This window comes from Pinus tabuliformis, chromosome 8 (assembly GCF_031772625.1).
Source record: "Pinus tabuliformis cultivar Carrire ecotype Pingquan chromosome 8, CPIR1, whole genome shotgun sequence".
Lineage (NCBI taxonomy): Eukaryota > Viridiplantae > Streptophyta > Pinopsida > Pinales > Pinaceae > Pinus > Pinus tabuliformis.
In genome coordinates this window covers 734,997,422-735,069,510 of record NC_142294.1, presented here as the reverse complement: position 1 = coordinate 735,069,510, position 72,089 = coordinate 734,997,422, and the positions used below count along the sequence as shown (strand labels likewise).

General features: G+C 35.3%; 1 non-coding gene across 1 annotated transcript; it reads left to right on the top strand.

The window, feature by feature from the left end:
- Positions 1–23,847: 23,847 nt before the first annotated feature.
- Positions 23,848–23,920, top strand: TRNAR-UCU (transfer RNA arginine (anticodon UCU)). Its single transcript has one exon. It is a non-coding gene; the product is annotated as a tRNA-Arg (tRNA).
- Positions 23,921–72,089: the final 48,169 nt, after the last annotated feature.

The following is a 72,089-nucleotide window of genomic DNA, read 5'->3' as shown; positions in this document are numbered from 1 at the left end:
TTTGATGATTGCATCAAGTTTTTGTTCAAATGCTGAAGGCTCTTCTTTGAAGGTTGTTCTTCTTTCAGCTCTTGCCCGATTTCATTTAGCAATTAGGTTTGCCTCCACACTAACAGCTATATTCTGCATGTCTGCTAAGCTTGGAGGGGCTCTTTCCCTCAACTGATATGCCATATCAGGGTCAAATCCATCAGGAAATTTGATCAAAGCTAAATCAGGTGGAGGTCTAAGGTTTTGAGGAATGGTATTATAGACATTGTTGAACCTGGCACAATAGTCTTGGACGACTTCTTGTGGGCCTCTTTTCAAGTTGTCATATTCTGTTAAAATGTGCAAAGGGTCTTTCTTCTTTTCCCATCTGTTTAGAAAGGATTGGTAGAGGGCATCTGGATTAGCTATAGAATTTGGAGCAAGTGCTCTAAACCAAGTCCTTACATCACCAGTTAGACTTTGGACAAAAATTTTCATTCTCACATCATCATCATCAATTTCATAATTCTCAAAATAATCTTGCATTTTCTTCGCGTGTTGCTAGGCTGTATAGGAGCCAGTACCATCAAAATATGTGATTTTTCTTTGATAATCCTGAGGCATAGCCCTTGGATTTCCAGGCAACTATAAAGGAGCATAACGGTTTGCCATATTTAAAGGGATAAATGGGACAACAGGAAGAAATGGGATAGCTGGAACAACAGGGACAGTAGTGGAAATATGTGCAGTAGATGGAGGTGTGGAGAAGGTGCTTTGAGAGGTGGATGAAGAACTAGGAGAAGCTGCAGAAATGTGAGGACAGACTGATGCTTTAGCAGGAGTTGGAATATAGTTCTGTTGAACTGTTTCAAGGTTTGAATCAGCGGATTTTTCTTGTTGTTCTTGTTTCCTAAGGGTTTTAGAAATTAAATTGGGATTTTCAAAAACGGTCGGAGGATCTGGGTCAGGATTTGACCTAGTGTAACGAGTTTTCTTCTTTGGAGCCAGCTTCTAACTTTGTTTTTGGTATTTTCTGGGAATGTTTTAAGATCAGAGCTTTTTTTCACAATTTTTTACAAGGATTTCTTTGAAATATAGGAGGCTTTGGGCTTTCCTTTGAATATGTTGAAATATAGAAACTGATCAAATGTTTGGAACAGCTGTTTAAAGCCTAAAACTATACTGGAGATTAACTGAAGCAGCTTTTATTTACCCCTGTAAATGCAGAGCAAAGACGGTTTCAAAGGCTACCTGGCTGACCTCAGGCTCCATCTGTAGCTTTAGAAAATAGACAGCAGTTGCAAATAACCATTCAGAGGTTCCCCAGCGGAGTCGCCAATGATGTTAGCACTCAGGTTGTTCCCTGCATCCTGAAGGGAATACGGCCGAGGTAACCACTAACCAATCTTTTAGCTGCAGGTCCTAGCCTACCTGCAACCAGAGAGGGCTCTCTCTTTGTAATTTAGCTTTGTTTTGAAGTTTTTTAGGCTAGTTTGTTGGATGGTGATTCCAGGCAAAGCTGGGAAGCAAGTCCAAGACAGTATCTTCCATTGGGCTATGGAGTCGATGATGGTGTGCAGCTGAAAGTGTTTCTTGGGGAATGGTAATGCTACAGAGCAAGGTAGGAAGTTTTGGAACAATTTTCAAATCTGGAAATGATGGAATGAAGTCAGGGAATGAAAGGCAATCAAGAATCTTTCATTATGCTGGCAGAGGGAAAGTGTATGAGTATTTTCCAGGAGCAATTAAGAATTCCTAAACAGTATTCAAAATGAAGGAATTAGTGCAAACATGAGCAGTTAAGAATTCATATCTATGACCAATTCTGAGGAAAACACAAGTAATAACAGAAATTGAGCACAGGGTGTAATTAAACAAATCCTGGGCTATTCTTTCTTCTCTGTTACTAAGATTATGGAACCTATATGAAATTTGCAAACACAGAAAACATAAAACATAGTTTAGAGTAACTTATTGTTCCATTGAATGACACAGGAATTCTGTAGCAGGTCCCAGAACATCATTTGCACATTCAAATGGCGTAGAGACCATGAACTTCAACAGCCATTTGTATTATAAAGTATCAGAAATTATAGCGTAGCTTAGAGAGAAATCCACCAACCCACAAAACATATGAGTTCGGTCTATATATAAGAGAGTTTGTTACAAAAATATCCCGTAGGAAAATATCTAGTCATAAATTTATCCATCTACTTTGCTGAATAGCAATAACTGATGTGGAAGCCAGCGCAAGCCGAATGAGTAAATATGTTGTACTTGGCCGCCTTAGGTGTCTGGCTTTTGTTGACTTTCTGGCTTCCTCTCGGCTGGTGGTTGTAGCTTTGGTTTTCATTGCTGATATGTTGTCTCTTGCCACCTGTGACTGCTTTGCTTTGATGAGCTGCCAGCCTATTTGACTTTCTCCTTCCACCACCTTGACACTTTGGCAGGTGACCCGTATGTGTGGAGCTGCAGACCCATAGCTGACCAAAAGAAAAAACAGAGACAAAGTTACCTTGGCAGAATCTCTAACATTGATTGCCACCAATCTTCTGTAGGCAATTGATGCCTCTGTATCTTTATTAATGTCTCATCTGCTTCAGTATATCTGTAAAAATTTGGTGGAACCTCAAAAAGATGATTTATTTCATGTTCAATGTAAAACAGGTTTTCTAATTTGTCATACAAAGACTTTCTAGAGGGACGCCCTGTTTCCTCTGAGGTACTTGAGGATGCTGTAATTTGATTTGAAACATAGTTATTCATCCTGGTAGTATACTGCTCACGGGTCAGCAGTCTTCCAACGCTGGTTAATAGGTTGGGAAATCCTCTGCTCTACAATGCTGTAAGTTTTAGCTTGAAATCATCTACTTCTGCCTGCATTTCCTGACACTTTCTTTCTAGAGTTTGGACAAAACTTCTTAGGGTCAGCACCTTTTTTGCTATCAGAATAGTATTTGTCCTACTGCTGATGTCTAATGCTGCCAAATCCTCTTTGGTATGAGTGTTCAGGAAGTGAATCATTCTGTTTGCTTGCTCAGGCATGGTTCCTAATGCTGCCCTAGCCCTTTGAGTCTCAAATTGAGCTAAGCCTATCAATTCTATTTGTTCATGTATGGTCTGAATCGATTTCTATTGGTCAGTGATTGATTTGCCAATTTTGGCCCACAAAAATTTCTTGATTTCAGTCAGAGTTTTGTCCAAAGTCAGCTCCTTCTCTAAGGTCTTTATCTTGTTGTCCAAGGCTTTTATTTCTCTTTGTTTCTCATCCACTATCATCTTGGACTTATCATAGCTTGCCTCTAGCTTGGCCAGCTTTCTTTGGCCTCTTTCACCTCTATCACCTGACCTTCTAGCTCTTTGACGGCTTTCATCATTTCTTCCATGCTCATGCTAGATTCAGGTGTTGTTGTTGTTGCTGTTGTAGCATCTGTGGTTGTTGTAGTTGTTGTGGATGCTGGGATAATAGGAGGGATTGATGCTGCTTGTGTGGGAGGAACAGTGACCACAGTCGGAGCCGTTTGAGGTGGCTGGGAGGTTGACTCTCCCTGCTTGCCTTGTAGTGCTCTCTCCAACTCTTCTTCCATCTAAATTATTCTTTGGTTCATCCTCATTAGCAGATCCATGGTATCCTCTCCTTCCTTTTCTTGTACAAGCTCTGGGGTTTGAGGGTGCATTGTTGAAGGTAGCCTCAATTGTTTTTTGAGTGCAGCAATATCATCCTCTTTTTTCCTTATAAGGGCTTGGATGGCTTTGGCATCCTTCTTAGGATCATGCCCTAGATCCACAATAATTTCCTCCAATGTCTTTATTTTGTTATCTTTGGCCGAGGAGGACATTCTTTCCAAATCTAATTGAGTGTTTTTGTTTTTTAATGATTCCTTCAGTTGATGAGCCAGTGTGGCCTTGTCTGCTAGGGTGGCATAGACCATCTCACCCGTTTGCTTGTGCAGCTCTATTTGGTCCATCGGGTGTATGTCCTTGGAGAGGACCTCTAAGCTTGTCTTTATGTAATCTGCAGCTATCTGGGTTTGTGGTATCTTAGGCTTGAAATGACTCAGAATCATCTTTTCCTCCTTAAAGTCATAGGCTGCCATTAATCTTTGTTGTTTGGAGGGCGTTGCCTTGAGAAACTGATCATATAGTTGTACCCTTAACAGTTCATTTTGAGCTTTGATTTCCATGAAAGTTACTTTGATGCCAGGCGGTTGCTTGCTTTGCTGTCTTGAGGAAGACACCTCCATACCATGCTGCCTCTCTTGCTCTTGCTGGAATGAGCTAGTAGGTGTTTGCTGGCTTGTTTCCCTTTCTCTCCTCGGACTCTCTAGGACTTCTTCACTAATTTCCTTCTCAATTTGAGGATCAACTCTTTGTCTTTTGGATTTCGGTTGCTATGTTGACCCACTAGCTGGTGTAGTTTCTTCCCTATCTCGCTTCTTGCCTCTTTCTTCATTGGCAGGAGTTTGCAATGCTGGAATCTGTGAAGGTTCAGTCTGTTGTGGAGGGGCTTGCCCTTGATTCTGCTCCTTTGAGGTAGCAGGCTGTTCTGTCACTGTTTCTTGTTCTGCATCCATTGGCTCCTTGCCTTTAGCTGTACCTGTTGCTGGTGTAGACCTTTGTTGGGCAGCTTGGGAAGCTGCAGCAGTTGATGGGCCTTCTCCGACTTGTTGTGGCAGTTTGAATGTTACCTGCTCAAAAGAATCCAAGTCAAGAGTTTTTTCCAAATCCTTAACATTTTGCTCCATTATTTCTTCTTGAGTGAATTCCTCAACTAGTGTACCTTGCACCCACTCATCTTGGTTGGAAAATTGTTCAATCTGTGGGATTTTACAATGTTCATAGGCTGTCAGCCTATATTTTACTTTTCTGGCACTGATAAAGCCATCTGGGTCATAAGGAACCCACCAGAAACTCCTCTTTAACTTGAGTTTCTGCCCCAATACTTGATTAGCATCTTGCCAACCTTCTTTCTTGTTCATGACAAAGGGGCCTAGTTAGTCTCTGAATTTCAGGCGAGCCTTCTTCTTGGCACTATGAAAATGAGTTATGTCTGAATTGATGAGTTGCCTGTAATACTCCAAGGCAAAGAGTCTCATTGGCACATACCTTGGGAGGCTGTAGGGACAGAGCTCACAGCCATAGATCCTAATGACAGTGTGATTCTGGTAAAAGTACCAGTCACCTATTTGTAGTTCCTTGAGAGCTGCAATATTTTCTGCATGTCATAGGATAGTCTAGCAGGAGGAGTTATCTTTAGAAGGCAAGAGACTGGATAGACGAACAGGTCAATAAACTCACAGTAAGAGTAGGGGGAGTTCTAGACTTCATGAAAGACCGAGGTCCAGAAAATTACTGACCTCTTTTCCCCTTTAGAATCCAATCTTTTGATGGGGCACTGGAAGCAGTTTGGCTGATGATACATGAACAAATGATAAATGTATGATGAGTATTTGAAGACTCCCTCCCTATCCAATTTCAGTAGTTGGTCATGTATCTTGTTGGAGATAAATTTAGCATAGTTGTACTTGACAGCAGGAGGTTGTCCTGGACTACATGCAGACAATAGGACCAAAATGGTTTCATCAATGTGCTCACTTGTTTTGAAACCCAAAACATAGGATATCATGTCTACCAGTAGTTTCCCTACTTCATTGAAATTGACATAGAGAAAAGGAGGTGGCTCTGTAGGCTGGCGATCCGCTCTCATGAATATTTTGGCAACTCTGGCTATCTCTGAGGTGGAGAGTTTGGGACCTTCATCAAGCAGGTATTTCATTGAAAGAGGCATCAGAAGCTGAGCTTGTTTGAAGTTAAGCATTTGGTTGATTGAATCAAGAGTTATTTGGAAAAGAATGCTCCCAGATGGAGACTTAACTGCTCTTTTATTTGGCTCATAGTTTTCAGCACAGAGATGAATTATCTCAGGGAAAATATTGACAGAAGGGAGGAAGTAAATGGGAAAATTGTATTCCCATATCCCATACATATCACAATTGTTCAAAAAACTATTTCTCAGCTGACAGATGGTCTGCAAATGGTTTCTATCTCCAACCAAATCTTGAATAAGGTGGTCTCTATCAGCTAGGGGTAATGCTTCCAGTTCCTTGTGAAGTGCATTTAGAGGAACAATGTCCAATGTTGCTGGAGTGGCCATGTTGTATGCTCTGTGTCTGTAATTTGAAGTTTGGATTGGTGAAACAGCTGAACAGTGAGAATTGCCTCAGAAACTTTGTGAGGGAGCTGTAGAATAAGCTTAGATATAGAACTGGCCTTCACTGTGTGTAGTTTATGATAAAAAGGCAAATTTGCAGAATTTAGAGAGGCTTTTAAATGATTTCACTGGATTGATATACTCTGTGGGTAAAATGCAGAGGGAATGGGATTGATTTCTAGCCAAGGAGTGAGATTTTACAGAGGGTTTTGACAAAGGAATTAAATGCTTGGACAGTTTGTAGACATTGCCGGTGAAACGGCCTCAAAATGCGTTTTTATAGTGAATTTGCAGAGGAGGGAAAATTTTCCGGGTTGGTCTTGAACAGGGGGTCAACAAGTGAGTTAACAGGTGGAATTTCAGGTGCTCGGTTTGAATTTGCAGAAAATTTGCAGGCATTCAACCAACTTTAAAGGCGAAATCTCTAAAAAACAGGGTTCATAGGTCAGCTGCGGGTAAATACTTGTTTTTTATGGTGTCGAGGGCAATTAGCAGGTTCAATGGCGAGCTAAGGGGCCAAATTTGTAGGCGGAACTCGCTTGGCTGAGCAATCTGGAGTGGTGGTGGCAATGTCGTCGTAAAATTGCATGCACGTTGTCTGTGGGAGTAGTAATAAAAAACAAACAAAATGGTCGTTCTCACGACTTTTTAACGAATTTGGGACAATTTGGCGCTTTTGATGCTTTTCAAGGATGACGTTAGCATGACGTACTTTCGGCGCATAGTGGGTATGGAAGGTGATGCGGCAGTGACGCGCATGGTGATGTGGCGGATGACACGTTGTCAGGGTGGTGACGTGAGCAGGCGATGTGGCAATGGTACAGGGCAGCGACAGGCCGACGCAGACGTGACATCATTAGTGACGTGGGAGCTAACGTCAGGGGGCAGGTGGCGGGCGGTTTCCGGTTTTCCCCGCACCGCTCTTAGCTCCGGGCGGTATTAGAGAGGGGGCCTACGATCACACCGGGAGATTGACGCGTGGCGGGGGTACGGCAGCAATACTGCCCATCCCCTGGACGCTAATCTCCGGTAGATCGGGGCGCCTGATATTGCCGCCCACCGTTGGATTAAGAGCTGTGAATCGGACGGTGGTCGGGAGGTTGTAAGCTGCGAGCAACTTCAGGCGCAGGACCTTAATATGGCGGGGGGTAAAAACTTTGGTTATACGGGTTTATATGGTATATACAGTGTGGGCATGGTTATTGGTTCAACCATATATTAAACCAATCCCAAACAAAGATATGTGCGTGGGGTTATAGAATGGTTTAGGAGGGGGGGTAACATAGTTATTAACCTAACCGAGTGTTAGATTAATCCTAGGCAAATGGACGCGAAGGGGTTAATACAAGCCCCAAATGAACTTAGCATTTCCCCAAAATTAAGGTTATATGGCTATAGTGCCAAGGGGTGGGGATATTTACACTTTTTTGGGGTTTTTAATATAGTCTTTTGTACTATAGGGATAGGGAAATGATTATGGGAGCTATATAATAGAATTAGAGGTTAATATGACCTTATGAACTGAAATTATATGGGTAAATGTTGAGTAGGTGGAGTGAAAATTTAGACATAGGAAGATGAAAGGAGTTTGGAATGATTTTTACACAAGAAATGTGGCTTCTCTCCACTAAATGGAGTCAAGATTCAACTCAGCATTTATCATGAAATGAAGTAAAACATGACCCTTGGGTAGATCCCAAGCTCCTTGAGGGGATGTTAGTAAAATATTTATGAGGAATGAAGGGGAATTAGTCATGCTTCCATTGTTATGCCATCAAACAACTGCCTTGATATTTCTGTCATTGATGAGATGAGTCCTTCTTGATAAGAAAAAGTGATCACAACCTTGCTTCTGCAACCTCAAACTACCTGCCCAGCCTAATACACCTAGCATTTTTTCTTCCTTTTGATTGGGTGCACTTAGACTAGCAAACCCTGATTGTCCTCTTTTCTTTTGACTGCCCTCCTATCTAAGTCTACCCTTATCTCTTCCAAGGGCCCAGATTAAGCAGTTGGGCTCCTTAATTTCTCTGCCTATCTACTCATCTGCCAGGCTTGAACTGTTTGGACAGATGTTCATTCTCTATTCTACAACAACAAATTTAAATATGGAGTGTTCCAGATTGAACTGTTGGGCCATCCATCAAATGTGATCAGCAACGGTATTTACACATTGTGAGCTTGCAAATAAGATAGCGGTGGCATTTTGACTGGCCACTTTCCTGGTCTTTCTTTGGGGTTCATTTCTATTCTTTTTCTGACCAATTTACTCTTTTTTCCCTTTGATTTTTCTTTTAGGGCATACCCTCTTTTCATTTTTTAATTTTCTTTGTCTGTATAGAAAATATGGAACCTTTGCAGCATAAAAAGATGAACATATTTGGCACTTCCATAGTCAATCATGAAATATGAAACATATTGGTATAGGAACCTAACAGGGGCAAGATTTTATGAAGGGCAACAAGGCTATTGTTGTCCCCTTTTGCAATGAGATCATGTTGATTGGAGGCTCAAGAAATTGGACTTGGCCGACTCATAAGAAAAGAAAGGAAGAGATGGTGCAGCATGTTTATGCACTAAGTATGAGTAGGGTGATGTGGGATTCAGATGTGGAGACACATGTGATGGTCATCAAGGAAGTTGAAAGCAATGATGGAGTGGGGACGCCTGTTCCAGCTGAGATTTCCAATTTATTGGACAAATATGTAGATTTTATGCTCGATGAATTGTCGAAATCACTTCCGCCAAGAAGTGCAGTGGACCATAGCATTAAGCTAGAGTCAAGGAAGCAACCTCCGGTAAAATCTCCTTATCATTTGCCACAGTCGGAATTTGAGGAATTAAAACGACAGTTGAAGGATTTGGATAATGAGGGTTTCATATGATCTTCAAGGTCCCCATATGGTGCTATGGTATTGTTCCAGAGGAAGAAATATATGAATGAGTTGCGAATGTGCTATGATTATCATGCTCTTAACAAGTATATGATAAAGCACATGTATCCTTTACCACTTGCTATAGATTGCTTCAATAATTTTGCGAAAGCTTGAGTGTTTTCCAAGCTAGACTTGAGGCATAGGTATTATTAGGTGCGGATAGCAAAAGGAGATTAGAAGAAGACCGTGATTGCAAGAATATATGGGATTTTTGAGTTCCTTGTCATGCCTTTCGGGTTGTGCAACACTCCTACGTTTTGCAATTTGGTGAATGAATTTTTTAGTCCATATATGGATTCATTCGTAGTAGTATACTTGGATGACATCGTGATATTTAGTGATAACACAGAGGATCATAAGAAGCACTTGGATTGGGAATTTGAGACACTGAATAAGAACCAGTTGTACTTGAATAATTCGAAGTGTATGTCTTCCCAGACCGAGATTCTATTTCTTGGACACATTGTGGTCCGAGGATACATACGGATGGAGTCGAATAGGGTGAAGGCGATTGAGGATTGAGCTGAACCAAAGAATTTCCATGATATGAGAGTGTTCTTGGGGATGACCAACTACCAGTGGAAGTTTGTAGAGGGGTACTCCAAGGTGACATCACCACTAACAGACCTTTTGAAGAAGGATAAGCGATGGAATTGGACAGAGAAGTGTCCAGCAAAATTTGAAGATTTGAATAAGAGGATGGTTACAACACTGATATTGAAGTTGTCTGACTTCGAGAGACCGCTTGAGGTACACACAGATGCTTTATATTTTGTGATAGGATGGGTTCTTATGCAGGATGGGCATCTAGTGCCATATGAGTGTCGGATGTTGCAGGATAGAGAACGATGGTATCTAGTTCATGAGAAAGAGATTATTGCCATCATCCATTGTTTGCAGGTATGGAGGAATTACTTGATTGGGAAGCCTTTTGTTGTCAAGACTGACAACGTTGCAGTGAGTTATTTTTCATCCCAACCGAAGTTGTCAACGAAGCAGGCTGATTGGCAAGACTTCTTAGTAGAATTCGACATCACTATGGAGTATAGAATGGTGAGATTCAATGCAGTTGTAGATGCCCTGAGTAGGAGGGGACAATTATCCTCACTTGAGGAGGGAGAAGATCGGGTAGATCGCAGTAGGATTTGAGTACAGATGGCCGATGAGATGCAGAATAGACTTCGAGCTAGTGTGGAGATAGGTACTCAGGAAAAGAGAATTATGAAGCAGGTGAAGGAGGGGAAGACACATACGTTTTTCCTACGAGATGGAATCTTTTTCTATGGAAACTGAATTTACATTCCAAAGTCATCAGGGCTTAAGAGGCACCTCTTGAAGGAGTGTCATGATTCTCCATGGGCTAGTCAACCAGGGTAGTTTCATTCTTTGGCATCGTTTGAGAGAGAATACTTTGGGAGAAGATGCGAGAGGATGTAAAGGAGTATGTGAATGCTTTCATTATTTTTTGGCAGGACAAATTGGATACCCAGAGATAGGGAGGATTTTTGTAGTCTTTATCGAGCAGAGAGACCATAGATGACTGTTTCGATGGAATTCATCACTCAGTTACTGCAGGTGGAGGGGTATAATGGAGTTATGGTCATGGTTGATAATTTCTCTAAGTATGTCATCTTCATTCTCATGAAGATACCATATGGAGCTAAGAAGAATATTGATCTATTCTTCAAACATGTTCTGAAGTATTGGGGTATGCCATTGAGTATTGTATCTAGCCAAGATCCATGATTTACAAGCAGATTTTGGACCACTTTGTTCAAGTTAGTTGGGACAGAGTTGCCGAAAATTTTGAGTTACCATCTGCAAACAAATGGACATACCAAATGGATTAATTCCCTGTTGGAGGACTAATTGAGACATTACGTGACATCTCATCAGAAAAATTGGCCTGAACTCTTGGATGTGGCTAAGTTTAGCTTCAATATGCATAATATTTTCGCATCCGGGTATAGTCCATTTGAGTTGGTGAATGGATAGGTGCCAGTTGTTCCACACACCATGCTACTGAGAGGATTTATGAGGGGTTCACATGCGAAGAGATTCTTAACAGCATGGGAGGATACCTTGGAGTTGGCATGGGTGCACATGCACGATGTTGCAAGGAGGATGAAGAAATGGGCACATAAGGATAGACGGGACGCACACATCGATGATGGAGATATGATTTTTCTGAGGACAACCAGGGATCAATTTTAGCCACTGAAAGGGACTGCAAGATCTTTGACGAGGAAGTATGAAGGACCATTCCAAGTGAAGAAGCGAGTTGGGGAGGTTGCCTATGAGTTGGGGAAGTACATATATTGCCGTGTTTTTAATTCTTTTTATGTTTTAATATATATTTTTATTTACTTATTATTATTATTTTTAAATTTTTGTTTTTTTTTTTTTGCTTTTTTAGTTTTTTTTTTTCTCAATGTTTTAATGTTTTTAATTTTTTTGTGTGGGAATTAGCTAGCTTGAAAAATGATTAAATAATCAACATTTAAAAAAAATGTGCATACTTAGGACATAAGAAAATTTAAAGTTTCAAAAATATGCCTTAAAAAAAAAGTTGACGCTTTTCAAAATCCATATGAAAATTACCAAAAAAAAATAAATTAAAAAAATAAAAAATAAAAAGTATCTGCACTTAATACATTAGAAAAAATAAAGAGTCAAAAGTAAACCCTTTAAAAAAAGGAGTTGATTCCTCATCAACACTTTTCAAAATCAGCATGAAAATCATTAACATTTTAAAAAAAATGTTCATACTTGATACATAAGAAAATTTAAAGTCTCAAAAATATGCTCCAAAAAAAAGGTGTATTATGAATCATCACTTTTCAAAATCCGATGATTTTTTTCTCTCTCAAAAAAAGGGTATTGTTACAGTTCTCATTTGATAGTTTACATTGTTAAAACAACAAATTAACAATAGGGAGAACATCCTCACAGTATTCACTCCTAAATGAATAATGAGTTCATTATTAATCCTTCACAACTAGCATGATAAAAAGAAGTCTTTAAAAAAACATTAACAATTGGTGAGCATAATATAACCAACCAAAATAGATCAAAACCTCACTTCTTCATTTGACTTAAAGAATTTGATATAAAATGGAGCTCCACATCAATCATCTCCAAGCTCTAAAATTTGCAAACACTTCTCAAATTCTCCAAATCCATAATCACCAATTAGAAATTAAAATGTAGAAAAAGATGTTTTGTAGATAGAGAGTCTAAATATACAATATTTGTCAACTAACTCCATGAAAAGTCAAAGAGATAATAAAATAATGAAGTAATTACACTTATCCCCATCATGGTTGACCATGTTAAGTAGATCATGTGGCCTCTATCCCCTCCATTAAGGGAGCTCATCCCACCTAAAAATATGAAGAAATATGTAATGCATCTCCAAGAGAGAGGATGCATCACTAAAAATAGGTCCTCTTACGAAGTTAAAAGGATAAAATTTATGTATCAACTTCATCCCCCATGATGAATGCATACAAAATGTAATAAAATATTCCTTATCATAGGAGAATGTACTCAAGGTTCACCTAGAAAATCTCTCCAAGTATGCCCTACTAGATGCACGCATAAACAACACACTCTTACGAAGTTAAAAGGATAAAATGTCCATATCAACTGCATCCCCCATGATGAATGCATACAAAATGTAATAAAATATTCCTTATCATAGGAGAATGTACTCAAGGTTCACCTAGAAAATCTCTCCAAGTATGCCCTACTAGATGCACGCATAAACAACACACTCTTACGAAGTTAAAAGGATAAAATGTCCATATCAATTGCATCCCCCATGATGAATGCATACAAAATGTAATAAAATATTCCTTATCATAGGAGAATGTACTCAAGATTCACCTAGAAAATCTCTCCAAGTACGGCCTACTAGACACATGCATAAACAACACAATAAAGTACTTCCTTTAGGAGAGAAGTGCTCAACCACCTCAAAATAAAAAGCATCCAAGGGACATCAATAATATAAAATCACAATGCAACATCACTATGATGCACCAAGAAAAATATGACACATAAAGTGGCAAGCATATATATATCAAGAAAGTGATCCACCAGGAAAAGGCATGAAAATAGCACCAAACCACACAATAACTATCAATCATGACCATCCACCACGAAGATGTGAATCTCATCAACCAGGGGTATCCATCAAATAACCCAATGCCAAGAAAAGAAGAGGCTCCATGGAATTGTGTACCTTGAAATCCATCAAAATACCCTATGAGTACCAACTGCAAACTCTATCAATGTAATGAAATTCTCTATGTAAAACTTTATACAATATGATATGCAACACTACCCAATAAAATATAACATAGATTAAGGTGGATTTTGGGTTAAGAATATGTTTAATGAGCCTAAATATTAGTATTTCTTTTTGTTGGCTTGATCCATAGGGGATTTGAACCTTGAATTGTAGTTTTACATAAGACTTCATAGCACATAGATAACTAGTTGAACTACCCCTATGGGCTAAACTTAAATATTATTTTTAATCACATAAATTATTTTCATAAAAATTAGTTAATAATGAGAATAAAATATTGTAAACAATATATGAATTTCATTAATGATAAGAATAAAAATTAATAAGCTACCTATATTGATTTAAGAAGGTTTTGGTTTAATAATAAGGTTATAAAATTCTAAGATATTCATGAAGTTGTAAAAGTTTAACAAAGTTTTGGTTTAATAAAAGTTTATAATTATACATTAGGGTTTCAATTTTTTATATTGTATATTAACTTTATTGAAATAATATATCGGAATAAAAAGTATAAATTATGATTAAAATTTGAAATTTTGTATTTAGTTTGAATGGGTTCTATGGGTTCAATGGTTAAGAACATATGTTTTTTGATATAAAAAAATTAACTATAATTAGAATTTTAAAATTTTGTATTTCGTGTGGGTGGGATTGATGGTTTTTTTTCAACTAGAAAAAACCAACAGTATTATATTAATATAACAAATTGTTTACATCATCCATAATCATATAGCCACCATCACAAAGTATTGGAAATTACACGTCATACTCCACAAAACAAGCATATAATCCCGACAGAGTCCGAAGAGTACCTCAACATAGATTGGAGGTCTACAAAATGTAAAGAAGTGAAAAAAGATAGTCATATTAGACATATATATAACATGTGCCTTTAAGTAGACCAACAATCCATATGCACACAAGCAAAAGAAGAACCTAAAGAGCAGCATAGGCCCAGCCATTGTGCCACATTTATCACCAATCATGTAGTAGTGAAGATTTGATATCATGCCAGGAAGTAAAAAAGGAGTCTTCAGAGTGGAAACATCAGATGCCAATCACCAAATGAATCATATAATGGGGAAAATACCTTGCTAATGAATAATGTTGTCTGAAGTAAATGTGAAGTGTATCTCACCAAAAGGAAGCTCCAGCCCGTCCTTTGATAACTTGTCAAAAATCGAGTTTCATTCTCGGTGTGTATGAGAAAATGTCACCTTCGAGAATTGTGCAGTGAGCTTTCGAATCCTTTTCATCCAATTGATTAATAGAGGTGGACTGAAAGAAGTGTGATTTTGAGCCCAGGCCACCACTGATTAAGAGTCATCAAAAACCTCCAAGTGCTCTACTTCAAACCTATGTGCACAGAATAATAAACCCCAGAGAGAAAGAACCTCATCTTGTGTGGGTGTCCCCTTGTCGCTATTCCAAAATATATGATACATAGTGTTAAGAAAAAAATAAAATATATGCACTACAACTTCATATGCCCCCCTTGGAAGCCCCATCAAAAACCCCCCAGATGAAAAATATTGATGTCTTGAAATGGAGCAATACGTCTCACTAAAGAAATATCACCCTTACATTCTATATTGCTGAAAAAAGGCACAATTCTAATGCATCAACTTGTTATATTTTGATTAATGTCCTAAAAAATCAAGGAGTTGTGACTCCTCCAAAAAACCCACATGATATAAATAGGGAGAGAGCCATAATATTTATTGTCATTAATCCATTCCCAAAAGCATACTTTCACAGAGGAGCGATTCCAATCTACATGCAAATGTAATATATTAAAAACACCAGAGAAAATAGATTTTGCAAAGGAACACTGCAGAAATAGATGATTCTGATCCTCAGAATCCTTCATACATAATGGGCAGTAGCCAGGACCGAAAAAACCTCTTTGACACAGATTGTCCCATGTTAATATCCTTTGCTTCCAAACCAACCAGGAAAAAACCTTAAGCTTAGAGGGGATATGCAATTTCCAAATGTTCATAAACCATATGCAAGATTTAGATGTTGTAATAAAGGATAAATGTGCCAATGTGCCTCTTTAACTAAAAATTGACCTTATACCATGTTACTAGCCCACACAATTTTTTCCTCATCAACATTCAGAGAGATGCCCGCTAGTGCAAGATATTGAATGTATCTATTCCATATAACACTGAAAGCACCGAATAGAACAATGTCAGTAACTTGTAGCCACTTGGGGTTGGTGCAATCATTAGTTACTACAATTTGGTTAGTATAGAAAATGTTGAGATTGTGAATATTCTAAAGAAGAACCAATGGAAGAGTGTGATACCCTTTGAAGCTACAAATAGGGTATAGACCAATTTCAATGTTAGATCCATTTCTAATATGTCAATTAATATTTCTCAAGAGCTATGAATGAACTCTCATAAATCTCCTCCAAACATATGAGATGTCACGAGGAGTGTGTGTCCCAATCTTAATCCAATGTAGATATGACTGGTTTTGCAGATACTTTTCTTTGATGATATGTTGCCTAAGACCATCCCCATATAGAGCTTACCAAATACCTTTCATTAATAAGGCCCCACTCAATCTTTCAAGGTCTTTGATTCCCCATCCCCCCTCATCTCGCCATTGTGTCAATATAGCAACACTGACCAAATCGATTTTGTGGTGCTTGGAATTTCCATCCTAGATAAAACCACAAATAATAGAGTCAATTTAGTTGATGATATGCTTTGGGAGAGTGAATATATGGAGCCAACATACCGATATATTTTGTAGAACCGCTTGTACTAAGGTCATACAACCACCCATTGATAGCCATCTGTGCACACAAGATTTTAAATTATTTTGAAATTTCTCAATGAGCCAACTCCAATATTTAATATCATAACAATTTTGTTTGAGGATAAAACCAATGTATTTAAATCTTGCATCTAGGGAAGTGAAAGTGAGCCCAAATATGTGAGTGATCTACTTAACTAAATCATCTTCATGGGAAGAAGAGATCAAGTGGGATTTAGAGGAATTCATAAGGAGACCTAATACATCGCCAAAGTGACCAATGATATAATATAAATGCCCCCATTCCACAAAAAATATATTTCCAAATATTAAAACATCATTTGTTCTGGAGAAATTCCAACATACAAAGTAGATTTCAATCCATTAGCTATGGTTTTAGAAATCAACTTGTAAATGGCATTGCATTGCGAGATAGGCCTATAATCTGAAAATGTGGAGACATGGGAAACCTTAGAAATTATTGTAATGAAAGTGGAGTTAATGTCCCCATGAATACAACCATTGGAGTGTGATTCCTCGACAAGCACCAAGATATCAGGTGCAATAATATCCTGGAAGTGAATGAATAGTTCAATGGGCCAACCACCTGGACCCATAATCTTATCACGGGAAAATGATTTCATTGCAACCAAGAGTTCCTCCATAGTGATCACTCGATATAATGACTCATTTGAAGTAATATCGAATATAACAAGGTATAAATTAATGACAACCATTTAGTGCACAATATCCACATTCGCCTTAGCTTGTTATTGAGAATGGAAAAACATCAAAGCCCCAACCTGAATTTCCTGTTTTGATGTTAAACAATTACCATTTATATCCATGATTTCCTAGGTAGAGTTTTCCCACCACCATTTAGTGGTATAATTATGAAAAAATGTTGTGTTCTTGTCACCACTAGAAATCCAGATGACCTGACTCTTTAGCCACCATTCCTCCTCCTAAAAATTAAGAATTTCCCTATTGCGACTTTCTAGAGTTGTTGCATGTAATTGTTAATCAACTGAAAAGTAATCCATATACAATGGATCGACAAATATACCAAGTTTAATATTTGTCTCTTCAATTTCATTGATATGGTTCCTTTTTTGTAAACGCACCCAATTGTAGACAAAACGCTTTAGGGTCCGTAGCTTTGTCCTAATCAGTTCCAGAGGAGATGTGATCGATGGATCAACACCATGTGCCTAGAAGGTGAAAACTAGAGAATCAAAAGCAAGGATTTTTAACTAGTGATGATTAAATTTGAAGGGAAGACCAAGCCAATCACGGTCAACCTTTCAGAGTAGGTTGATAGGGTTACGGTCAGATAACCCAAGCATAATAACCTTTGATTGAACAATGCCTAAACTTTCAACCAGATTTTCATGAGTCATAAATCAGTCTAGACCCTTTGTGATGCCTTCAAACCTAGTTTGATCGTTTCCTGAAATCAGAATCAATGGAGTAGAAAAAATATCCACCAATTCATGCCAAAAATATCCCTAAAAATCCTAGCCAATGGATCCAATTTGCACTTATGCCCCCACATATCATTGGCATCCAATGTGAGATTCAGGTCACCTGCTAGAATCAAGGAGCCCATTTTTAGCAAGTCACATGATTCCAATCACTCATAGAAAGAGTGTCTAGATGAATAGAGCACATATGTGTGAAGAATGTGGAATCGGGCCTTTGAGCCTCTAATGCAACTTGAAAGAAGGATTCCAGCAAATATTTGATATGATTAAAAATTTACCACCCTAGGATTCCATAATGCATAAATATTTCTCGATAAACCTAATGCATCAGTAGCACATGCCCTCCAACTAGGACATATCTGTAGCAAGATAGGACACACTTTATCACTAGCCAACATTGTCTCTTGTATTAGAATGATAGAAGGGTGTATAATCCTAATCAAGCTTTTAAGAGTGAGGACCTTATGGGCCCTCCCCAGACCCCTGATGTTAAGAACAAAATATTCATGACAAAACTGAGTGAGTGGGCATAAAGTCTCTAAGAGCCTAGATAGGTGAGATAGATCGGGGGATAGAAAATGATGAAATTGAATTACACATATAAAGATCAAAATTTTCAACTAGATCATCCTTAGAAAGGGGAGCATGTGGCTTGGGGCTCCCCTTCCGTCGCACAATCACATTTCAGAAAGAATTTGAGTTGATAATTAGGTGGATTAAAAATATTATTGTTAAAATAATAATAATAATAATAATAATAATAAATAAATAAATAATTTTTTTCTTAAGGAAGAAAGAGCAGGGATCCAGCATCTGCTAATACTAAGTCATCATCTCTATTCAAATTAACAAGCCTCTTTTCAATTTCTAAGGCCTCCCTAAATTTACGATGATGAAAATGGTCAATCCTAGCAATGACCCTCGCCTCTTTAATGCAGATGTGATGATTGGTTTTTTCCGCATGTTCTGCCAAAGCGGAGGAGTGAGACCTTCCATGCTTGATGTCTGCAGCATGTTCACAAATCCTTTGGTTTATTGATCAACCGGTCTCACCAATATAAGGAGTTCCACATGAACAAGGAATGATGTAAACACCCTTCCCATCCTTTGGGTTAACCGGGTCCTTAATAGAATGAAGAGAACTCTGAATACTGTTAAGGGTCCTAAAAGAAGAATGAATCTTATGTTTCTTCAAGATCCTAGCAGTTTTATCGGTGGTCCCCTGAATAAAAGGAAGACGAACTCCGGAAGACCAATCATTGGGATTAGTCTTATTCTTAGGACCCTTTTCAACATTTAGAAAAGCCCTAAGACCTTGGGACCTACTATAACCATTCTTTTTAAAAAAATTTAGGAGGTGGGTTTTTCCATCTTCGAGGTCAAAAAACTCATAATGCTCGAGTGGCTAATGTGTTGAGAACACCTATCTTTTGAGCAGGGAAATGATGGGAACTAGCATGGAGATATTGCTCTGTGTGAGTTTTCTTTCGAAAAACTTGATGAGAGAAAGAACCGTCATCCTTATTTGAAATAAGAACATCAAGAAAAGGCAGGCTACCATCAACTTCGAATTCCATGGTGAACTTTATGTAACTCGATTGATTATTAAGATGATGGAAAAACAGTTCTAACTTATCTTTACCATGCGACTAGACGACACAAGTGTCATCCACAAACCTTTTCCAAAGTTTGGGTTGGTAAAGGGTAGAAGACAAGGCCTTGGATTCAAAGTCCTCCATGAAGATATTGGCTACAACAGGGGAAAGGGGAGAACCAATAGCCACACCGCAGGTTTGCTCATAGAATTCACCTTCGAAACTAAAGAAAGTAGAGGTGAGACAAATTTTAACTAAAAAAGCAATATTATGATCAATAATAGGATTTGTTATATACCTAGGGGGGATAATATGGGGTACCAAGGGAGGTACCCAAGGTAATAATGTAATAATGGGATGGGCCATAGTAATAAATAAGGTGGTTAACCCATATCATGTAAGGGACCACAAGTAGTTGGTAATAATGTAATGGGCCCATGGTATTAGTTTGATGGTATGAGGGAACCATGGTAATGACCCATGGTATTGTATGTATGAGGCCTATATAGAGGCTAGAGACTCCATGTCAAGGAGGATTTTCAAGGATTATTGTATGAGAAGGCATATGGCTTGTGGAGTGTTCTCCTTCCTTAAGGAGTGAATGTATGGTGTTGCCCTACCTTAAGGATTTTGATCAATAAAGAAGAATTTCTATATATTTCGATCTTGTTATTATTGGGTATATTTGTTATTTCTCTTATATTCTGGGTTAGATCTATAAAAAGTGGTATTAGAGCTATAACAAGTGGTATCAGAGCACTTTCTTGGGCACAAAAGTGGAGAATTTTTTTTTATTATTTTATTTTTGCAGGATTTCAGGGGCGGCGAGTTTGCAGATCAGATCTGTATTTTTTGGTACAAGATCTATTAAATCTAATTGTAGATCTGGATTCTGTGTAAAAAACACTCAATTTAAAAAAAAAATCAGTTGAATCGGAGTCCGGATGAAGGAGATATCGCTGATTTAAAAATCAGTGGGGTTGCAGACAATTTTTCGAGGCAGCAAATTTGCGGCACAGATCTGGACGTCTTGGTGCAATATCTGCAAAATCTAATTGTAGATCTGGATTCTGTGTGAAAAAGCACTCAATTTCAAAAAAAAAAATCAGTTGAATCGGAGTCCGGATGAGGGAGATATCGCTTATTTAAAATCAACCCTTTTTTGCAGAAATTTTGGTGACGGCGGGAGAGTTGCAGCTCAGATCTAAAATTCCAAGTACCTGGATCAAGATTTCTATCACATGGGCATATGTAGAATGATTGTTCCATTTCTGAAAACAGGTCATAATAGGGATTCTGAACAATATTGACGGAATTGTGACAAATTCAAATTTTCACCATTTTTTTTTTTCAAAACCCTCTTCATGGCTTCTAGCAAGGTTCTATTATTTACAGGAAAAGATAATGGTCCTACTATTGAAGAATACATTAAAAAATAGAAGTGGTTATGGAACAACCGTTGGAAATGGTGGGTAGTGGCACAATTTAGAGATGAGGCGGCCACATGGTGGGAATTACTTAACCAAAAAAAGTGTTCCAACCTGCCCGATGAAGAATTTGAAGAATTACTTTTAGACAGATGGTCTCATGCCAGAAAAAAATATAAGAAGAAACATGTGGGGCTATTTCCTACTGGTATATCCTTTTTACAGGTTCATGGATTGATTCAGAAGGAGAAAATCGTTGTGTCTATAAATCCTAGTTGCAAGCAAAATCTTATAAGTGTTAATTTGACAAAAAGATTGCAAGTTCCAGCAAAACACATTGAAACCGCCTAGATTGATAATGAGGATGTTCAAGTTTATAAAGATTTGAAGATTTCTATCGACAAGTATGTATTGCATTCTAATTTTTATGTTTCAGATATGGCTAATGTTTGATGTTGTTTTGGGATACCCTTGGATGGAAGAGGCGGGTATTATCAATATTAATGTGCAGAAGAAATTCCTGAAGCTCTGGTATAAAAAGAAGAAAATTACATTACAGGATATTTCCATTAATAAACAGGTAGAGTCCACGAAGGTTGAAGCAAAAGATGTTCCAGGGACTAACATATCTGATGATGAGCCATTGATGGTTGACAACCAAACACAAACATCAAACCAGTTACCAAAAAAATAGGTAGAGTCCAAAGAGGTTGAAGCAGAAAATGTTACATCGGATGAGGACTCAGTGGTTGAGGTAATATTGGAAGATAAGAAACAACAGCAGGCACCACAACATGTACCAGATACCAATCAGGCTCCATTAGGTGGTGAATTAAAGAAAGATATGCCGTCAGCATATCACCACCCACATCACCCAGCAAGAAAACAACCAACAAGATGGAAACAAATTAGCTACAAGGACAACAACCCCTGCATGGCATATAGAGAGGGGCGACGATCCACCTACTATACATAGAAGAGCTACAAGGATCAACTTGCATCTCAAGCAAGCGAGGCACCAGCTAGATTGAGGGTTCACCTTTCTCTTGGATGGCTAGATGCACGTGCATGGTACTAGTAGACTACTCTTTTGAGTAGATCTTATTATTTGTGTTCTTCCCATGTTTCGGGGACAAAACATGCTAAGGGGGGTGGAATGTTATATACCTAGGGGGGATAATATGGGGTACCAAGGGAGGTACCCAAGGTAATAATGTAATAATGGGATGGGCCATAGTAATAAATAAGGTGGTTAACCCATATCATGTAAGGGACCACAAGTAGTTGGTAATAATGTAATGGGCCCATGGTATTAGTTTGATGGTATGAGGGAACCATGGTAATGACCCATGGTATTGTATGTATGAGGCCTATATAGAGGCTAGAGACTCCATGTCAAGGAGGATTGTCAAGGATTATTGTATGAACAGGAATATGGCTTGTGGAGTGTTCTCATTCCTTAAGGAGTGAATGTATGGTGTTGCCCTACCTTAAGGGTTTTGATCAATAAAGAAACATTTCTATCTATTTCAATCTTGTTATTATTGGGTATATTTGTTATTTCTCTTATATTCTAGGTTAGATCTATAACAAGTGGTATCAGAGCTATAACACGATTGGTGACATCAATGGCCTCATTGATAGGGATATTAGTGAATAAGGAGACCACATCAAAACTCACCAGCTAATCATCAGGATCAAATCTAAAATCCTTTAACTCGTTAACGGAAAAAGACGAATCTTTAACAAAGGATTTAGTCCGTCCAACGAGAGGTTTGAGCTTATTAGCAAGAAATTTCGCTAGAAGATAAGTCGGTCCTCCAATAGTATTGACAATGAGGCGAAGGGTAACCCCTTCCTTATGGATCTTGGGGAGACCATAGATCCTAGGAGGGAGAGGGTTGCTCTCGATAAGCTTCTTGCCAAGGGAGCTAACGGTGCTACTAGATTTTATGACTAGAGAAACCAGTTTTAGAAACCTTTTTTAAGGGGTTCTTAATAAGCTTTCTGTATTACATCTATATAAACAAGGAAGATATACATCTATGTTTTTTTATAAACAAGATATTTACATAATTAAAATTAAGCTAGATATTTTAACTCTATGGAAATTTTAAGGATATGTATTTTCTTTTAATATGTTTTATGAGTTTTAAGTTTAAAATATTAAGTAATATTATATTATTAATTATATATATGAATGAGTGGAAAATTTTATTGTTTTAAAATACAAATATTTTATTGTATTTAGGTAAATATTTTTTTAAAATAAAGATTAGATTTGGCTTGAATATTTTTTGATCTATCACACTGAGTTTTTAGAATTGACATTTTGAACCAATAATTGTGGCTCATCATCAGGATTGAAAGATGAGAAATTAGATCAAGACCTATGAGGAAAGAGACGTGTAGACCACAAATCAAAGTGAATATATATATATATATATAATTTTCAAATAAAAATTAAAATGATAATAAAAACAATGAAAATAAACATCTATATATTTTTTCAAGGAAATCATTAATCTCTTTTAGCCATATAATAACAATATTAGTAGGCACTAAACAATTACAACAATATTTCTCATCATCATATTACTTTTATTACTTTTAGGAAATTGAATCTAGGTGGGAGAGATAACAACCATTCTAACCAACCATCCAAAATAACCATAATTAACAAAAACAAATATCTTTATATTATTTACATTATGAGAATATATGAATAATATTTTATATAGTTTAAACATTTTAGTTTTTATCATTTTTATTAGAAGTATATTTCTAATCAATTTTGTATTCCATAAAAAAAAAAAAAAAAATTAAAAAATCATTGAAATTTCATATATTATTGGTTAATATGGGTGCAATAAAAGTTTATCTTTTTATCCATTTAAATAATAAAAACTTACACTTTTACCTCCCAAAAATTTATATATATATATATATATATAATTAATTAAAATTAAAATAATATATATATAAATAAATCATTAATTAAAATTAAAATAATATATATATTTTAACAACCAAATCATTACATCAATTACGTATAACCACTAACTAGGAGATTTACTTTTTGAACAGAATATAATTGTATTTACTTAAACAATGTTTTACAGCACTGCTATCATCAAGCGCCCGTGGCCTAATGGATAAGGCGTCTGACTTCTAATCAGGCGATTGTGGGTTCGAGTCCCACCGGGCGTGTCTTATTGCTATTGTACTTTTTTGTTCTATGTTCTGTACTTTATTGATTGTCATTTTGTGCGTGTTCTGTACTTTATCTTCTGATTTTGTTCAGACAATTTTTTCCCAATGGCGTGTTCTGTACTTTATCTTCTGATTTTGTTCAGACAATTTTTTCCCAATGGCGTGTTCTGTACTTTATCTTCTGATTTTGTTCAGACAATTTTTTCCCAATGGCGTGTTCTATACTTTATCTTCTGATTTTGTTCAGACAAGTTTTTTCCCAATGGCGTGTTCTGTACTTTATCTTCTGATTTTGTTCAAGCAATTTTTTTCCCAATGGCGTTTTCTGTACTTTATCTTCTGATTTTGTTCAGGCATTTTTTTTCCCGCCTTGTTCTGTTCTTTATCGATCTAATTTTGTTCAGACATTTTTTCCAAATGTGTTCTGAACTCAGATCGCCATGATTTTGTTTACACTTCTTTTTGGAGTTGTCTATAACGCGACTTTTTGAAAGTTTTTCCAGCGGATTTTTCCGGTCGAAATCCGGCAAGAATTATTGGAATCGCAAGTTTGATAGTTAGTTTCTGCACAATGAAAGCGTCCCAAGGGTTTTTCAGGGTGCTGAATCCAAATATGCAGTTAAAAAACCATTTTAACTGCAAGAAATCAAGATTTGACCTCAATTTCTTCGCCAGATTCCGTCACCGGAATCTTCAAAAAGTCGCATTATAGACAACTCCTTTTTTTTTTTTTTACCAATGGGGCCTTCTGAATGATTGTGTTCAGACTTTTTTGACCAATGGGGTCTTCTATATGATTGTGTTCAGACCTTTTTAACCAATGGGGTCCTCTGAATGATTGTGTTCAGACTTTTTTGACCAATGGGGTCTTCTGAATGATTGTGTTCAGACTTTTTTGACCAATGGAGTCCTCTGAATGATTGTGTTCAGACTTTTTTTTACCAATGGTGTGTTCTGAACTCAGGTCGCCATCTCTGCTGCTCAGGCTATCTTTTCCAAGACACATCTGTGGCAGTGTTCTCGGTTCCTTCTCAAAATAGATGTGTGCCAGTAATCCGTTTTCAGTTCTTTGTCAAGACACGTGTGGAAGAAATCCATTTTCAGTTTTGTCAAGACACGTGTGGCAGAAATCCGTTTTCAAGTATTTGTCAAGACACGTGTGGCAAGAATCTCTCAGTTCTCAGTGATGCCAGATAGGTGGCAGGAATCCGTACTCCGTTCTTGTCAAGACATGTGTGGCAAGAACCATAAGTTCTCAGTTCTTGTCAAGACACGTGTGGCAAGAACCATCAGTTGTCAGTGATGCCAGATGGGTGGCAGGAATACGTACTCAGTTCTTGTCAAGACACGTGTGGCAAGAACCATAAGTTCTCAGTTCTTGTCAAGACACGTGTGGCAAGAACCATCAGTTCTCAGTTCTTTGTCAAGACACCTGTGGCGGCAATCCAGGCGTTTAGCATAGAAATCGACCCTACCAGAGGAAAATGCAGAAACTGTGTCAACAGGATGAAATTAGAGTGACTGAACGAGGGTCCCATTGTCTCTGCAAGGATGTGGTTTTAGACATTGAAGCTTGAATGTGTAACGCTCAAGGGTTCAGACATAATAATTTTTTTGCTTTTTGTTTTAATAATGGTAAATATTATTTCTTGGGGTTATAGATAGAGTCAATATAAGGAAGATAAGGAAGATAATCGGTATAATGGAGCATCATGTCACAATGAGAATATAGGTGAGGAGGTTATCATTAAGTCTTCCCAACCACTTGGGATACACTCAATTGACTTTATTATTATTTTTATTTGAATTTTGTAGTAGTTGGAAGTTATCATTGAACTCTCCCAACTATCCAAAATATACTCAATTTATTCCACCACAACTCTTATGAGTTTTCAAACATTTGATTGGACAATAACTTTGAAGATCTTGTAGTTTCCCAACCATCCAAAATACACTCAATTGATTCCACCACGACTTTTATGAGTTTTCAAACATTTGATTGGACCATAACTTTGAAGGTCTTGTAGTTGTTGTGACATGTGGATAACATCCTCACGTTTTTTTTGCCATAACTTGTGGATGTAGTTGCAATATTTATGCCATGATTTTTAAATATTTGTGCAATTATTTTTCATTGTTAAGCTTCATAGGAATTGAAAATAGTTCATACTGTAAAAATCAGTTACTACCCACCATGATTTAAGTGAGCATTTGCATAAAAAATGAATAAGAACAAGATGGAAATAAATATACCTACCAAGAGTTATTGCTTACCATTATTTATGTTTTCTTCAACATTTTAATATATAGAAATAAAAGTGTACACACCAAAAATTCATAAACAATTAAAAAATGAAAACATTTAAACATAAGCAATTTTGTTTATTTACCTATTATTTAAAAAATAAATAACTATATATAAAACTCATGCCGTATATTAATTTACAATTTTTCTAAAACATAATACCTAATTAAATAATAAAAACTACACTACTCTACAATACTTGTTAAATTTTAAGATGATAATTTTTCACTTAAACATTTTAAGATTATAATTGATGATTAAAAAATTCAATAAAGAACTCTCTCTTTGATATCACTACGAGTATGGTAGATGGTCATACTTAGCAAGAAAAATTTCAAAACATTTATGTTGCATAAAGAGTTATAAAATCTGATTTATATTCAAAATCTAGTTCTGAAAATTATGGAATTACTTTGGATGGTTATCTAAGTATTTTAATAAATGATGGTAGGCTATAAAGACTTGACCACATGAAGGTTAGGAATTTACACGTTTATAAGATGGGTTATAAACTTTTACATGATAATGCAATACAATTCAGATTTGGCTCAAAAGAATTAGGTTGTTATGTATGATTTTGTAGTGAAGTTTGTTTTTCAATTTCACTGTTCAAGAATATAAAAAGAATTAGGTTGTTAGGTATGATTTTATAGTGAAGTTTGTTTCTTAATTTCACTGTTCAAGAATATAGAAATTACAGTGGATTTGTTATAGAAATTATAGTGGATATTAATGAATAATTTAATTTATAAAATGTTAAATTTGGTTTAAAAGATTTTGGTTATTAGTTATGATTTTGTAATGAATTTTGTTTATTGATTTTATTGTAAGAATAGAAATTATAGTAAATTACTTAAGAATATAGAATTTATAGTGAATTTCTCAAGAATATAGAAATTATAGTGAATTGTCATAAAAATTATAGTAGATATTAATAAATGATCTTATTTATAAAATCCCATAGTAAATATTTTAGATTAAATTGATTATTTAACATAAATTTTATATAAAATAGCTTTAACATCAATGAAGTAGTGTTTTATGTGAAGATAGATTTTATTGTGATATAAATTTGGTCAAATAAAGGCAGTGATTTTAAAGTGAAGATTTATATGGAGTATTTTTAGCATCAATAGCAAGTGCCTGGTATTAAAGTATGGTTCAAGGTACCTTAAATTTTAACATTTTTTAGAGCATTGGTTACTAATAATCTAAAAATAAAAAGTAATAATAAGTGGTTTCAATATATCTATAATAATGATAAATAATTAGTGGCAACAATATTGAGATTTAAAAACTTTGATTTTATAATGCTTATGGGTGGAGTAAGGTGGTACTCTGTAAAATAAATGCAAATTACAATAACTTCAAGAAAGGAGGATTGAAGCATCGATGGGGGCGTACTCGTCAGTTTAAATGTGAGCAAACATTGATATGACAGGGCCTCTTGTCAACCCACCTCTCAACATGCCACTGCGCGAGGTTGAGTTTAATGCACCTTATCAACCAAAGTGACTTGTAGAGCACTCTAAGGGACCCTTAACTCCCTCCCGGACCAAGGCCTCTAGAGTTTTCACTACAATGTTTATCCTCAAGGGCAAGGTCTAGGTTTCTCTACTGCTACTTTGTTACATCTTCATGATGTTTCCTATGCCCACCTCAACATTCATCCAGGGCACTCCATCTTGGGCATTGTTGAATTCTCTTCATCCACTTTCCTTCCTATCACCTACACTAGCTTTTTTTACTAGGAAGGCTTTGTTCAAACCCCCTTTGCTTCGTAGCCATCTTGGCAGGACAACGTCTCCCTCTTCTTTAGCTCAAGGCTTCTCTATTTCCCTATCAAGGACCTTCTTAGTTTAGCTTGTGTTCTTTTTCCTCTGGAAAACATGACTCAACAAAGATCCTATAGTTGTAGAAGAGGAAGAGGTCATGGTGCCATGGGCGGCTTCTACTTGAAATTATCAAGTTCATACCTTGCCAAAGATCTAGTCGAAAGTTCACGATGTGCAATAAGAATTCACCATGAAAGACAAGAGATTCTTAACTCCGAGGTAATGAATGGGGTCACTACATGGGTTCAAGACACTAGTAACTCGCAAGGGCACTAGAACCATTACTTAGACACTATGAATCTCTATTAGCATGTGAAGTTGCTTCTTGGGAAAGTCTTTATGGATAGACACCAAACTTAGGACAACTTGCCACAAAAATTAGATGAGATAAATGATTTACTGCAAGATGTGGAGGGTAGTTTGTCCAGAATCAAGATGGGATCGCCTCCTAGTTCTAGTTTTCCCCCACTGTGCAAGGTTGAGGAGCAACCCATCAACCTAGAGATCTCTTTGTCATCTTAATGCATAGGTTTTTCTTAATGCTTATGGTCTTTAGTTTTTGCAATGCTTTGTTAGTTTTAACTAGGGACTATCCCCTTATCTCTCGAACTATACCATTTTTTTTCTCTAGTATTTGTCAAACCTCTCTTGGTTGGCAACATTATGGGATAGTTATTTTGGTTTTACTTAACTACTAGTTTCCTCATATATGGGGCAACAAATCTCATTATTTTTCTTTCGTTTGGACATGGTTTTCTTTTAATGGCTTTGGATATTGCAATCTATACTTTTTTGTCTCTAGTCTAATTTCCCATGTGGAAAGCTAGAGATAAATAGTATCATGAGAAATATGTACTTTTAAATCATCAATAAAACCTTCAAATTTAAAAAAATAAAGGAGGGAGAATTGATAAATCTAAATTGAAAATAAGAAAATACCAAAATAATAAATAATATAACTATAGATTAAATTTAGAGATGATATTCACATCACTTTGATGCAAAGCTTAAGGAACAAAGTGTTATAACTAATAATTATTTTTCTCATACTCAACAACGTTATTAAGTATTTTAATAAAACACTTATAAGTATTATAAATAATTATACATAAATACTTCAACACAATTTTTAGAGAATTGAATTGGCTAGAGTGTAGCATTTTAATATAACACTTATAAGCATTACAAATAATCATAAAGGAACACTTCAACCCAATTTTTAAAGAATTGCATTGGTTAGAGTACAGAGATATGACATATCATGAAAATAATATGGCATATGCAAGATGTATGAAGAATATGTTATTTGTAAAATTATAAAAAAAGTGATATTTGTTTAATGTTATTAGGAATATTGTAAGCTCCCTTATGGGGGTGGGAGACGTTGAAAGGCAGGGTGTTGGGTGGTGATCCCATCACTCTAGCGCCTCAAGGATAATTTAAGAGGGGGATGGCATGGCTTGCCCCCCAACATGCGTGTGCATGTAAATGCAATCGATAAACATGAAGAGGGTTACGTCCATTCTTGACAAGGGCTTTGCTACTTCGCAACTGAAACAAAGGTATAGTAGAGGTGAACTAGTCCCCTCTCCAGTGCAAGCAAGCTGGCGTACCTGGAATTTCCTTGCGAAATTAGTGTGCATATGTCCCTCTCTTGTAGTTTCAATGTTTTTATGTTGGTCCAATATGATTCTGGTTTAGTTTGAGGACAGTTTTGGAATTGAGGTTGTGGTGGTCTGTATTTGATGAATTCATGGGATTAATCTTCAGGAGGTAGATCCCTCATTGAGCATCAGATACGTGAATCTCAAGAGTGTGGAGGAACCTCGATTTGACTGTGGGACATCTAGGACTATGCTTGTTTCTTCCGCTTTGGCAGTGGCATTCTCGGTTGTCTTCTTCAGCTCATTCCTTGGACCATGCTATGTGACATCTCTAACGGTACTATCTATGCTCTTTGTTTCAACTCCCTTTATTTTTGGTAGATGATTTGCTTGTTTTTACTTGTGTGGTTATTCTATTACTATTAGTCTCAAAGGCTAGGAATGGAGACATGATTTACTTCTCTTGAAGTTTGGGTTGGGTATAATTCTTATTCTCTCTGGCTCCATTTGTTTCTCTCCTTTTATTTGAAAACTTGCTCTCTTTTTCTACATGTATAAGTCTCCACTTTATTTTATTATTTGCTTGACCCCTACTGGTTCTTTTACTATTGCATTATTATCTTGGTGTTTGTACAACATGAGCACCTGACCCTAACTATGCATGTGCAACTGCCAAGGAGGGTAGGGTGGTCGTCAAGGTGGGTGTAGTTGTGTTGCTTAAAGTAAAAATTATGTCCAAGCCCAAGCGCATGAAGTTACTTTAATTTATTATGATGTTGTTCCTCCTAAGATAGAGTAGAGATTAGGTGCCTATAGACTCAGCCTATTGATGGATGCTTAGTTTTTTCAGATTCAGATATCATTGAGGATGTTTCCCGTTAGGTTCTCGACCCTGATCATACAAGGGGAAGATTAAAATAGTATATTAACTCAATAACTCTCCACTGGCAACTCAAAAATCTTCTTGGAAAAGTATTGAAGGAGAAACAAGAAGATCAATATGATATCTTTGCTACTCTAAATTATACATAGTGTGCTCAAACATATCAACATTCATGTCTGGAAAGTCTCAGCTTGCTCACCTTGAGAGCCACTTCTAGTGTGAGCTTAAGTCTCCAACTCCACTTAGTTCTAGCATGGAAATTCATGCACTTGTGACCTCTTCGGATTCATGTATTTGTAATGATTTTCTTAGTTGTTCTCCTTTTCAGTATTTTAGACGATAGGCTATTAGACTATTAGTTATTTTGTACTAGTATGACTTATTCAAGAAAGCAGTCAATATATTTAGTTTCCATAGAAGTAGATTAAGATTGTGTTCGGTGATTTTTGAAAAATAAAGAAAAATGACTAATGTATATTATTGATTTGAATTTCTAAAACAATACAAATTTAAAATTATAAAACAAATGGTAAATTATTTTTAAATGTATATTAATCATATACTATAATATAAAATATTAAATACAAAAAATCATTTATTTATTATAATATTTTCATATAAAATATTTAGATATAATTTTATTAAATTTAAGTTATTTTTAAATTTTATTTTTATAATTCTTATATATTATTATTTTATTTATTATTTTTTTTAAGAAAAAGGTCAATTTCCAATAACTTTAATAACACATTTGTTTTGAAATTAATATCCATTCCATCATTTAATTGTTGATAAATGTGTTGTCAATTTCATTTGGTTTTAATCAATATTTGTTTTCGAATTAAACCTTTTGTATATTTTCTTTTTAAACTTAAACATATATTCCAATTAAATAGCAAATTAAATAGCCATAGAACATAGGGTGTTCACCATGTATGAAAAGACATGAAGTAGTTTGAAGAAAGAGCTAAGATCACTCCTTGGTAATTTTTTATACAAGCATTTGAAGTACCATCAATTCATCCTTTTACTTGGAAAATTAATATCCTTCCATATCTTCATGATAGTACTCTCGCCCTATCAAAGGAAATTTAGAAATTTAGCTTTGATTTTGTGGGGGATTATTTATTTTAGTGCTTTCAGGTTTATGTTTACAAATGTAATGTCTATTTGTGTGATATGTTTATATATGTACATTTTTTAAAGTGATAATGTGTGTTATATTTGTGTTTTTTTTTTGGCATATTATAAATTAGTATAATTATATTGATTGATGTGTATTAATAAGTATTTTTTAGTTAAGGATGTTAATTTATATAATGCTATTTGTTATTGGATAATTTCATAATTTTAGAATTTAGGTTTATGTGATTTATATTTTGATTGCAATTTTTTTGGAAAAGATAACATTAAAATTCATTTGTCGATCAATTTCGAATCATTTAGAGTGGTTCATCATGAGGACAAGATGGAAAATGGTTCATCATCAAGACAAGATGGAAAATCAGATTGAATAGGAGTAGCCATATAGAAAATTAATTTTTGGATGTTAGAATCTAACAGTTAATCTTGACTAGAAATTATTATTTATTAATAAAAATATTTTAATATAATGAAAGTAATGGTTAGAAAATAACTCTTAATTAAAAATTTAATTTTTTTAAATCAATTGTAATTAAATAAAAATACTTAAAATTAAATAAATTAATATTTTTGGTTATATTTAAATAATTTATTTAGGACAAAATTGGATAACAAAGTTCAAATAAATAGGTAAATATTTAATTTTGAATAAATAGATAAATATTTTGTTTATTTATTTAAATATTTACTAAATAAATAGGCATGTTTGGAATAAATATATAAATATAGAATTATGAGTAAATAAGTTTTATTTTATTTTTTTATTTCTTTGTTTATTTATTAAAGTTTGGAATAAAAATAAATATTTTTAGATTATATAAATGTATAATTAAATATTAAGATTTGAAGCACATAAATAAATAAATAAATATTGATTTTGATTAAATAAATAAATATTTCATTTATTTTTTATTAATCAAATAAATAAATGTTTTTGATTAAATATGTTTTTTTTTATCTTTTACAAAAATAAAAATAAAAAATAAAAAATAAAAATAAAAATTGATAATAAAAGTAAATATATTAAAGAAATGGGGATTATTAAAAACATATATATATCAAGATTGAAGGAAAAGACAAAATAAAAAGATATTAAAGGAAAAAGAAAGGGACAAACAATAAAAAAAAAAAAAAGTATTAAAGGAAAGGAGGTCACAAGAATAAGAAGTTAAGAGAGGGGAATACCTTGAATAATTAAATGTCTACTAAAAGAAGAAGATAAAAGAAAATTCAAAACTCAAAGTTATAAAAAATATAAAAAAAATAAAATAATTAAGAAAAGATGAAAACTAAAATTAATTAATAAATTAAATTAAAAAAGAAATAGAATATAGAAAAATAATAAAAATAGAAATAGAATTTTATAAGTAAAAAATTAAATATAAAAAATATTTAAAGATAATAACAAAAACATTAAGAGGAAAAGGCAAGGACGCAACAACTACTAATTTTCCAGTTGTCATCTCTATTTAGATTGTTTGGTCTCCTTTCAATCTCTATTGCCTCTCTAAACTTCCAGTGATGAAAATGATCAATCTTAGCAATGACCCAGGCTTCTTCAATGCAAATGTGATGTTTCGTCTTTTCTGCATGTTCTGCCAAAGCTGAGGAGCGAGTTCTCCCATGTTTAATGTTGGTTGTGTGCTCTTGAATTCTTTGATTAATTGAGCGGCTTGTTTCACCAATGTAGGGGTTCCCGCAAGAACATGGGATTGCATAAACACCTTTCATATTCTTCAGGTCCAGTGGGTCTTTTACAGATCTTAAGGAGCTTCGAATGGTGTTTAGGGGCCTAAAGGTTGAGGGAACCTTATGTTTCTTCAAGATCCTAGCAATCATGTATGTGGTCCCTTGGATAAAAGGAAGATGAACCCCTGAAATCCGATCCTTGGGGTATTTTTTAATCATAGGACCTTTGCTAGCTTTAAGGAAGGCTTTAAGACCTTGGTGCCTACTATATCCATTATTATTGAAAAATTTAGGGGGATGGGTCTTCTCATGAGAGAAGTGGTTTTCGTAAGAAATCCTCAATGCACAAGTAGCTAAATTGTTGAGAATGCCCAAATATTAAGCAAGGAAATGATGGGACCTAGCACAAAGATATTGTTCAGTATGATTTTTCTTCCAAAATACTTGGAGAAAGAACCATCATCCTTCTTTGAAATAAAAACATCAAAGAAATACAATCTAAATATGAAAGTTAAATTTAGATTCAAAGAATACCATATGTTATTTGATCATTAGTAAAAAATCGATTAGACTTATTAGGTTAAGTTTTTTTTTTTACAATTATTCACCATTTTGTTGTTCCTACCTCACTCCATATAAATTTAATCATTAGAACTTTGATTTAGTGGCAAAAGCAGTGGAAAGTTCTCAATAATATTTAATTGAAATTTGTAAGATTGGCTTAATTGAATATCACGAAGGCTCCCAGAAGCAAAACCAGACACAGAAATGGGGTCCACTAAGTTGAAAGCCAAACCCAAAAAATGTAAGTAAATTGTAATCAAGTTTGAGAGAATTTTTCGGCATAAATCACATGATATTTCTTTTGTCGATGCCTTTCAAACCAACTAGTGTGGTTCATCATCAGGACAAGTTGAAGAATCAAATCCAGCGTTGCATGTTAAATAGTGAGAGCAGAACCTCCAACGGCTATAATCAGGTAATGGTTAAAATTACTAGCGGCTAAATTAGACTGGGAAACGGTTAGATGGACAAGACCAGGAGCATAACCATACTTAGTAAAGAAGTTAATTTAACTAAATATTAAACTATTAATTATTAAAATAAAAGTCAAATTGATATATTACCGAGAGGTTTTACTTATTATAAAAATTATATTATATATATATATGTGTGTGTGTGTGTGTGTGTAAAAAATTAATAGTTAGTTAAAAAGGTTATAACTATTTAATGAATATATATATATATATATATATATATATATATATTAGAAATTATTTATATGGGGATATATGAAATTACATAGAGGTTAAAAATAATAAAATAAATTTTTTATAAGTATATCAATATATAAAATAAATTTATTGAATTAATAGTTAGTTGAAAAAGGTATTAACTATTTAATGAAAATAAATAAATATATAAATATTATAAATTATAACAATTTAAATATTTAGATTCAATTAAATGTTTATTTCAATTGAAAATCCTAGATTAATTTCAGTATTCAAGTGATTATTTTTCTTTTATTAAAAAAAAAATACCTTATTCAAAGAACAAAGGCCAATGGTTACAAGAACAAGCTATCAACAAGGGAAGGGAGGAAGGGAAGAAAATGACTAGGAAGAGAGACCCAACAACTACTGATCTTCTAGCCATTCTCTCTATTGAGATTGCTCGGTCTTTTTTCAATCTCCAGGGCTTCCCTAAATTTCTGGTGATGGAACTACGAAACTCTAGCAAGAACACTAGCCTCCTCAATACAAACATGAGGAGGTTAGTGTTCTTGCTAGAGTTTCGCAGTTCCATCACCAGAAATTTAGGGAAGCCCTGGAGATTGAAAAAAGGCCGAGCAATCTCAATAGAGAGGATGGCTGGAAGATCAGTAGTTGCTGGGTCCCAGCACTCTCTTCCTAGTCATTTTCTTCCCTTCCTCCCTTCCCTTGTTGATAGCTTGTTCTTGTAACCATTGGCCTTTGTTCTTTGAATAAGGTATTTTTTTAATAAAAGAAAAATAATTACTTGAATATTGAAATTAATCTAGGATTTCCAATTGAAATAAACATTTAATTGAATCTAAATATTTAAATTATTATAGTTTATAATATTTATATATTTATTTATTTTCATTAAATAGTTAAGACCTTTTTTAACTAACTATTAATTCAATAAATTTATTTTATATATTGATATATTTATAAAAAATGTATTTTATTATTTTTAACCTCTATGTAATTTCATATATCCCTATATAAATAATTTCTAATGTATATATATCTATATATATATATATATATATATATATATATATATATATAGATATATATATATATATATCTATATATATATATATCTATATATATATATATATATATATATTCTTTTTTTGTAAGTCAGAAGATTATATTAAAAAGAGGTAAATATAGTACAAGAAATCTGCATTAGCAGATCGAGGGCCGCCAGATTGCAGGCCTACTTCCAAAATTAACCAAAAAGGGCTAACCAAAATTCTCATAAGCACACCGCGCAGGGTGGCAACGTCACATATCTTAACAGAGGATAAACACTTAAACTACTGTCTGCATGAGGCAGCAGCCAGAGAACAGAAATCACAGACATATTTATCAGAAAACTAGAAGGGAACAACAAACGATCATCTAACCATCTAAACAGTCGAGCCCCAGGAGGACTAACCGTCGACCCAAGAAAACCACACACAAACCGAATGAGTCCTTCACATTTTGAGCACCACATAGTTTCGCGAGGTCTCCGGAGCAGGTTCCGAAATTGAGATGCCAACCTGCGCCTGCTTGGGATGATGGCCGTGAAGCTCTCCCATCGGTTCGTTCTTCGGAATCTTGGCTTGCCTGGCTTCTTGTCCAATAGTGTGCCCGAGGAGTTTGATGAGCACTGTGAGTTTCTTGGAGATACTGTCGACCTCCTGCTCCAGCGCACTGACCTTAAAGTCCAGACTCTCTAAGATTGCTATATGTTCCTCCAACTTGGCTTCAGAAATGGGCTGGTCTCTTTGCAGTTGATTTGCTTCGTTTGCCTGCATACTCAAGGCTTGAGCCAGCAGAGTTTTCATGCGCCAGCTTTCTGCCTGAGTTCTGACAAATTGGGTTGCCCGCTTGGTTACAGTGCCGGGGTCCTGCAGCCAATCTACTTCCTTTTCTATGGCCTCTTCCGACCGCTTCTTTTCTTCCTCCTGGACCATGGCTTCCAGGTCGATGATCTTACATTTGTTCTTTAGCGAAGTTCGCGTCTCATACATTTCTCTAGCAAACTTGAGATCTTTGTTTGCCGACGCGTTGCGACTTCCTTCTCCTTCCATTATCGTGCTAACGCTGACGATGAAATTTTGGAGGCTTTCAGCAAAATGGATGGGCTCAAGTCTGCTACGCGATAAAACATTGCTTTTTCCCCTGCCTCTGGTTGTTGTTAAATAGCGGTTGTTTGGGCTGTTACCGGTTGCATACCGCCTGGCTCGATGCAACTTGCCAGTCCTTTCATAATAATTTCTGCGTGATGATGGATTTTTTGTGTAATGGCTCACAATCTTTTCATTACGGTCACCTCTACTCACTCGCTCCAGAGTTTTCCAAGTGTCCTCCTTCTTGGTTTGGTCTCGGCAACGCTTATTCTTTCTTATCATATTTGGTTTCATTTCCTTGTTCCTCTGCTCGTGCCATAATTGCGCCGAACTCGTGTGTCCTTCTACCCCCTGCCACTCTTTAATGGCCTCTGTCGTGCCAGCGTGTCCCATCATAGAGTGACGTGGTTGTGATCTACCTCCCCCTCATACCCGGTTGTCGTCATCCAGATCTTTCCTGGAGAGCTGGATGCATTTCTCTTTTAATTCCGGGCAGTTTATATTCTGCCAACAGCTGTCCCACCTGGTATTTGGGTGTTCGACTCCATAGTTTGCCAGGTGGTCCGCCACCGTATTAGCTCTTCGTCTTACCGCCTGGAAAACCAAACCTTTCATTTCTCTCAGCATGCCTGCTATTTTGTCTGTGACCTTGGCAAGTCTCCAATGTTTGGTGACTTTGGGAGCTTTAGTTCCTCCGTAAAGCTTCCTCGCCGTTGTAATTTCCAACTCTGAGTTGCCCTCAACCACCGCAGTTCCACCCTGAATACCTTCGAGAATTCGAAGCCCTTGTTCCATTGCTGCAAACTCCATTTCATTATTCGTCCCTTCCCCCAAGGCTATACTGTAAATGTGAAGAATTTCCCCTACGTGGTTCCTTATGACGCCTCTAATGCTCGCCAAACCCGGATTTCCTTTGGAGGCTCCGTCGAAATTCAGCTTCAGAAATCCTGCAGGGGGACGCTTCCAGCCACAGGACGCTGTGTTTGAGTTTTGTTGGCAATTTGTTGTGCTCAAGCTTTGGCTGTTATCCAGTTTGAAGATTTTTAAGATGTGTAAGTCTTTAGCCGAAGGTTGTTCGTCTGTTTCCACTCTGCATTTAACTAGAATTAATTGTCTTATATTTTGGATTATGGTATCTAGTGACTGCTCTATCTCTCTGTATTCATTTTGGAAGATTCTTCTATTTCGTTCCTTCCATATAGTCCAGGTGATAAAGCCCGACAAGGCTTTCCATATGCTGTTAATTCTTAGATTATTAGAGTATCTGCTTTGCCAATTCTGGATAGTATCTTGGATGGAGTCCCTGGTTCGGTTTGTTTTTTGCATGATGTTCTCTGCCCATATCCACAGGTGACAAGCCCACTCACAGGTGTTGAAGAGATGGTTCATCGTCTCCTCATCTGAATTGCACATTGGGCAGCGCGAAGGGCCATGGAACCCTTTTTTGCGAAGATTCTCCCATGTAAGGGTCTTTCTTCGCATTAGGAGCCATAGGAATGTTTTGATTTTGGGCCAGAACAGAGTGTCCCAGACCTTCTTATTCCATTGAATTTCGTCCATCTGCTCTGCATTCTCGAGCTGTTCCTTGGCTTCCTTGAGCGTAAAATTACCACTTCCTTTCATGCCCCATCTTAGCTGGTCCTTTTCTTCAGCGTTTCGTATCTTCCTTTTGTTTAGATGATCGAGCAGAATTCTTGTATTGTTGTTTTCCTCACTGGAGCTTTCAGTGGTGTTGATTAACCATTCCCTCCAATCCTGGTCCCTGCTGTTGTGGTTCCAGTATTGATGAACAATATATTTACCTTTGTCCTGGCATTGTCGCTTGAGGTCAGCGAGCTCTGGAGTTTCAAGCTTCGGGAGTTGCTGCCAAGCATCTTCCCAGAATAGGGCAGTTTCCCCATTTCGGATTTCCCAAAAACTGTGATCCTGCACAATGTCCCGGTTCTTTCTTGCTAAATTCCATATGTGAGATCCTTCAGGAACCTCCTGCAGCCTTATTAATTCTTGATTGTTGTAGTCAGGGGTATATTTTTCTTTCCAATGTCTGGCCCATGGCAGATTGGGTTCCTTCAACCATCTCCACCAGAGTTTGGCTCCACAAGTCCTGTTGATGATGTAGGGATCGACAAGATTTAGGCCTCCTAAAACCTTCGATCTGCATAGTTTGTTCCAGGAAACAAGCGCCCATTTTTTCTTTTCCGCATTGCCATTCCAGACAAAGGATCTCTGGATCGCTCTCATTTGCTGAAGGATTCCTTTAGGGGCAGGTAAAATAGAGAGCAGGTACTGAGGGATGGCCTGCAATACTGCTTTGGTGAGGACTAATCTTCCAGCGAAATTAAGTGCTCTGTGTGTCCAATGCTGACATCTTTTCTTCATGTTGGCCAGGATTTTCTCCCAGTGAATCTTTTGCCAGGGCTTGTCTGTTAGAGGGGCTCCTAAATACCTCGAGGGTAGGCTACCTCTTCGAAATCCAAGAATACTGGATAGATGCTTCTGAATGGCAAGATGAGTATTGAAGAAAAAAATAGTGGATTTTGAAAGATTAATTTCCATACCTGAGGCCTTGCTGAAGAGATCTAGGATTTTCTTGAAAGCCATGGCTTCTTTAACAGTGGGCGTTCCATGCAGCATTGTGTCATCCACAAATTGCTGATGCGTCGTGGCAGGAATTGAGTGAAAGGGCTGAAGTCCCTTGATTTTCCCCTCGAGCTTTGCTTTGCTGATGAGTCTGCTCAGTCCTTCCATGAGGATTACAAAAAGGAAGGGAGACAGAGGGTCTCCTTGCCTGATGCCTCGGGAGGGGGAGAAAGGGTCGGAAGGGGAGCCATTGACAAGGATGGAAAACTTAGTGGATTTAATCAGGGCGAGGATCCATTTAGTCCACTGCTCGCTAAAGCCAAAAGCGATTAGAATAGCCTCAAGGTAGTGCCAGCTGACCTTGTCATATGCTTTAGAGAGATCAAGCTGCATTAACATTCCTGCTATTTTCCTGGTTTGAAGAGTATGAACCATTTCCTGTGCTAGAAGAATATTGTCCAAGATCTGTCTACCTTCAACATACCCCGACTGTTCTTCCGAAATGAGGCCAGGAAGAATGGGCTTCAGTCTGTTGGCTATGACTTTAGATATGATTTTATAAATCACATTACACAGGGCTATAGGTCTAAATTTCTCAGGAGAGTTGGCCTCTTCTACCTTGGGAATTAGAGCGAGGAAGGTGGAATTTAGCGATTTGAGGATAGAACAGGATCGTCTGGAGTCTTCTACTACCTCCCAAACTTCATTCTTCACAAGGTTCCAGCAGGCTTTGTAAAAATTGATGGTAAAACCATCAGGCCCAGGTGCCTTATCATTTGGCATACTTCTAACCGCTTCTTCCACCTCCTCCAAGGATATTTCTCTATTGAGAGCTATGTTCTGTTCATTTGTGATAATTTTAGGAATAGCCTTAGTGAGCTCCACAATGGCTTCTGTTCTGTTTGCTGGCGGTTCCTGTGCTATGTGATTGAAGTGCCGTGTTAGCAAAGCTGCTATTTCTTGGTGACCTTGTAAAGTTTCCCCCCTTTCATTGTTGAGGCAGAGTATCTTATTGGCCCCTCTGTAATCTAGCGCAGATCTATGGAAGAACTTAGTGTTCTGTTCCCCCTCCTTAAGCCATTGTATTCAGGATTTTTGTTTCCATAAGGTCTCTTTCTGTTGACAGCGAACATGCCATTATTGCATCAGGACATTTTCCTGCTCTACTGAGTCCTCACTATTGTTCCTTGTTGCCCAATATTTCTGAATCTGTTCTAACCTTCCCTCTATGATAGATTTTTCCTTAAAGATGTTCCCAAATTCTGTTACATTCCATTCTTTTATTTTGTTTTTGACATGTCTTAATTTGCTCTGAAGTTTAAACATTCTTGTTCCTCTGATGTCAGTTGGCTCGTTCCACCAACTCTCCACCAATTGAATGAAGTTAGGGTGATTCAGCCAGAACTTCTCGAATCTAAAAGGCTTGTTTCTGGGAGTTCCTTGGATGGCTACAGTCAAGGATATTGGCCAGTGATCCGATCCTCCACTAGGGAGGATGTCAGAATCCACTATTATTCCATCAAGTATAATGTCTTCAGAGATAAGGAAATGATCCAACCAAGAGGAAATTTGCCTCTCGCCACCTCTTCTATTATTCCATGTGAAAGTTCCACTTTTTGGTTGGATGTCTACTAGTTTGGCCGAATTAATGAATTCAGCGAAGAGCTCAGCATCCTTATTAAGTTTTCTAATTCCTCCTTTCTTCTCCAAAAGAGAGGTTATCATATTAAAGTCTCCACCCATGATGAACTTTGAGTTGGGATATCTAGTCTTTAAATTAGACAGAGAGTAGAGAAAGGAGAATTTATCTTCTAGCTTTTGCGGTCCATAAACATTTGTGCATAAGTAGGTTTCAGAATTACCTATCAATTGAGTTTCCATGGCTATGAAAGCTTTGGTGGCTTCTGCTGAGAAGATTTGAATCACTCGGGAGTCCCAGAATGTGACTAAACCTCCTTCCCGTCCTTGACTGGCTACTTCCATAAATTCTATATGTTTACCAAGCTTTTTGCTGATATTTGCCATGTTGCTGTTAGCACATTTGGTTTCCTGTATGAACATAATATCTGGCTTCTCTTTTTGGAATTTTCTTTTTAGAAGTCTTTGTTTCGCTTGGCTATTAAGCCCTCTTGCATTCCACGATATAACTTTCATTATTAACTAGATGGATTGTTGATAAGACGGGAAGGCATTCAGAGCCTTCATCTTGCCCGAGTTTAACATTAGAATCCCTAGTTCCTGCAAAACTTCACCGTTTGTTCTTCGGCCTCTCTTCCTTCTCTGTTTCGAACTTGTTGAGTTGCATAGTAGGCTCTTTGAATGGCTGCCTAATCCCTTTGCTATGCCTAACTTCCTACTTTGCCTATCCATCTCCGCCTTCTGCCTTGCAATGAATAGATTGTTGATCTTTCTGATTTCCTCTTCCGGGATATTCTCTATACCTTGAGCTTTCCAGATCTCGGCCATGACTGGTAAGTTCATTCCTTCCTGCTCTAGCACGTCGTTTAGCTCCATTTCCTCACTGCCACCATCACTGGTGAGCATGTCTGCATCTTCCTCTTGCTCTTCTATTGGTTCCTGTGTTAGTGCTACTGTGCTGAGGGGGTGTTCCTCCCCTTCTTTTGTTACATGGCCTGCCTTTTCTTGGTTCCCTTCACTTGTAATTGATACTTTATTCTGTTCTTCTGAGTCTGTATCTGTCTCCAAGATTCCAAAGGTGTTGCTGGTGTTTCCTGGCGCTGTCTCCATTCTGTTGGTCCTTTTTCTGTTAGCTCTTTGTCTGGCTTTTGGCCTTATAAAGGCATCCCTGCTCTTTGCTGCTTGCTCTGGCTTAGGTTCTTCTCCTGTGTTGCTTAATGGGCACTCTCTAACTAAATGTCCATGTTCGTGACATTTTCGGCAGCGAAAGGGGATTTGCTCATAGTCGATGGCCTGGAAATAGTCTTCATCCCTGTACTCCAGCCATAATCCTTCATGCAAAGCCCCTGACACATCCATTTCCACACAAATTCTCGCACAGGAAGTGTATTTCCTTTGCATAGTTGCTTCTGAGGCTTTGATGAAAGTACCTAGATGATCTCCTATTTGCTTAAGAGCCGCCAGACCCCAGTAATCTATTGGAAGAGAGAACAGACGGATCCACATAGGGACCTGTGTGAATGTCTCTTTTTCTGGTGCAAAGTTAGGTTTCCAGGGCCTCATGTAGAGCCCCGCTGAAGCGAAGAAGTAAGGACCCCCATCAAAAACTCTATCCTTGTCCTCTAAATTCGTGAAAACAACAGTGAAGAAACCTTTTGCTCCTAAGTGCAGTTTGACATCACCTTTTGGTTTCCATTGCTGCCTGATCCATTGGCAGAGTGCTCTTTCAGTAGGCCATAGTCCCATGAATTTGCATATTACCGCATGCTCCGACATGTGCTCTCTATAAGCTTGTATTTCTGGATCTGTTATAACCACTCTTAGGGTTTCAGCTTTTTTTGGTTTGCATGCCCCTCTTGTTGCTGTGTTGTTGCTAGGGTTCGATGCAGTCTCTTGTTTCTCTTCTTCTGTCGGCTGAGTATCTTCCTCCCGTTCCCCACCTTCCTTTAATTGATTCTCTTTGTGGGCTGTGTGTTTTTGCCCTGTATCATCCTTCTTCTCATTGTTCTCCTTTCCATCGCTTTCTTTCTCTTTCATTTTTGGATTGTTGTTTGTTTCTCTGAGTCCTTTTTGTTTTTTCTCTTTGCTTCTTTCGCTATCCTGCTTAAGCTTACCATATCCTGTTATCTTTACTCCCTCCTGCGCTGCTTGCTTTTGCATAACGATTTGTTTAAAGGATGGGGTCCCAATGGACCCCCCGTTCACCATCTGGTGGGTCAGTCCTTGTCCTCTTCTGAGTAGATCCCCTATTTTAATCCTGTGCACTTCCAGAGCTGCGCCTGGTTCTGCAGGTCTGAAGCACTAAACCCTAAACCTCGAGCCCGCAGCCGCCATCTCCCCTTTCTCGGCTATTGCTTCCAGAACACAATCATACTCTTGGAGAAGTTCTCAATGCAATCCTTCATTAAATAATATATATATATATATATATATATATATTCATTAAATAGTTATGACCTTTTTAGCCAACTATTAATTATTTATATATATAATAAGTAAAATCTTTGGGTAATATATCCATTTGACTTCTATTTTAATAATTAATATTTTAATATTTAGTTAAATTAACTTCTTTATTAAGTATGGTTATGCCCCTGGTCGTGTCCATCTAATCGTTTCCCAGTCTAATTTAGTCATTAGTCATTTTAACCATTACCTGATTATAGCCGTTGGAGGTTCCGCTCTCACTATTTAACATGCAAAGCTGCATCTGATTCTTCAACTTGTCCTGATCATGAACCACACTGGTTGGTTCGAAACGCATCGATAAAAGAAATATTGTGTTATTTACGCTGAAAAATTCTCTCAAACTTGATATGGATCACAGAAGCCTCAATTCAAAAATTGTAATCAATCAAATCTTACAACTTTGTATCAATTTTAATTGGAATTTCTTTTTAAAAACTTTTTATACCATTTTAATTTTCTATTTTGGATCTAATAAAAAAATGATAGATAAAGCAAGGAAATCCTTTTATTTATGAAAATCTAATTTGATTATTATTATTTCTGAAAATCTGATTTGGTTATTATTATTATCTTTTTAATAATAATAATAATATTATTATTATTATTATTACTATTATATTTTTAATCATTAATATATTGAATAGATAAAGTAAAGATGATTTTGTTATTATTATTATTATTATTTTAATCATTAATATATTGAAATTTCTCAATTGGACAGAGAAATATAATTTTATAGTTATTAATTTTAAAATGGTTTCTTTTCAATTGATAATAATAAAAGGATGATTAGTTATTAAATTTTTAATTCAATTAAAATGTGAAATAGTTATATATTTATCAATTAAAAAATATTTAATTAATTAAAATACAAGTTTATTATTATTAATTTATTTTTATAAATTTGCATATAATTTTTAATTATAAAAATTTATTTAAAAAACATTTCAATTAATAAACCTGACTTGAATTTGATTTTTAGAAAAGCTCAAATCTACTTTTGTGTAGAAGTAAATTATTTTGCATTGATATGGCATATGTTTGCCGCTTAACCCATCTAGTGCCACATGAGAGCAGCTATGGCAAGTGCTTTGAACGGATGTCCAAACGCCCTTTTTTATAATGTGGTCACAGGGAATGAATGTTCTGGTTCAAGGTGTTAGATGCAACCACCCCATAGATCAGCTCCAAGCCTGAGTTGTGGGGATAGAAATAAAGACAATCCTCCACTAGGCGTGAATTGGCAAAACCAAATGCAAGGAAGATGCCTTCCTAAGACAATCAAGGATTTGAAATATGAAGTAAAATCAAACAAAATTCAGAGCTACATTTAGCATATGAAGGATCATGCCTTAATATGCAAGTTCATCGGCATTTAGACAACATAGAGAGCATTGGTTGGATGGATCCAATAAATATGGAAATTGAAGGGACAAATTGATCTCGAACTAGGAGAAAAGGGTTTCTTTATGGTGATTTTTGCGAATCTGGAAGACATACAAGGAACAAGAATGTTGATGGGTCAGAGGACATGGATATGGATGAACTTGAACTCACAAACCTCATTGAAGAATAGACATGTAAGGACCTAGGAAAGATTCCATATCAACAAAAAAAATTGTTTAGACAAACATATTTGTAGATAAAAAATAGAAGGAATGTGACTTCAAAGGGAGAAAGCCCATCCCCAAAAAATTCTTGGCATCCAAACAAAAGGTTTCAAACATACTCCCAAGCATGTGAAGGAAGAAAAAAAGAGAGGAAGGAAAAGAAAAAAAAATTAATCCAAGAGATAGGGTGATGCACTTATCAATTTTGGACAAGTGGCTCTCTTAAATGAGGTGCTTTCCTCTACCCAACCTTCTTCCCAATGAAAATAATTTCATATAATATAAGAGGGCTTACCCATTTAGGAAAACAAATGATTCTCAAAGAGAGAATCCATAAGGAACTCCCTAGAATAGTAATGTTACAAGAGACTAAATGTGATAATAGTAAAGTCAACTCAATAGCCTCTCATTGTTGGAGAGGATTTCAAACCATAACATTAGATGTTGCAAGGAAATCAGGGGGACTGGCTATCTTATTGAATTCAAACGAATGGGAATTTATGTATTGGATGGCTACCTCAAGGATAATATCTGGTAGATTCTACTACTTAGGATCAAAATAAATGGGATGCATAACAACAGTCTATGGGCCAAATCTGGTGAATAAAAAGGCAATATTTCTTAGAAACTTATCTAGCATCAGAGAGTTTCACTAAAAGAAGCTATGGATCCTAGGAGGAGACTTCAACATGGTGACATCAATGGGGTAGAAAAGGTAGGTATTCGTTGCTTGGACACACAATCCCAACAATTCAAACAACAAATGCAACAAATAAAGGTGGTTGATGTGGAAACAATTAATGGAGTATTCACCTGGAACATTCACTGTGAAGGTATGAACCAAATATCCTTGCACTTAGATATATTTTTAGTCTAGGAATCTCACTTAGAAGTGGATGTCTTCCTACAAGCATCTAGTCTTCCTTGTACAGGTTTAGATCACTAGCCCATATGTTTAGAAATAGATATAAAAGTTAGCCCTAAAAACAGACCTTTCATATTTAAGAGTTTCTAACTTATGGATCCATCCTTCCTTGAGAAGGAAAATTCATGGTGGGAAGAGATTCAAGTCTAGGGTCCCTCCAATATGGCCAAGTTTCAACAAAAGCTCAAGATTCTTAAGTCAAAAATCAAAAAATGGAATAAAGAGGATTTTGGAAATATTTTCCAAGCAAAATAAGAGCTAAAGGTACAAATGTGAGGTTCAACAACAAATAATTATGGAGGGAAGAATTGAGGATTTGGTTACAAAAGGAGAAATGCTCACAAAAATAGAGGACTTAAGACAATAAGAGGAAATATTATGGAGGCAAAAATCAAGAATCCACTAGCTTCAAGAAGGGGAGAAGAACACAAAGTCTTTTCATAAATCAATGATCAAACATCCACATCACAACGGTATGTTTTTTCTCAAAGATGAAGAACGAAGAAAACTCACAGATATCAAAGCAATGGAGAAAGAATTGGTTAGATATTCTGAATCACTTTTAGTTAAACCAAATAAAATTCAATGGAGACTAATTCAAAAAATCATGAAAAGCTTCATAACACTTGTTCAACCAGATCATAATGTTTCCTTAATACGAGAGGTATCATATGTCGAATTCAAAGAGGGAGTAATTTCCATGCAAAAAAACAAAGCGCCATGTTTGGATGAGTTCACTAGATATTTTTGTAAGCTTGTTGATGCTTTCTTAGCAAAGAAATACATGACTTTGTGGAGGAATCCCATAGTACATGCTCTTTATTTCTAGCCTTGAATTCCTTGTTATTGAAACTAGTACTGAATACTGATATGGCCGAGGATCTTGGTAGCTTTAAACCAATAGCCTTATGCAATGTGATATATAATATTATTTTGAAAGTCATTGCAAATCATCTAAAACTAGTCCTACAAAAGTTGGTTTTAATGGAGCAGACTAATTATGTGGAGGGAAAAAAGATCTTGGATGGAATAGTATTCGTCCATTTGTTGAAAAAATATAAAAAGGAAAGAATGTTAATTAAGCTTGAATGGTCTAAGGCCTTCAACAGACTTAGTTAATCTTATCTCTTTTGTGTTCTCATAACCTTTAGATTTTCAAGTAGTTGGATTAATTGGGTAGGAGCTTTGGTTGCAAACCCTTTCTTCTCAATGATGCTCAATGGAACTCCTTTATCAACATCCATGTCTTCATGTGGAATCTAACAAGGTGACCCTCTCTCAACACTCTTGTTTATTCTTGTTGTAGAAGGGTTGGGACACACGATAAAGGTAGTAGTAGCACAAGGAAATATAAAAGGATTAAGAATCTATGGTGATGACCCTCCCTTATCCCATCAATAGTGTGTTCATGATATGATGCTAATGAGGGTTCCTATAGTAAGAGAAGCCATAGATCTAAAACAGATCCTATAGGGATTCATGGAGGCCTCAGTTACATCCTTAACGTAGGTAAATCTCAAATTTATTTCTTTAATACTAACTTAGAATTACAGAGTAACCTAGAAAATTTATTAGGTTTTCAATGTAGTTCTCTCCCTACAAAATCTCCTGGGGTGCCTTTTAAGATCTAGTATACTTTCAAATAGTATTATCATTAAATCACAATAAATAAATGTAGAGCTCTGAAATCACTTAAACTACCAAGGATTAGAATACCCATCTTTTAACAAAAATATCATATTAGCAAGGAGTAGAAACCTACAACAATATACTAAAATATTTATTCTATTACTTTCATTCCATAGAGGATACAAAGAAGAAAATACAAACTTTTATATAGTATGCATTACTTCTAGTAGAGTATATTAAATTTTATAGGTTCAATAATTCAAAATACACAACAAATTTCCATTTGTTTACCCATAACATATTCAAAATATGTAACCAAAACAATGTAAAAAATTAATATCGATATAAATACAGGCTTATCTAAATGTAATGAAGATGATCAACAAAACCAAGCAGATTGAGTGGTTTCCACCCAATAATAGGTAGCCCACTGCATAATTCCAACCCCTATCTAGGCTACGATACCACCAGGGTAAGGTAGAAATAATGGTTTTGAGTTCAATCTATGAGGAGTTTAAACAAGAAAACTTCCATTTTCGATTTTTGCAAAATATAGAGTAGGTACATGCACCCATATTACCTCCCTCTTAGAACACAAGAGGATTTCCTCCTCTACTTCCCATTGCCCCTGAAGTATCTCCCCTTAGTGCTCTTTAGTGAGGGTATAAAAAGGTCTAGCTCATGTCAAAATAGTTCCTTGTAGATTTTCTAGTTTCGTGGCTCTTTTAGGAAGAAATAGGGCTTAATTTCATGGTTGATCTAATTTATAACATCTTGGTACTCTTTTTTTCATACTATTTTGGTCACTCTAGCTTCTCTTTTCCTTCCTTCTTTCTTTCTTTATCCTCTCATTTAAATTTCTTATGTATTCCCCATAATAAGAAGTCCCCCAACTACTCATTCCTGTTCCAAGAATGTAGGGGAGACACCTTGCTAAAGTATAGGAGTAATGGCTTAACTCTAGGAAAGTGGTATCATCCACTACTCAAAGCTTAAATAAGGTGAGGCTGATAAAGCAAGATAGATGAAAACAACAATAAATAAATCTCTTAAACTTGCCTACATTTCCACACTTGTGGTGTCATAACACCTATATGTGCTTGTGCATATTAGTCTTCCTTATCATCACTTTATTAACTAAAAAGGTATAATTTTTTACACACCATGGTATTTCTACCTCATTGTGATTAGTATAACATAAAATAAAAACATCCACGCATAGGTTTAAACAAGTTTAATTACAAATTTTGCAAGGAGGAAAATTAGGATGTTACATTCCCTCCCCCTTGGAATAACATTTTCCTTGGTGTTATTCCAATGCAATGATATATGTAATGAAAACAAGGATGAATAATCCTTTCTCATGGCATATTCCATCTCCTAAGTGGCCTCATCAAGTTTGAAATGTTTCCATTACACTTTTACCTATAGGGTGGCTTGGTTACAAAGCAATGTTAATTTCATGTCTAATATGCATAAGGTTATAGTTGGAACTCTCCCTTTTGTTCCACCTAAATTACAACCCAATCAATAACATGGTTAATATCATATACATATTTATTTAACATATTTACATGTAAAAAATTATGTGCTTTAATATTTTCCAGCAATGCGATTTCATAAACTATTGGTCCTATCCTTTACAAAATTTTGAAGGGTCCAAAATATCTAGGTGCATGCTTGGCATAGGCTCCAAGCTTTCGATAAATTTTTCATAGATTCCCTTTAAAAATTCACATGTTCGCCAACTTTGAATTACTTATTCTTTCTTTTTTTGTCTGCATAACTTTTTTCTCTATCTTGGATTGTCTTTAAATTTTGTTTAATCTTCATGACTTCTTGTTCCAACTATGAATTTGTTTAATTTTTCCATCATAATACCTCTCTGAGAGAAATTTCTAATGGAAATAATTTTTAAATCATTTCCGAGTAATTTTCTTTCACTGGTCTTCTTTTCCTTCTTAAGATTGTCCCACCAAAGAGATGCCATGCCATTCATGTTGTATATAGTCACTCTAGCTCTCATGCTTTAAGAATACTCATGTACTTGGAAATGCTTCTTCATTCCTAAAAATCAACCCTCAATTTCCTCACAAAATTTTCCCTTCTCGTTAAATTTAAGTAGTTTTATCTTTTGAAACTTCCCTTGTAAGGGAGCTTTATAAACTTTCTTCTTCTTCTTATGCCTAGAATAAGATTTGGATTCATTGCTAGTATATTTGTTAGAAGTATTTGTTTTCTAGCTCAAAACATTTGATGATATATTAGTATAATCACTAGGTACTTAAGCCTTATCACTATGAGCTCTCCTCCTTGAAGTGATTTTACCAACATTACTTGATACTTGTCCTTGATGCATGATTTTATGTATTTCATTCATTGTCTTCTTTATAGCTCTAAAGTTCAATTCTTAATCTTCTCATAGTAGTTGCCATGTCCAAAGGAGACTCCACATATCCTCTTTCATGAGCCTTAGATTCATGGTTTCCTCTTTCACGGGTCTCATATTCATGCTATTGTGGTGAATGTGCTATGATGTTACTCATTTCATGTCTCTTTTGGGACAAGGTAAGTTAAGGTGTAAGATCATTCTTTAAATAAAAACACAATAATGTTATCCCAACCCTGAGTGTTGTAACCATGGCTATGATACCAATTTGTAAAATATACCATTTATTAAAAAATATTTCTTTATATATATAACCAAAATTAAGATAAAGGAAGACAATATATAGGTCTTGATTCAAATTTCTTTTCTATGGTCTCATTTTTTTGTTTCATTCTCAACCCTTTGACCTACCTTAAGGAAATAGGAATATCAAATTCCTTCCTTCTTTAACCATCTCATATTTCATTTTGAGGTCACCATCATCTTATACTCATCAAGATCTTTCCAAAAATATAAATTTTATCCAATTTTTAGCTTTGGACATAAACTTATGGCCCTCATAAGATTTTTCATTACGATTCATGGCAATGTCTAGACAGTCAACACGTGGAAAACATGCCCATATGTCACTTCCACCTTGCATCAAATTTGTGAGCCAAAGACATTGGCTTGCCAAGTAATATCTAGATGCAAAATAATGTTTTTCCTTTGTTGCAGTTATTATCCATTATTCCAAATTCTGAAACGAGGATCAAGAACTCAAACAACCAATCAAACATCTAAATTTTTGAATCTATCGTGTTCCAATTAAACAAAAAGTTGGATTTCCAAATTCCATATTTGAAACATTTGGTATACACGTTAGCGACCACATTATTACCACCTAACATTCCAAGTCAGTGACAATAATACTTCATGGATACCTTGTCAATGACACATTAATATTTGAATTTATACATATCCATACCATTTGACATTCAGAAATATTGCAAATTCTAGATTTCTGGATGTCACATCTCATTTCATTGTGGAGGCTACATTATCTCCATGCTATGTTGGAATGTCACATTAATATGAAATGTCACATATATCTATTTATACTACCACATCAATGGTGATGTTAGCACGCCATGTCATCTTCACCGTATGTATTTCTATGTAGTGATGATATGTGTCTAGCTTAAGTGGCATCCAAGTGTACCATGTGTACCCTCCACCTAGTGTGCATATCTATGTTTTTGCTTTTCATTGTATATCTATTATGTAATAATTTTTTGGATCCCATATTACTTCCACTCTCATAGTTATTTTATGTGAGATTCCAAGGTTTAAGGTTCCAACCCTCCAAACCCTCCACTATCTAGGACTTTCAAGGTTTCCTTTAAATTGGTTTTTCAATATGCCCAGATATACGAATATCCAAACATCCAAACATCCTTAAAATCCCACTACATTTTAAAATTAATAAACTCCTGAATGCTTGGATATCTAGTTGTCTAGCTATCTAAATCATTTGACTTCTACTACTAATCGTTCTTTAGCCCTTCATGTTACAACACTTGGTTTTGGAGACATCCATGATTAAATCATATGACAAGGTTTTGGGGACTATATTAGTTCACAATATATTGGAATTTGATAGCATTTTTAAATGGAAAGAATCTTGATCAAATGATACACATGAAGTCATATACACACGAATTGATCGAAGTATTACAACTATAATAGTAGCGGACTATGTTTTATTGGAATTGACACCATCTTTGGCCTAAATGAACATTGCCATTAAGCCCATACATATCATTTTATGTTTTTCAAAACTTAATACATATTTTGTGGGAAAAAAAATCCAACGGTAGAAACACTCAAAGTATACATTTTATAGTTTAACAGAATGAGTATCCGGTATACTTTCAAATTGTATTGTCATCAAATCAAAAGAAAGAAAGGCAGAGATCTAAAATCCTTGAAAGTACCAAGAATGAATATGATGAATTTTTTAAAATAAATATCATATGAGAAAGGAGTAGAAACCTATAAAAATATATTAAAATATGTATTCTATCTCTTTCATTCCATAGAGGAAACAATGAAGAAAATAAAAACTATATAGTATGCATTACTTCTAACAAAATAGAATAAGTTTTATAGGTTCAATAAGTCAAAATAAACAACAAATTTCCATCTATTTAACCATAACATATTCAAAATTTGTAACCAGAATAATGTTAATAATTAGCGAATATAGAAATGTTAGACTAAAGATTACATTGAAAGGGGGTGTGAATCAGTGTAATGGAAAATTTTCACTAACTTAATCTAACAATTAATAAAAACTACAACCATAATCATGCATAATTAAACAACATCAACACATCATCATAAGAGAACAACAAATGTACGTGGAAAACCTTGCAAGAGAAAACTACAAATTCGTTTTATCTTTTTCAGTTTTGATTACATAAATTTGCAGGCACTAACCCCCAAAATGTGCAAGAACCAACTTGTAGTAGGCTACAACTTGATTGAGGCACCAAGCTTGAAGATATGAAAACACAAACATGTAGTAGGCTTCAACCTTATTGAGGCACCCACCTCCTTCTCCAAATGTTGTGGACCACTTTTCACAATATTTCAAACTAGATCCACAAGCTCAAATCACAACCAAGTCAACTTGTGTGTTAATCATCAATATTCTTCAACATCATCATCACAAAACTTGTTCATAAGTTCATATTAACAATAACCATGATCCCCCGATCTCAAAAATTGTTTGTCGCTCCCCTTATTTAAAATAGAAAAGAATTTCAATCCAAACCCATTTTTCAAAATTCAATTTTCCTTTAGTTGACCTACAAAACATTACAAAAAATAATTGTTCTACAAATTAGATATTTCTCATGTGTTTCCTACAAATTTCACTTTTACAATAATGGTTCTATAAAATGTTCACCTTCTGTCTACCTAATTGTTTGAAATTTTTTCACTTTGTGGGTAAAAATAATAGTAAAAATTTCAACCTTCCCAGCCAAGGTCAAACCCCAGACCTCTCACGGTGCCACTACACACTTCACCAATTGCACCATTGTATACTTCATTCAAGGCTCATCATTAATTGTTCATATCAACAAAAGGCATCATCTCGAACCATGGAGAACCAAACTAGACAAATCATATTCTTACGTCGAGTCATAATTCTTTGTGCCAGGTCATAATTTTTTAGCAAATCAATCTAATAGCTCAAACACTCTACCAATCACATGGAGACAAGTTATACACAAGGAACCAATCGACCGACGAGGTTCCATGTCAAATTATTTCAAGTCATAAACCAATTGCCGATAAAACCATGTAGTTCTAATAATCCATGTTGAAAACCAATAGAGAATCAAATCATAGGGTCCCACATCATAAACCAAGAGCCAATCAAACCATAGTGTTCCACGATCCATGTCAAAAACCAAGAGCCAATCAAACCACAATGTTCCACGATCCATGTCAAAAACCATGAGCTAATCAAACCGCAAAGAACCACATCAGATTGTTTGTGCTCACCATAGAGATCCAAATAAAATTGTTTGTGCTCATAAGGAGCCAAGTCATAACCAAGAGCCAATTAAACTGTAGAGATCCACATCAAATTGGCTATGCTCACCACAAAGATCTACGTAAAAATGTTTGCACTCATGAGGAGCCAAGCCATAACCAAGTGTCAATCAAACCACAAAGATCCACATCAAATTGTTTGCGCTCACCATATAGATCCACATAGTTTCAAACCTATGCCTACCAGAATTGTGCCACCCCAGTACAGTCATGAAGGAGGAGCCTTCACTTGTTTCTCTACTCTTTTTTGAGTTCCATCGAAACCACAAGCCATGTGACATGAATTTATATATGAGCAAGAACCCATTTTGGGTATAAGGTTGACTTTCGAGAAACCTCATGGGACCACACCATGTGACTCGGACCTAGGGATCACTGGTCACCCTTATTTTGATGTCATCATGATTTCACACCTACCACATGTCACTTCCTATTAGGGGAATTTTGAGGTCTAAAATGGGGCTCCTAAGAAAATTTTATAACCAAAATAAACCATATAAGAACCAAAAGGATTCAAGATGATGATGTCAACCATGGGGGATGATTACCATTTTTGGAGTAAAACTGTAAAATATTAAAAAATAATAAAATAATAAAACTACTTTTTAAACTCATATTTTCAGCAAATCTCCCTTAGGTTTTACTCAAATTTCAAGTGGGATTACTTATTGGATGCAAAATTTAATTCCTCATACAAGGATTACCCATGTTGCATACTTTCGATGGACCCTGCTATAAGAAGAATGAGAAATACATAAAAAAGCGTGATTGCAATCATGTTTTTCATGTATTTCTCATTTTTCTTGTTTCAAGGTCCACAAAAAGTATGCAACATGGGTACTTCTTGGACGAGGAATCAAATTCTACATCTAACGAGTGTTTCCACTCAAAATTTGAGTAAGCCCACAGGGATATAAGTTGAAAAAATAGTTTTTTCTTTTTTCCCTCAAAATTTTGACGATGTAATCTAATATTATTTTATTATTTCCACTAATATTTTATAATCTCCTTAGGAGGCCCATTTTAGACCTAAAAATTCCCCTAATGTGAGTGGTGCCACATGTCACCGAAATTTTCCCTTATTTGTTAGCCAAAAGTGTCATTTTAGCATGCCACGTGGGATCATGTCGAACTACCACATCATCATCTTTGATCCAGTCTCAAGCTACCATGTGTCACTATAAGACATATGTCCAATCCATATTTTCCATGTCATTATCACTTGTGTTAGAGGGTCCATGTGGCATCCAAACACAGGGTAGAAATGACACACTCCATGTGTCACTTTTTCGTTAGACAACATGGGGGGGGGGGGGGGGGCGGGGGGGGTTCGTGGCCTTCATTAAACTTCACATAACTCAAAGTTTCATCCACCATTCATGTGATTATTATTGGCCAAATTTTCCATCTCAAAATTATGGACCCAATTCAAAGATGCCTCCTATTTAATGATTTCATGTTTTTAGTTACAAATTTGGAGTTTTCTCCCCTTTTTCTATTACCATCTTCAAACTTTCATATCTTCTTATCCGGGATGAGTTTGACTAGATGTGATATACCATTATAAAGGTTTTAAAGAGGACTATCCAACCATGCCATCCATTGACTCATTTTAGCATCACAATTTAGCAAAAAAATTATTAAATTCAAGCCACTTTGACACCATTTTATGTGATCTTGTCAAGACATTGGACTATCATACTACCTCCTTTCACTTACCCCTTGATATCAATGACATTGGTTGTCATCAATGACAACAATATTTCCACCAATATTCCCCTTTATCATTAATGGAAACATTACCATACATTTATGGTCATAGATGGAAATCAACTGAACTTTTCCTTGGGAACTCAACTTGTCAAGTTGTTGGTAATTCCCCCTACTTTTTCCTACTTTCCTTTTTAATATCTAATTTTTCGCTTTCAACGTTTTCTTTGTTCCAAACTACTACTGTTTTAATGTATGATTTCTCCCTTCCCCCCCTTTTTCATTAATGGAAAATGGACATGTTGATTATGGTTTCTTGCTACATAACTATTCTTATATCTTCTTGTGAAACTAATCCTTTGTGAATGAAATATCCCCCTAAGAATATGCTCCCTGTCATGTGAATAGACAATCGACATGTCAATAAACTCTCTTCCTATGAATTATTCTTACTATTTACATATTCCTCTTGTTAAAGGCTGGCATGCAGCCGTATAATCCTTGGCTGAAATCAATGAGCCATTCCTTCTTTCTATATTTAAGATATCAATTCAAAAAATCCTTTGATATATTATATGGGGCCCAATATGGAATGCTTGTATTCCTTAAACTACTTAATTTCTCTTTCTGATCAATGCTACATGTAATACGGTCATACTCTCTTCACACATCTACAACATAATTCCCCGGGTCTACTCAATATCTTCTATCAATGGTTGCTTCCCCATGTAAGATCATATTGCATTTATATTGCATAATATTTCTTCTTCAAATTTCATTTCAAACAATTAAGTTCTTGAAGAATCCTTCACCAATGGATTAGATTTGAGTGATCATATCTAGCCTTGTATATTCTTGCTTTCTTCTCCATATCTTATTGATATTCCTTGTTTTAATAGAGAAAACTTATTCTTTAGACCATCTTATCTTGATTCTGCAATCACGTGCTATATGTCCTTCATTGCAAAATTTATAACATTCTATATTGGACTTGAATATTGACAAGAATGACCTACTACCATAATTTCTGATTTGATTGTCCATGAACCTATTCATGGAAGTCTGATAGTATCTTCTATATCTTTCATAATCATTTATGGCATATTTTTTGCAATCCTTTTCTTTCTGTCCAAATTTAGTGCATGAGAAATAGTGAACCAAAAACATATTTTGATACCTAGTTGTGTGAATTTTTCTTGATGAAGAATTTCTTCCTAATTTGATACACCTTTGAAAAGAATCACCTCCTTTCTAATCCTTATATTCCATTCTACTATTTATTTTAGATCCCTTGAGAGGAATGACATGGTTTGTGGTAGTTGCTTCAACCTTATCATTAGCATCTTGTTGATTCATAGTATTTTTCTACATGTCATCTAAGATGTTGAAGTGAACATGCTTGGGTTGATCCATCACTTGATTGGAATCTTCAATTGTGTTTTTAGTGGATCCATTTAATGTAATGGCATAGTTGTTGAGTTGTTCTCCATTTGGTACCTTCTAGCACAATTCATCTTTCAATTTTTTCGATCACAACCAAGGCTTATTTTGATGAGGGGAGATATTTTCTTGTTGATAATTATGTCTAACATTTCAGTTCCTTTGGCTAACTTAAAACTCTGATTTTCTTCCTCTAATTTCTTCCTTGTAGAAACAACTTTCTCTTCAAGTTTTCCACATTCTTGTAGTATTTTTTTCAACTTATTCACCAAAGCATCGTCATTATATTTATATTATTCACACCATGTCTTTAGAATAGCAGTATCATGATCCCTATTTTCTAATAGCTCCTTTTTTTCTTCATTAAGAGTTATGAGTCTCCTTATCTCTTGTAGAACACTATTGAGCTCATATTGAATAAATTTAAGTGACCAATTAAGAGTTTTTGGCTAACCCCTTGATGCATATTCAACTATTCTTGAATATTCTAAATGATCCTTAAAATTGATGATAACTTCCTCTTTTATCACATACAAGGGGATGACAAGTTCATATTCAGAGTCAATAGGTTTCATTTTTGTTGCATCCTTCCGTCCTTCATTATTTTGAATATTTTCCTTTTCTAACTCATTTTTTAAGGAAATAATTTTGACTTCTAGATCGTTACAAAGACCTTCTCTTTCTTTTACCTAACTCTACCTTACTTCTTCCATCATTCTTGCTTCTTCTAGTTGGGCCTTTAGAGTAGCATTTTCTTGACTTAATTTTCATATTTATTCAAAAAACGCCTTCTACCTTTTGTTTTATTCTAAAATCTTCTTTATGAGCTCATCTTTACCTTCAAAATTTTGGAGCTTTTATTCTAATTGACTAACCCTTAATTTTAAAAATTTCAATTGCTCTATGGAACTTGCAAGTTTTGCTTCAAAGTTTACTTCTAATTGCTCTGAGAAGTTAACCTCAATTAGTTGAGGAACATCATCTTCATTATCTATAACTATGCATGGACACATAGAAGTATAGTGACCTTCATTACCACAATTGAAACAATATGTAATATTTGATTCCTCTTTCTAATTGTTTTCAACATCCATGACCATGAAGAAAATGTCTTCTTTGGGATCTGATGTATTTCTCGCATAATCACAACCCTTCATTTTGTGAGATAGCTTCTTCTTTCTCTTCCCTTTATTGACCATAATTTCATGGATCTACGTGCCACTAGCTAATTGTTCTAGAAGGAACCTGCTCTAATACACATTGTTAAACTAAATATTTCACTAATATGGGGGGTGAATCAGTGTAATGGAAAATATTCATCAACTTAAACAATTTAACAATCAATCAAAACTGCAACCATAATCATGCGTCGTTAATGAACATCATCACATCATCATAAGAGAACATCGGATGTACGTGCAAACTATTATAGGAGAAACGACAAATTATTTTTATCTTCTTCAGTTTTGATTACAAAGATTTGAACGCATCAACCTACTAGAGGCATCAAACCCCAAAGTATGCAAGCACCGAATTGTAATAGGAAACAACCTAATTAAGTCACCAACCTCGAAGATATGGAAGCATCGAGTTGCAGTAGACTTCAATTTGATTGAGGTGCTGACCTCAATGGAGACACCCACCTCTTTCTCCAAAATGTTGTTGACATTTTTCACAATATTTCAAACTAGACCCATAAGCTCAAATAACAACCAAGCCAGCATGTCTTTTAATCATTAATCTTTTGCAAATTCAATATCTTAAAAACTTGCTCATAAATTCATATTGAAAATAAGCATGATCCCCTGATCTAAAAAACTATTTGTAGCTCCCCTCATTTAAATCACATAATAATTTCAACCAAAAAACCTTTTTCAAAATTCAATTTTGCTTCATTTTGACCCACAAAAACATTACAAAAATTAAATGTTCTATAAATTGTACCTTCTTGATCTACTACCTACAAATTGCACTTTTCTAGTAACAATTCTACAAAATTATCATCTTCATTCTTCCTAACTATTAGATAAAATTGCACTTTGTGGGGAAAAAGAAAAAAAAATGACATGACAAATGAGCTCAAACCCTTGACCTCCCGAGATGCCACTACACACTTCACCAAATACACTATGATAGACTTCATTCAAGACTACTCAAGACTACTTACTGATTGTTCATATCAACAACAAGAATCATTTCAAACCATGGAGAATCAAACTAGCCATGTCATATTCCTACATCAGGTCATACTTATTTGTGCTAGGTCATATTTTTTGAGCCTATCAAACCTTGAGGGGCTAATATTTATCACCATGAAACAATCTGAATCTACTAGGTTAGACATTGTGCCAATCACATGGAAATAAGTCATATACCTGGATCCAATCGACCCACGAAGTTCCACATCAAATTGTTTCAAGTTATAAACTAGGAGCTAATCAAACCATGGAGTTCTAGTGATCCACATCAAAAATCAGCAAGCAATCAAACTACAAAATCTCATGCCATAATTCAAGATCCAATCAAATTACAATGGTCCATTATCCACGAAACTAAAAGCAAGATCCAATCAAACCACATTATTCCATGATCCACATCAAAAACCAAGAGCCAATCAAACTGAAGAGATTCACGTCAAATATCTATGCTCACCATAGAGATCCATGTCAAAGTGTTTGTCTGCACCAGTAGCCAATCAAACCACATATATCCACATCAAAATTTTGGTGCTCAACACAGAGATTCACATAAAAATGTATGTGCTCACCAAGAGCCAAGTCATAAACAAGATCTAATCAAACCACATCATTCCACATCAAACTATTTGCACTCACCATAGAGATCCATAAATAGTTTAAGAACTATGCCACCTTAATCCAACCATGAATGCTAAGCCTTCACTTGTTTCTCTACTCCTTTTCACGTTCCATACAAACCACAAGCTATGTGACATGAATTTGTACATGAGAGGGAGCCCATTTTGTGTACAGGGCCAACTTTTGAGAAACCCCATGAGACTACACCGTGTGACCCAAACCTAAGGATTGTTGGCCACCCTTATGTTGATGTCATCATAATGTCACACCTGCCACATGGCACTCCTTGAATGTGGTCACATGTCACTAAATGTTTCCCCTATTGGTCAACCAAAAGTGTCATTTCGACATGCCACATGGCATCATGTCAAGCTACCACATCATCATCACCTGCCTCATCATCATCTCCTCATTTCATCATCCCTAAAACATCATCATCTTTGCGCTCTTCTTGAGCCACCATGTGTCACTATAAGCCATTTTTCCAATCCAATTATGCCACCTCAACATCGACATCGAGGGTGTCACATCACTATCACTTACATTGGGGGGTTCTCATGGTGTCCAAACAAGGGGTCATACTAACACACGCCATCTGTCACTACTTTATTGGACGACATGGGGGGTGAAACCTTCATTAAACTGCGTGCAACTTAAAGCTTCATCCATCATTCATGTGATTATCATCAGTCATATTCGCTTGGAGTCACTCGAACGTTAACCTGGTTAAATAGTGTGCAAGTTCATGTTCCATAAGTTGTCAATTAACATCAAAATTATGGATTTTATCCAAATATGCATGTTATTTAACAATTTGGTGTTTTTAATTACAATTTTTTAGTTTTTTCCCCTTTTATTATTTCCAACTTCAAACTGTCATATCTTTTTATCTAAGAAGAGTTTGACCAGGTGTGATATATCATTGGAAAAGTCTCATAAAGGAAAATCCAATCATGCCATACATAGTCTAATTTGATCATAATAAACTCAACAAAAAGTTGATAAACTTCAAGCCACTTTGACACCATTTAATGTGATTTTGTCAAGACATCAGACTATCAAACTACTTCCTTTGACTTATGTTTTGACATCAATCATATTGGTTGTTATCGATGACAACATTATGGCCAACAAGGAATAAATAATTATATGGATGTAATAAATATTATTTCCAAAACTAAGCAAACTCAGATATTTCCATGTAACAATAAGCAGTTCACTAAATAATTCTAGCCCTTATCTAGTCTAAGATACCATCAGGGCGAAGTATGAATAATGGTTGTAAGTCCAGTCTATGAGTTGAACCAAGATAAATTCCACTCCCAAGTTTTGCAAAATATAGAAAAGTTTCAATCAGCCACATTACCTCCCTCTCACAACTAAAGAGGACTTCCTTCTCTACTTCTCAATCCTTCATAAATATCTACCCCTAGTGATTTTTAGTGAGGGCATAGAAAGCTCCAATTGATGTCATAAAAATTCCTCGCAAATTTCCTCAGTTCATGGCCCTTAAAAAAAAATGGGGCTTAATTTCATCACTAGTATGATCTATAACATCTTGGTATTGTTTTCTTCCTACTAGTCTAGTCCCTCGATCTTCTTTTTCCTTCATTATTTTAATCTCTTTCTTCTCATTCAAATTCCTCATGAATTCCCCATAACAAGAAGTTCCCCCAACTACTTTTTGTTGTGTCAAGAGTGTAGGGAATACGCCTTGCTAAAGTATAGCAGTAATGACTTAACTCAAGCAAAATGGTTTTCCCCACTAGTCAAAGGTTAAATAAGGTCATGACTAGATAGAATGGAGCAATAAATAAATCCCTTAAACTCCTTACCTTTCTTTGATTGCAATATCATATCCCCTTTAAGCACTTATGTTTGTTGGTCTTGGTTATCATCATTTTATTAACTAAAAATGTAAAATTGTTTACAACACCATGGTATTTCTACCTCATGGTGTTTGGTATAGTAGGAAATAAAAATATCCATGTATAGCTTTAAACAAATTTAGTTGCAAATTTTCTGAGGAGAAAAGATGGGATGTTACATGTAATTTGGATCCTAATTTTGATCAAAAATTTCCTTTAGGCCACTCATAGAGAAAATAGATATATCATCCTCAATGGGCGTAAAGAGATGATCTATAGACCCTATTTTCCTCATGAAAATTACACATTGTGATGGCCTTGTAAACCCTCTCTTATTGATATTATCCATAACATGTTCCTTTTTCAAGCTAACTACCACATAAAGGTTGAAATTTTGGGCCATAGATCAAACTTCTAAACTTTGGGGTAGATCTTACAATGTCCCTTATTTCCTAGAAATTGTCTTGAAGGATCAAACTCATCCCCTTCTTTGCATTATTCCAAATATGGCATCAATTAGGAAATTAAGTGATCCAATGAAGCTATTTACAAGCAATGTTAAGTGCCTATTTTTATTTCCATATATGGGCCCAAAAGGTTGATATTCAACATCCAATATCCAAATGAGTTTAATTGATAAAACAATATTAAATATTTTATATTGTTAAGGCCAAAATTTTCCTCATTCTTTGGGTTACATATATTTTTCCATGCTCATAGCCGTCATTTATTTTTTAACTAGAGACTTCTAGATATAAATGATTTTTTCTGTCTACTTTATTATATTTTTTTAGTGTTACAATAATTAAAAATAAGAAAACTAAAAACCATTATACAACTATTTTATGTAACATGATCCATTTAATTAGGAATAAAATATGGAAATTTTGGCTTTGAAATGTTTTTAGGATCTTTATCAATTATTCCCTCTGAATTTAAAACCCTTCACCACTTTCAATTAAAAATATATGTGGATATTTACTTCGTGGTGAAGCTCTAGGAAAATCAAGTGGTGGAGTGATGTGTTCTCGAACCCTTGTGGGGTGCTAGAGAAGGTCTTGTATTTGTCTTTAATGATCATTCCTCAAAAGCTTTGAAGAACAAGGGTTTTCTAAAAATATGTTACCTTTAGTAGTAGTTTCTCCCAAATATAAAGTCATATTCAAATTGGCAATAAGAAACTAATTAAAGGAGCATTCTAGTTAGATATCCTTAATCTCATCTTATTATTTTAAAAATTGATCATTTTGTGTAACTATTTATCCATTATGAGATAAATAAGTATGGTGGCAAAGGATATCTTTATCATATTCCTCTCTACTAAGTAAGAAGGGTAGTTGTAGAGGCCATTCAATAATATTTTGGACATGTTTAATTTTATGATATTTACATTCTTTGCATACTTTTCCAAGAAATGAATGGTTTCTAGAGCTATAGTGATCTCATCTAAAATTTGTCTACCTTCGATAAATCCATCCTAATCTCTGGACATTATTGCTTGAACTATTAGTTTGAATCTATTAGTCATTACTTTGGAAATAAATTTTAAATTATATTACTAAGTAAATTGGCCAATATTTAACAAGGTGAGTGCTTCTTCTTTTGGGGGATCATGGTAACAAAGGGAATTATGGCTTAGATTACACTCAATCATTATGAACTCTTCTATTATCTTCCATGTTTCAAACCCCACTATAGGGTTTAAAGAATTGTAATGCTAAGTCATCTAGGATAGGGTATTTACCAATGAAAAAAATTAACACATATTGGAATACTTCTTCCTTAAAAAATGTGTTGCACAAATGTTAACCAAATCAAAGATGAGATAAAAGCGACATCCAAATGGCTTGTGTAAGTGAAAGAGGAGTGCTATTATGTGAAAGGGGTTGGGGAAAAGGTAAAAAATCAACCAAAGGACATGTGTGATATTTCTAACTCCTCCATGAGTGACAAAGGTTGGAATATTCCAAAATAATGTAACACATCCTTACATCCTCCATACAAGTACAAGGTAGAACAATTACTCAAGAAATCTAGACACCATATCCTGACATCTTGGATCCTCATGAAACCTCTTTCTCCATATGTATTACATTTAATGAATATTATTTGGTAGGGTTTGATTCCCCTACCCTTTGGTAGTATCCATATGTTTATATTTCACATTCCATTTATGAGTTGATAATAAAAATATTCAATTGCTTGTTGAGTAGCTTGAAAGCATGAGGTAGAAATTGTTGCATAGCAGTCAGATCCCTATTGTATATTTATCTAATGGGAGAAAAATGATTGTTGCAAATAGGAATTTTCAATAAATGAACCAATATGGATGGTGTGGGCTTCTTAACTTTTCCTTGCTATATTTATTTTCTAACTTGAATCCTACAACATCATCTCTAGGGAATCAATGTCAAATAATAAGTCGATGGCCAATGCGTATCCTTGTCATCTTAGTGCAAGGGACAGTATCCACATAATATTTCTATAGTTGGGTGGAAGTGATTTGACATGTTCATACTTTATGAAGACGTGTTATCTTGTTCATTGAACTAGATTTGATATGTTGCATTCAAATTTCTAAATTTGTTTTGGATTTCATATATCTCTTAACATTTAAAGTCACATGTTTTTTATTGTTATTTGGTAGTAAGATGGAATTACTACTAGGAGTAGGTCATTAATAGGATTAAATGGAAGTGTGAGTACCCCATTGTACAAGGAATCTAGAAAATAATGTGTCAAGTAAAATTTCATCCTTTGGTTATTGTGAAAGTATAAAATCCCAATTTGGTTTAAAGTGGATATGGGAGTTTTATACTACAATACTTACAAAAGTTTGATTGAAAAATGTAGGTTGTCTATAAATTTAAAATTTAAAATATTCTAATGGCCATCAAAATGCATAGTATGGTTGAATAAAAGGAATTAAGACCTAAATATGGTACAAATAAATGGGAAAATTATGATAACAATGTAATATGAATAGCATGTCCTCTCCAGACAATGTTATTCCACAAATGCAATGGAGAGGCCTCTCAAAAATCTTGTGCTATGAAAAAGTCTTTGATAAAACTTCTAATCTAATTAGAATTCAAATATTCTCTATTTAAGAAACATATCACAGTATACTCGACCCCCATCCCTTGTTTGTTGGGGTTGTAACCTCAAATTTCTTCCATTCATCACCATCAGGTTCCCTATCAATGCACCTTTTGGTTTTTGAAGGAAATAAATTATTAATTGGTGCATACTATGGGAAATTAGTGTATAATACACACCATTCACATTAAAACTTATAATATTCTCATAATTAAATATGTTCTTCCATTAACACAACCACTCTCATGTAAGATTCCAAATATAATAAGACATTAACATTAGGGAAACACCATAAAAAAATGTTAACCCAATTGTGCTAACAAATTTAGCAACAAAATAATTCCTCTAATATTAAGGGAAATAACCAAAGAAACATTTACACATAGAATGACAGCATTCATACCACATAAATAATTCCTAGTTATTAACTCTAACAAAATATAAATTTTGGCCATTTATGCATTACAATAGAGAATTCATAACAAAGATGAAAAACATAAATAAACCATAAATCATTAATAAACAACAAGATAAAATACTTGTTTTTTCTATAATTAACCATGAACTAACCACAAGTGAATTATTTTACACCCAATGGTAGGCACTTTGATGTAGAATCGACTCTTGATTTGGGCTATGATACCATAAGGGAAAATTCCTACAAGCTAATTCTAAATTCTCTCACAACAGACATATTAGAATCTCAAACAAAGAAATGAATATTGCAATTCTTCCCAAGCATAATGATCAATTTGCAACCAACAACATTCTTCCCTCTTTATGTTTCACAACACCAAGAAAAGAGTTCCCTTTTCTATAATGCAATCCCTTGGGAAATCCCCTTTTTCTTCGATAGTCTAGTGCAAAGAAGGGAGCTTCTTCTATTGGGAACTATGAATTTCTAGTAGCTAGCAATGGTTCATATTTTATTCAATACTCACAAGTATATTTGGACATGGTTTTTACTATTTTTGGAAGCATGGTATGTGGACAAGAGCGATCTTCCCAAACTTCTAATAACCCTAGTAACAAACACAGTAATTGCTACCTTTCTCTAAGTTCTAATCATTTGCAAGTAATAGAATGAAAGAGTCTTCTTACCGGTTTAATGAATCGATTGATGAAGCCCATCAAAGATTTCAATCACTCGCTCTTTGATGCTCTAGATGCCCTATTGTCACTCTCAACATCTTCTCTGCAATGTTCTTAAAGAGATTCTCAAAGACATAGACAAACAAGAGATCAAATCATACAACATATCATCAAAGAGACAAATGAATTAATTAACCAATTATACATGTGAAATGATCAATTATGCAACCAAAACTCATGTAGGTGATCAAGGAATCCTACAAATTAAATAAATGGAGATATATCTAAGAAAGAACAATTTCATATGTTCATAAAACTGGAGAAAATCCTTGCAATCGTGTAGCCTTGATGTAGCAAGCCCTTTATGCAATATCCAACCCTCTCCTTTGCAAAAAAATCCTTCCAACCTAATCCCAACGTCATAAACCTACTTCCAACTATACTCACTGTTGGGACAGGGTCCCCTGCGATCAATTTCGGGGGAAAATCCCAAGCTTTTGTGAGGTAAAGTGTAAATTCTATGCAAGTTCTGATCGCGGAGCGCGTAGATAGTAAGTGTTGTAAAGGGATTTTCCCTTCTTTTATGTAAGTTGTGTCAACTTTAGTAGATCTACCCATGGTCCACGGACGATGGGATTATATAAAAAGGAGAGTCTCGGAGAGTTTAAGGTAGTTCATAGTCGATGATGATGAATGGAATGGGTCATTAGAGTTGAAGAGTGAAGAGTCTTAGAGTAGATTTTTGAATTTTTGTTCTATGTTCTATACTTTATTGATTGTCATTTTGTTCAGGCTTTTTTCCGAATTTTGTGTTCTGTACTTTATCTTCTGATTTTGTTCAGACATTTTTTTTCCCAATGGCATGTTCTGTACTTTATCTTGTGATTTTGTTCAGATCTATGTTTTTTCTTTTCATTGTATATTTATCATGTAATAATTTTTTAGATCCCATATTTACCACAACTTCCACTCTCATATTTCTTCTATGTGAGATTCCAAGGTTTAAGGCTCTAGCCCTCCAAACCCTCCACTATCTGGGACTTTCAAGGTTTTCTTTAAATTGGTTTTTCAATATGCCCAGATATACGAATATCCAAACATCCAAACATCCTTAAAATCCCACTACATTTTAAAATTAATAAACTCTTGAATGCTTGGATATCTAGTTGTCTAGATATCTAAATCATTTGACTTCTACTACTAATTGTTCTTTAGCCCTTCATGTTACAACACTTGGTTTTGGACACATCCATGATTAAATCATATGACCAGGTTTTGGGGACTATATTAGTTCACAATATATTGGAATTTGATAACATTTTTAAATGGAAAGAATCTTGATCAAGTGATACACATGAAGTCATATACACACGAATTGATCAAATTATTACAACTATAATAGTAGTGTACTATGTTTTATTGGAATTGACACCATCTTTGGCCTAAATGAACATCGCCATTAAACCCATACATATCATTTTATGTTTTTCAAAACTTAATACATCTTTTGTGGGAAAAAAAAATCCAACGGTAGAAACAGTGAAAGTATACATTGTATAGTTTAACAGAATGAGGATCCAGTATACTTTCAAATTGTATTGTCATCAAATCAAAAGAAAGAAAGGCGAAGATCTAAAATCCTTGAAAGTACCAAGAATGAATATGCCAAATTTTTAAAAGAAATATCATATGAGAAAGGAGTAGAATCCTATAACAATATTATTCTATCTCTTTCATTCCATAGAGGAAACAAAGAAGAAAATAAAAACTACATAGTATTCATTACTTCTAAAAAATACAATAAGTTGTATAGGTTCAATAAGTCAAAATAAACAATAAATTTCCATCTATTTAACCATAACATATTCAAAATTTGTAACCAGAATAATGTAAATAATTAGCAAATATATAAATGTTAGACTAAAGATTACACTGAAAGGGGGTGTGAATCAGTGTAATGGAAAATTTTCACTAACTTAATCTAAAAATTAATAAAAACTACAACCATATTCATGCATAATTAAACAACATCAACACATCATCATAAGAGAACAATAGATGTACGTGGAAAACCTTGCAAGAGAAAACTACAAATTCGTTTTATCTTTTTCAGTTTTGATTACATAAATTTGCAGGCACCAACCCCCAAAAATAAATTTGTAGGCACCAACCCCAAAAATGTGTAAGAACCAACTTGTAGTAGGCTACAACTTGACTGAGGCACCAACGTTTAAGATATGCAGACACAAACATGCAGTAGGTCTCAACCTTATTGAGGCACCCACCTCCTTCTGCAAATGTTGTGGACCACTTTTCACAATATTTCAAACTAGATCCACAAGCTCAAATCACAACCAAGTCAACTTGTGTGTTAATCATCAATATTCTTCAACATCATCATCTCAAAACTTGTTCATAAGTTCATATTAACAATAGCCATGATCCCCCGATCTCAAAAATTGTTTGTCGCTCCCCTTATTTAAAACAGAAAAGAATTTCAATCAAAACCCATTTTTCAAAATTCAAATTAGATATTTCTCATGTGCTTCCTACAAATTTCACTTTTACAATAATGGTTCTATAAAATGCTCACCTTCGTTCCACCTAATTGTTTGAAATATTTTCACTTTGTGGGTAAAAATAATAGTAAAAAAATAAACCTTCCCGGCCAAGGTCAAACACCAAACCTCTCAAGGTGCCACTACACACTTCACCAATTGCACCATGGTATACTTCATTCAAGGCTCCTCATTAATTGTTCATATCAACAAAAGGCATCATCTCAAACCATGGAGAACCAAACTAGAAAAATCATATTCTTACGTCAAGTCATAATTCTTTGTGCCAGGTCATAATTTTTTAGCAAATCAATCTAATAGCTCAAACACTCTACCAATCACATGGATACAAGTCATACACGAGGAACCAATTGACCCACGAGGTTCCATGTCAAATTATTTCAAGTCATAAACCAGTTGCCAATAAAACCATATAGTTCTAATAATCCATGTCGAAAACCAAGAGAGAATCAAACCATAGAGTCCCACATCATAAACCAAGAGCCAATCAAACCATAGTGTTCCACGATCCATGTCAAAAACCAGGAGCCAATCAAACCACAATGTTCCATGATCCATGTCAAAAACCAAGAGTCAATCAAACCGCAAAGAACCATATGAAATTGTTTGTGCTCACCATAGAGATCCAAATAAAATTATTTATGCTCATAAGGAGCCAAGTCATAACCAAGAGCCAATTAAAGTGTAGAGATCCACATCAAATTGTATATGCTCACCACAAAGATCTACGTAAAAATGTTTGCACTCACGAGGAGCCAAGCCATAACCAAGTGTCAATCAAACCACAAATATCCACATCAAATTGTTTGTGCTCACCATATAGATCCACATAGTTTCAAACCTATGCCTACCAAAATTATGCCACCCCAGTACAATCATGAAGGAGGAGCCTTCACTTGTTTCTCTAATCTTTTTTGAGTTCCATCAAAACCACAAGTCATGCGACACAAATTTATATATGAGCAAGAACCCATTTTTGGTATAAGGTTGACTTTCGAGAAACCTCATGGGACCACACCATGTGACTTGGACCTAGGGATCACTGGTCACCCTTATTTTGATGTCATCATGATTTCACACCTACCACATGTCACTCCCTATTAGGGGAATTTTGAGGTGTAAAATGGGCCTCCTAAGAAAAATTTACAACCAAAATAAACTTTATAAGAACCAAAAGGATTCAAGATGATAATGTCAACCATGGGTTATGATTCACCATTTTTGGAGCAAAACAGTAAAAGATTAAAAAATATAAAATAATAAAACTACGTTTTCAACTCATATTTTCAACTTATCCCCCTTAGGTTTTACTCAAATTTCAAGTGGGGGTACTTGTTGGATGCAAAATTTAATTCCTCATACAAAGATTACCCATGTTGCATACTTTCGATGGACCATGCTATAAGAAAAATGAGAAATACATGAAAAAACGTGATTGCAATCACGTTTTTCATGTATTTCTCATTTTTCTTGTTGCAAGGTCCAAAAAAAGTATGCAACATGGGTACTCCTTGGATGAGGAATCAAATTCTACATCCAACGAGTGTTTCCATTCGAAATTTGAGTAAGCCTATAGGGATATAAGTTGAAAAAATAGCTTTTTTCTTTTTTCCCTCAAAATTTTGACAATGTAATCTAATCTTATTTTATTATTTACACTAATATTTTATAATTTCCTTAGGAGGCCCATTTTAGACCTAAAAATTCCCCTAATGTGAGTGGTGCCACATGTCACCAAAATTTACCCCTATTTGTCAGCCAAAAGTGTCATTTTAGCATGCCACGTGGGATCATGTCGAGCTACCACATCATCATCTTTGAGCCAGTCTCAAGCTACCACGTGTCACTATAAGACATATGTCCAATCCATATTTTCCACGTCACTATCACTTGTGTTGGAGGGTCCATGTGGCATCCAAACACAGGGTAGAAATGACACCCTCCATGTGTCACTTCTTCGTTAGACAACATTGGGGGGGAGGGGGCTCGTGGCCTTCATTAAACTTCACATAATTAAAAGTTTCATCCACTGTTCATGTGATTATCATTGGCCAAATTTTCCATAGTTGCTCGAACGTTAACTTGGTTAAACACTGTGCAAGTTCACGTGCCATCCACAATCAATTTCCCTCAAAATTATGGACCCAATTCAAAGATGCCTGCTATTTAATAATTTCATGTTTTTAGTTACAAATTTGGAGTTTTCTCCCCTTTTTCTATTACCATATTCAAACATTCATATCTTCTTATCCGGGATGAGTTTGACTAGGTGTAATATACCACTATAATTTTTTTAAAGAGGACTATCCAACCATGCCATCCATTGACTCGTTTTAGCAACATAATTTATCAAAAAATGATAAAATTCAAGCCACTTTGGCACCATTTTGTATTATCTTGTCAAGACATTGGACTATCATACTACTTCATTTGACTTACCCCTTGATATCAATGACATTAGTTGTCATTAGTGACAACACTATGTCCACCAATATTCCCCTTTATCATTGATGTAAACACTACCATACATTGATGGTCATTGATGGAAATCAACTGAACTTTACCTTTGGGAACTCAACTTGTCAAGTTGTTGGGAATTCCCCCTGCTTGTTCCTACTTTCCTTTTTAGTATCTAATTTTTCTCTTTCAACGCCTGCTTTGTTCCAAACTCCTCCTACTATTTTAATGTATGGTTTCTCCCTTCCACCCCTTTTTCATTAATGGAAAATGGACATGTTGATTATGGTTGCTTGCTACATAACTATTCTTATATCTTCTTGTGGAACTGATCCTTTGTGAATGAAATATCCCCCTAAGAATATGCTCCCTATCATGTGAATAGACAATCCCCATGTCAATAAACTCTCTTTCTATGAAGTATTCTTGCTATTTACATATTCCTCTTGTTAAAGGTTGGCATGCAGCCCTATAATTCTTGGCTGAAATCAGTGAGCCATTCCTTCTTGTTATATTTAAGATATAAATTCAACAAATCTTTTAATATATTATATGGGGCCCTATATGGAATGCATGTATTCCTTAAACTACTTAATTTCTCTTTCTAATCAATGCTACATGTAATATGGTCATACTCTCTTCACACATCTACAACATAATTCCTCGGGTCTACTCAGTATCTTCTATCAATGGTTGCTTCCCCGTGTATGATCATCTTGCATTTATATTGCATAATATTTCTTCTTCAAATTTCACTTCAAACAACTAAGTTCTTGAAGAATCCTTCACTAATGGATTAGATTTGAGTGATCATATCTACCTTTGTATATTCCTGCTTTCTTCTCCATACCTTATTGATATTCCTTGTTTTAATAGAGAAACTTTCTTCTTTGGACCATATTATGTTGATTCTGTAATCACGTGCTATATATCCTTCATTGCAAAATTTATAACATTCTATATTGGACTTGAATATTGACAGGAATGACCTACTGCCATAATTTCTAATTCGATTGTCCATGAACCTATTCATGGAAGTCTGATAGTATCTTCTATATTTTTCGTAATAATTTATGGCATAGTTTTTGTAATCCTTTGCTTTATGTCCAAATTTAGTGCATGAGAAACAGTGACCCAAAAACATATTTTGATACCTAGTTGCGTGAATTTATCTCGATGAAGAATTTCTTCTTAATTTTATACACCTTTGAAAATAAGCACCTCCTTGCTAATCCTTATATTCCATTCTACTATTTATTTTAGATCCCTTGAGAGGAATGACATGGTTTGTGGTAGTTGCTTTAGCTTTATCGTTAGCATCTTGTTGATTCATAGTATTTTTCTACATGTCATCTAAGATGTTGAAGTGAACATGCTTGGGTTAATCCATCACTTGATTGGAATCTTCAATTGTGTTTTTAGTGGAT